We start from the raw sequence: 72089 nt of genomic DNA, 5'->3' as shown, positions 1-72089 counted from the left end.
AAACCAGGCTACCTATCCACCCTTTCCTTCAACCACTGTCTGTCCTACCTGTGACAGAGACTGTAATTCCCATATTGGACTGTACAGTCACCTGAGAACTCACTTTTAGAGCTGAAGCAGGTCTTCCTCGATTTTGAGGGACTGCCTATGACGATGATGAATGTTGAAGGTGGTGGATGGGGTGCCAATCAAGCGGGCTGCTTTGTCCTGGATGTTGATGAGCTTCTTGCGTGTTGTTGGAGCTGCACTCATCTAGGCAAGTGGAGAGTATTCCATCACACTCCTGACTTGTGCCTTGTAGATGGTGGAAAGGCTTTGGGGAATCAGATGGTAAGACTCTCGTCGCAGAATACTCAGTCTCTGACCCGCTCGTGTAGCCACAGTATTTATGTAGCTGGCTCAGTTAAGTTTCTGGTCAATGGTGACCCTCAGGATGTTGATGGTGGGGGATTCAGCGATGGTAATGCCATTAATTTTCAAGGGGCAGTGGTTAGATTCTCTCTTGTTGGAAAAAGTAATTACCTGGCACTTGCGTGGCGCGAATGTTCCTTGCCACTTACCAACCCAAGCCTGAATGTCGTCCAGGTCTTGCTGCATGCGGGCATGGACTGCTCCATTATCTGAGGAGTTGCAAATAGAACTGAACATTGTCCAATCATCAGCAAACATCCCCACCTTTGACCCTATGATGGAGTAAAAATCATTGAGGAAAATAAAAATCATCCCAAGTTATATTTGACTTTTCCTCCATTGAAAAGTTATTTGGCTCCCCCCTCCCCAATGCATCCCAACAGCACACCCACTCTCTTGGAAGAGACTCACTTGATGGAGAATTAGAGGAGGTAATTTTACACCCCAAAACAGGTGGGATTGGTTCAGGTGGGAGGATAAAAAGCTAAAAATCTGAAACAGGATTTCAACCTGCCTCAAATCCGCCCTCGGCCGGTTTTAATGGATGAGGGGTGAGAGACCAATCCGCTCTCAGGAGGCGGGATGGTACTTTAAATATTTTAATGAGGTTGCATGCCATCATTTTAAAAGTGGTTCGATTGTTAACCTCAGTCGGACGGGTTTCCCAGGCCTCAGGAAACCCGGCAGGAGAAAGGAGGCGTGTAGGGATGAATCCATGAGGTAAGTGCCTTTACAGCACTGCTTGTAGGCCAAGAGGAGCAGAGGTGTTTCCTCCAGACCCAACAAGCTAACCAGTAAACCCACCACTGCACCTCCCTTCCCCCCACCCCACCGCAATCTGTCTGCTCGGCAGGCCATCATCGGCGCCCACCGATAACTATTCGCTTCCCCCGACCACCATCCTCCCCTACCCCGCGATCAGACATCCCACCACCACCACTAACAGCCCCACACCCACAAACTCTCACATCCTCCGCCCCCCTCCCACTAGACCTACCTGCTCTCAACTTGGCTGCGGCCTGGTGCTACAGGTATTCCCAGCCAACAGGCAGCCAGCTTGTCAATCAGGCTGGCTGTGAGAGGTAAACATACAGAAATAAATTACAACAGGTCCTGCAGTTAAAAACCATAGGACGTTCGGGAACTCCGTACTTCTGGGTTTCTCATCCCTAGCTTCACCGCGTTGCATGGAACGTGCCTCAGAGGTAAGATCGGGGCCAAAGAGTCACATTTCCATGGCTTCATGTGCATTACATAGAATATACGGCACAGAAACAGGCCATTCGGCCCAACCAATCTATGCCAGCGTTTATGCTCCACTTGAGCCTCCTCCCATCTTTACTCATCTAACTCTGTCAGTGTAACCCTCTATTCCCTTCTCCCTCATATGCTTATCTGCCATTCTCTTAAATGCATCTATAATATTGGCCTCAACTACTCCCTTGATTTGTACTTATATAGCGTCTTTTACGACCACCATACATCTCAACGCACTTTATAGCCAATTAAGTACTTTTGGAGTGAAGTCACTGTTGTAATGTGTCAGCGAGTTCCACATTTTCACCACTCTCTGGGTAAAGAAGTTTCTTCTGAGTCATCAGTTAGCATTGCCCTGGGATTCCCAAAGTATTTGGTTAAAAGCTCTCCTCGAGACAGTTGCACAGCAGTGGTGGGGAAATCCCTCGGAGCTGAAGTCCCTCTGCCGACCAGTATAATAGCAGGAGACAATTAGTAAGATCAAGCATTGATTTAGATCAGAATCGCATCCTCATTTTAATAACGTGTCTTCAACACATTTTGACGAGCGATAATTTATCTGCGTGCAGAATAATAGAAACACCATCATCATCATCATAGGCAGTCCCACGGAATCGAGGAAGACTTGCTTCCGATCCCAAAGTAAGTTCTTTGGTGGCTGAACAATCCAATATGAGAGCCACAGACCCTGTTACAGGTGGGACAGACATTCATCAAGGGAAGGGGTGGGTGGGGCTGGTTTGCCGCGCGCTCCTTCTGCTGCCTGTACTTGACCTCTTCTCACTCTTTGCGTTGAGACTCGAAGAACTCAACGTCCTCTCGGATGGACTTTCTCCACCTCGGGCGGTCTGCGGCCAGGGTCTCCCAGATGTCAGTGGCGATGTTGCACTTTACCAGCGAGGCTTTGAGGGTGTCCTTATAACGTTTCCGCTGTCCTCCTTTGGCTCGTTTGCCGAGAAGGAGCTCCGCATAAAGCATTTGCTTAGGGAGCCTCGTGTCTGGCATGCGTACTATGTGATCTGCCCAGCGAAGCTGATCGAGCGTGGTCAGTGCTTCAATACTGGGGATATTAGCTTGGTTGTTTACCTCGCTGGTAAAGTGATGTTGGTGCTCTCAGGGGATTTGCAGGATCTTGCGGAGACATCGTTGGTGATATATCTCCAGTGACAGCACAGAAGGAGGCCAATCGGCTCATCATGCCTGTGCTGGCTCTATGATAAAAGAGATGGAATTAGTCCCACTGTGCCTGCTCATTCCCCATAGCCCTGAAAACGTTTCCTTGTCAAGTATATTCTCTTTTTGAAAGTTACGATTCAATCTGCTACCACCACCCTTTACAGGCAGTCCATTCCAGATCACAACAACTCGCTGCATAAAACACAATTCTGCTCACCTCCTCTTCGGCTTGTTTTTGCCAGGATTTCTCTTAAGAAACAGAATTTGCACAGTACATCAGCATCTGAGAGATTGGTTAACAGTTTGGGTGTAAATCTTCATCAGAATTGTTATGCTGAATGCTTACACTTGAACATAAATCGTCTCTCTATTTCAGATGCTAATGGTTGCAGTGTCCATGTCAAGCACGCTTTAATTAGAATTGCGGTATCTCATCTATGTATATATACATATGTATCATCACTGGCGTCTCCTCTGTTCCACACTTTATGAAGCTGAGTTATAAACTGCATTAGAAACGCTAGTGAATGCTGTAGGAACATGGCATAAACAGTGTGTTCCTTTTGTTTAGCGAGGAATTGCGCACCTCACTGGAAACCTATCTATCTCCGTGGATTACATTCCTGCCCTGAATGACTGTCAATAGACACTACTGTCGACCAGTAAGTGCCTGACAAAGTCAAAGTGAATAAATGTGAGGTTGTTTGATTAAGAAATTGTTTACAGTGTGTCAAGAATCAGTGTAATGGAAAAAGCTGGAGTAAAACTTATCCTTTATCAAAGTTATGGGAGGTGTGGCCTTGGCCATCAATCATTGGCTGAGAGCCATTCATCGACTTGTTAAAGCCAGTATTGTAGAGACTAAAGTACACAACGAAAGAAAGACTTGCATTTATATAGCACCTTTCACGACCACCGGACGTCTCAAACCGCTTTACAGCCAATGAAGTAAGTACATTTGGCGTGTAGTCACTGTTGTAATGTGGGAAACGCGGCAGCCAATTTGCACACAGCAAGCTCCCACAAACAGCAATGTGATAATCGCCAGATAATCTGTTTTTGTTATGTTGATTGAGGAAAAATATTGGCCAGGACACCGGGGATAACTCCCCTGCTCTTCTTCGAAATAGTGCCAATGGGATATTTTACATCCACCTGAGAGGGCAGACGGGGCCTCAGTTTAACGTCTCATCCAAAAGACGGCACCTCTGACAGTGCGGCGCTCCCTCAGAGGGACAGCCTAGATTTTTGTGCTCAAGTATGTGAAGTGAGACTTTGAATCCACAATGGTCTGACTCAGAGGTGAGAGTGCTACCCACTGAGCCACAGCTGAGACATAGGTAATTATTAGGATCAAACATTGATTTAGATCGGAATCACATCCTTATTCTCATTATGTGTCTTCAGCACATTTTGACTAGCTATCAATTTATCTCCATACAAATTGGGGGGAGGTGGGGGGGAATTAAATCAGGAAAAATTTTGAGCGCGTCAGGAGGCCAGCTTCAACCTGCCAACTTCCGGGTTTTACCGAGGTGGTACATGGGACGGTCAACCAATCCACTTCCAGAGGAGGATTGGCAATATAAATATGTTAATGAGGCTGCCATTCTCTGAAGTAACCTGTGGGCGGCTGGGTTTCCCAGGCCTCGGGAAACCCGGCAGCTGAAGCAAGGCGAGGACAGCCTTGGGGAGAAGGGAAGTGTCTTTACAGCACTGCTTGTGGGCCAGGAGAAGCGGGAGTGCTTACCCTCGGCCCCCGTCCCCCCCGCCAAACCTCCCCCACCTCATACAAAGACCCCCAGGGTTAGAGATCGGACTCCACCTAGGATCAGATCTCTCCCCCGGGGTCTAGGATCCAATCCCAACCCTCCCACCCCAGGATCCAACCCCCTGCCCCCCCAGGGTCTGGGATTGGAAATACCTGTTCCTGCGGCTTGCTTCGGAGGGCTTCACTGCATTCGGGGAAACCCCCCCTCATGCCTACGTACCCCGCCCTTGTAAATCATCCAGGCCATAGAAGCATACACAACAGAATTTGGCCATCGAGCCTGTCCCAGCTCTTTGAAAGTGCAATAAAATTCGATCCACTCCCCTGCTCTTCCCTCATTGTTCTGAAAATGTTTCCTTTTCAAATAAATATACAATTCCTTTTTGGAAGTTACTCTTGAATCTGCATCCATCACCCTTTCACACAGTACAGTCCAGATCATAACAACACACTGCATAACAAAAAATCTTCATCTCCCTAATTCTTTTGTCAATGATCTTGAATCTGTCTCCTCTGGTTACCAACACTCCCGCAGATAGCAGTTAACGTATACGATGTGATTGGCATCACGGAGACATGGCTCCAGGGTGAACAAGGCTGGGAACTCAGCATCCGGGGTATTCAGCATTTAGGAAGGATAGACAGAAAGGAAAAGGAGGCGTGGTGGCGTTGCTGGTTAAAGAGGAAATCAATGCAATTGTAAGGAAGGACATTAGCCTGGGCGATATAGAATCGGTATGGGTGGAGCTGCAGAATTCCAAAGGGCAGAAAATGCTAGTGGGAGTTGTGTATAGACCACCAAATAGTAGTAGTGAGGTTGGGGACAGCATCAAACGAGAAATAAGGGATGTGTGCAATAAAGGTACAGCAGTAATCATGGGCGACTTTAATCTACATATAGATTGGGCTAACCTAACTGGTAGCAATGCGGTGGAGGAGGATTTCCTGGAGTGTATTAGGGATGGTTTTCTAGACCAATATGTCGGGGAACTAACCAGTGAGCTGGCCATCCTAGACTGGGTGATGTGTAATGAGAAGGGACTAATTAGCAATCTTGTTGTGCAAGGGCCCTTGGGGAAAAGTAACCATAATATGGTAGAATTCCTTATTAAGATGGAGAGTGACAAAGTTAATTCGGAAACTAGGGTCCTGAACTTAAGGAAAGGTAACTTTGACGGTATGAGGCGTGGATTGGCTAGAATAGACTGGCAGAGGATATTTAAAGGGTTGACGGTTGATAAGCAATGGCAAACATTTAAAGATCACATGGATGAACTTCAGCAATTGTACATCCCTGTCTGGAGTAAAAATGAAACTGGAAATGTGGCTCAACCATGCCTAACAAGGGAAATTAAGGATAGTGTTAAAACCAAGGAAGAGGTATATAAATTGGCTAGAAAAAGCAACAAACCTGAGGACTGGGAGAAATTTAGAATTCATTAGAGGAGGACTAAGGGTTTAATTAAGAGGGGGGAAATAGAGTACAAGAGGAAGCTTGCAGGGAACATAAAAACTGACTGCAAAAGCTTCTATAAATATGTGAAGAGAAAAAGATTAGTAAAGACAAACGTAGGTCCCTTGCAGTCGGATTCAGGTGAGTTTATAACGGGGAACAAAGAAATGGCAGACCAATTGAACCAATACTTTGGTTCTGTCTTCACGAAGGAAGACACAAATAACCTTCCGAATGTACTAGGGGACAGTGGGTCTAGTGAGAAGGAGGAACTGAAAGATATCCTTATTAGGCAGGAAATTGTGTTAGGGAAATTGATGGGACTAAAGGCCGATGAATCCCCGGGGCCTGATGGTCTGCATCCCAGAGTGCTTAAGGAGGTGGCCCTGGAAATGGTGGATGCATTGGTGATCATTTTCCAACAGTCTATCGACTCTGGATCAGTTCCTATGGACTGGAGGGTGGCTAATGGGGCACTACTTTTTGGAAAGGGAGGGAGAGAGAAAGTGGGTAGTTGTGGACCGGTTGGCCTAGCATCAGTAGTGGGGAAAATGTTGGAATCAATCATTAAGGATGAAGTAGCGGCGCATTTGGAGAGCAGTGACAGGATCGGTCCAAGTCAGCATGAATTTATGAAAGGGAAACCATGCTTGACGAATCTTCTGGAATTTTTTGAGGATGTGGCTAGCAGAGTGGACAAGGGAGAACCAGTGAATGTAGTGTATTTGGACTTTCAAAAGGCTTTTGACAAGGTCCCGCACAAGAGATTGGTGTGCAAAATCAAAGCGCATGATATTGGGGGTAATGTACTGACGTGGATGATAGCTGGTTGGCAGTCAGGAAGCAGAGAGTCGGGGTGGACGGGTCCTTTTCAGAATGGCAGGCAGTGACTAGTGGAGTGCCGCAGGGCTCAGTGCTGGGACCCCAGCTCTTTACAATATACATTAACGATTTGGATGGGGGAATGGAGTGTAATATCTCCAAGTTTGCGGATGACACTAAACTGGGTGGCAGTGTGAGTTGTGGGGAGGACGCTAAGAGGCTGCAGGGTGACTTGGACAGGTTGGGTGGGTGGACAGGTGCATGGCAGATGCAGTATAATGTGGATAAATGTAAGGTTATCCATTTTGGGGGCAAAAACACGAAGGCAGAATATTATCTGAATGGCGGCGGGGGGATGCGGCAAGACCTGGGTGTCATGGCTCATCAGTCACTGAAAGTGGGCATGCAGGTACAGCAGGCAGTAAAGAGGGCCGGTGGTTTGTTGGCCTTCACAGCTAGGGGATTTGAATATAGGAGCAGGGAGGTCTTAATGCAGTTGTGCAGGGCCTTAGTGAGGCCTCACCTGGAATATTGTGTTCAGTTTTGGTCTCCTCGTCTGAGGAAGGACGTTCTTGCTGTTGAGGGAGTGCAGCGAAGGTTCACCAGACTGATTCCAGGGATGGCTGGACTGTCGTATGAGGAGAGACTGGATCAACTGGGCCTTTATTCACTGGCGTTTGGAGGGATGGGAGGGGATCTCGTGGAAACGTGTGGGATTCTGACGGGACTGGACGGGTTGGATGCGGGAAGAATGTACCCGATGTTGGGGAAGTCCAGAACCAGGGGACATAGTCTTAGGATAAGGGGTAGGCCATTTAGGACTGAGATGAGGAGAAACTTCTTCACTCAGAGAGTTGTTAACCTGTGGAATTCCCTGCCGCAGAGAGTTGTTGATGCCAGTTCATTGGATATATTCAAGAGGGAGTTAGATATGGCCCTTACAGTTGGGGGGATCAAGGGGTATGGAGAGAAAGCGGGAAAGCTAAGAGAATGATCAGCCATGATCTTGTTGAATGGTGGTGCAGGCTCGAAGGGCTGAATGGCCTACTCCTGCACCTATTTTCTATGTTTCTATGTTTCTATGTGGAAACATTTTATCATTTATTACTCCATCAAAACCCTTCATAATTCTGCACGCCTCTATTAAATCTCCCCTTAACCTTCTCTGCTCTAAGGTGTGCACTTAAAGTACCATAATCTATAGGGCTACAGACCAAGAGCTGGAAAGTGGGATTAGGCAGGATAGCTCTTGGTCGGCCGGCGCAGACACGATTGGCCGAAATGGCCTCCTTCCGTGCTGTAAATTTCTATGATTCTACAATCCTATGATTCTAAGGAGAACAATCCCAACTTATAAGCACATAAGAAACATAAGAAATAGGAGCAGGAGTAGGCCCCTCGAGCCTGCTCTGCCATTTAATAAGATCATGGCTGATCTGATCATGGACTCAGCTCCACTTCCCTGCCCGCTCCCCATAACCCTTTATTCTCTTATCGCTCAAAAATCTGTCTATCTCTGCCTTAAATGTATTCAATGACCCAGCCTCCACAGCTTTCTGGGGCAGAGAATTCCATAGAGTTACTTCTCCAATCTGTCCACATTACTGAAGTCCCTCACCCCTGGTACCATTCTAGTGAATCTCCTTTGCACCCTCTCCAAGGCCATTCTTTGCAAAAGGCTAGCGAATACAACCTGCTGATTTCTTATTTTTTCCCTCTGATTCTGTTCAGTTGCAGTATCAACGTAGATGCAGATGAATAATCCTTTCTTTCTCGAATACCGATGCCACCTTCTTCCTCTGACACATCTAGCTGTGTCTTATATAGTTCCAATCTCCTAGCCTCCACCACCCTTCCTGAGTACAACATTCCAGGTGTTGACCATCCTCTCTGCAAAGTCATACAAGGTGACTGTCCTCAACAGCTGCATACAGTTCTTCACCACATCACAGGAAGGATGTGACTGCACTAGAGAGGGTACAGAGGAGATTTACGAGGATGTTGCCAAGACTGGAGAATTTTATCCATGAGGAAAGATTGGATAGACTGGCGTTTGGAACAGAGGAGGCTGAGGGGAGACCTGATTGAGGTGTATAAAATTATGAGGGACCAAGAATAGAGTGGATAGGATGGACCTATTTCCCTTAGCGGAGAGGTCAATAACCATGGGGCATAGATTTAAAGCAATTGGTAGATGGATTAGAGGGAGTTGTGGAGAACATTTTTCACCCAGCGGATGGTGGGAGTCTGGAACTCACTGCTTGAAAGGGTGGTGGAGGCAGAAACCCTCTTTGCATTTAAAAAGTGCTTGGATATGCACTTGATGTGCTGTAACCTACAGGGCTATGGACCAAGAGCTGGAAAGTGGGATTAGACTGGGTAGTTCTCTCTCATATGGCGCGGACACGATGGGCCGAATGGCCTCTTTCTGTATTGTAAATTTATTTGATTCTATGAGCAACCCTGGCCTATTTACCATTGTACTTAAACAAAAACAAAGGTTCAGCAAACACAGAGGTCAACTCTGTTTAAATTGTTTGCAGCACTAAAATATATATTAAATTAAATAAATATATAATTGGAAAAAATTAGTAGCCCTGGATATCAACTAGATTGAAAGTAAGCCTGAGGAGGGGATTCTGAGCACTTATACGAGCCAGACTGAAGGGCTTGGAAGTTTTATTACTTGTGCAAGAGCCAGTTTAGAAATAAGGTAGCAAAATATTTCTAAGAATAATATTTCCTGCAGGAATTTGGCAGAGGCTTATGACTAGAAAGTTGATTTAAAGATTAATACATTGGAAACATAGAGGATCTCTATTGTAAGCTGACTGTATGGTCGAATAAATCTTTAATCCAGACCTGCATATCTAAATGCCTTGATTAGATTATTGCATTGTGTTCAATCCAGGATATCCACTATTTCATATCAATGATCCATTTTAGTGCTGAATTTCCAGTATTAAATTACTACTGAATAATCACAAGCAGATTTCCGTTATTCTCTATTTCACTGGGCTTTTATTTATTCCCTTTCTTGGTCCTCTACCTTATACCATTCGGCAGCCAAGAGGGAGGAGGTTTGATCTGTTCCTAGTTATCTACCAGCTGCGCACGTAAATGGTTGCTGCGAGGAGTAAGGTTAGTTCGCATATGACGCGCACAGTGTCCTGCCTGCACTGGGGCAGCGGCGGGGGGGGGGGGTGTAGGGGGGATGCCTGCATTCCACCTGTTGCCTCTCTCTCACCTGCAAAACATTGAGTGAGCGATCGGTGTCTAGACATCCTGTGGTGTGGCATGTGGGTACATCGAGGTACAGCACCAGCATGCGCCATATAGAACACTACCTCAGATCCATCACCGCTTTCTGATGAAAGTGTTCTGCTGGGCTTTAGTATTATTGAAACCATACACAGCCTAAAATGTGCACTGCAGTTTCTTTAAAGACATCCAACTATTTCCGATGGAATCAATGTCTTAGTTACTCTCACCTCTGAATCAGAAGGTTGTGGGTTCAAGTCCCACTTCAGAAATTTGAGCACAAAAAATCTAAGCTGACAAGTCGATGCAGTGCTGAGGGAGTGCTGCACTGTCGGAGGTGCTGTCGTTCAGATTGGATGTTAAACCCAGACCCCATCTGCCCTCTCAGGTGGACATAAAAGATCCCATGGAATTATTTTGAAGAAGTGCAGGAGTGTTATCCCTGGTGTCCTGGGAAAATATTTACTCCTCCATCAACATCACTGAAATAGATTTTCTGGTCATTATCATATTGCTGTTTGTGGCAGCTTGCTGTGCGCAAATTGGCTGCCGCGTTTTCCTACTATTTAAGACAGAGATCAATAGATTTTTGGATATTAAGAGAATCAAGGTATATGAGGATAGTGCAGGAAAGTGGAGTTGAGGTAGAAGGTTAGCCATGATCTTACTGAATGGCTGAGCAGGCTCGAGGGGCCGAATAAGAATGTAAGAACATAAGAAATAGGAGCAGGAGTAGGCCATTTGGCCCCTCGAGCCTGATCCACCATTTAATAAGATCATGACTGATTTGATCATGGACTCAGCTCCACTTCCCTGCCCACTCCCCATAACTCTTTACTCCCTTATCGCTCAAAAATCTGACTATCTCCGCCTTAAATATATTCAATATATATTTCGATATGATCACCTCTCATTCTTCTGAAGTCCAATGAGTATAGGCCCAACCTACTCAACGTATCTTCATAAGTCAACCCACTCATCTCTGGAATCAACCGAGTGAACCTTCTCTGAACAGCCTCCAATGCAAGTACAGTTGCAACATCCAAAATACGGAGTTCCGGAATCCGGAATTTTCTGGAATCCGGACTCCGAGACGATCCATGGCAGGGTCATCCAGAATCCGTAAAATCTTCCGGAATCTGGACCGGATGACACTGCCGACCTCGGGCCCTCGCCTCGCCGCTGCTTGCCTCAACGCCCTTACCTCAGGGCCTCCTCGCCAGCTCGCCCGACAATGACCTCCTTGGTGGGGCCAGACCGTCCGAACAGTTCTTCTGCAGGAATTCTCCCTGGCTTTCTAACTTTCTGAAATCCAGAAATACCTGAACCTGGGCTCAGGTGTTTGGAGATTTGCGCGTCAAAAAACAAATCGACAATCCAGATAAATCCGGAATCCGGATCGGCCTTGGTCCCGTGGGTTCCGGATTTTGGACGCTCAACCTGTATATCCTTCCTTAAATACGGCGACCAAACTGTATGCAGTACTCTAGGTGTGGCCTCAACAATACCCTGTACAGTTGTATCAGGTCTTCTCTGCTTTTATATCTCGCTTGCAACAAACACCAGCATTCCATTTGCCTTCTTAATTACTTGTTGTACCTGCATAACTTTTTGTGTTTCATGCACAAGGACCCCCAGGTCCTCTGTACTGCAGCACTTTGCAATTTTTCTCCATTTAAATTATAATTTGCTTTTCTATTTTTTCTGGCAAAGTGGATAACTTCACATTTTTCCACATTATACTCCATCTACTAAATTTTTGCCCACTCACTTAGACTATCTATATCCCTTTGCAGATTTTTTGTGTTACCCTCACAATTTGCTTTCCCACCCATCTTTGTATTATCAGCAAACTTGGCTACATTACACTCGGTCCCTTCATCCAAGTCATTGATATGGATTGTAAATAGTTGAGGCCCCAGCACCGATCCCTGCGGCACCCTACTAGTTACTGTTTGCCAACCGGAAAATGTCCCATTTATCCCGACTCTCTGTTTTCTTTAGTTAGCCAGTCCTCTATCCATGCTAATATATTATCCCCAACCCCGTGAACTTTTATCTTGTGCAGTAACCTTTTATGTAGAACCTTATTGAATGCCTTCTGGAAATCCAAATACATCGCATCCACTGGTTCTCCCTTATCCACCCTACTCGTTACATCCTCAAAGAGCTCCAGCAAATTTGTTAAAAATGATTTCCCTTTCATAATGCCATGCTGACTCTGCTTGATTGAATTATGCTTTTCCAAATGTCCTGCTACTGCTACTAATTCTTATGTTCTTATATTCTTATGTTCTCATTACTCCCAATCCCATAAGCCCTAATTTTGTGCAATAACCTCTTGTGTGGCACCTTATCGAATGCTTTCTGGAACTCCAAATACACTACATCCACTGGTCCCCCCTTATCAATCATGCTAGTTACTACCTTAAAAAACTCTATTGGATTTGTCAAACATGACTTCTCTTTCATAAATCCGTGTTGAATCAGCCCAATCCTATTATACTTGCAGAGCATCATGGTGGCTGACATGGTGCCAGTGCAGCTGTCACTCGAGACTGGCACCACTTCCAGTTTGTGTCGGAGGCAGTCTCATGAATTATAGTTACAATGCCATAAATATAATGGGAAGCTGTTTCGAACTAGGAAACATTTGCCAAGCTTTCTGTTCTTTGCGAATGGCAAGCCAAAAGAAGCATGTGTTGCTTTCATTCTAAGGACTTTGCGTACAAGTGATTGTAAAGGGATTGGAGTACAAGAATAGGGAAGTCTTACTACAAGTGTACAGGGCTTTTATGACACCACATCTGGAGTACTGTGCACAGTTCTGGTCTCTTTATCTGAGAAAGGACATACATGCCTAGCTTGATCCCTGGGATGAGAAGGTTGTCTTATGAGGAGAGATTGAGTAGAATGGGCCGACACTCTCTGGAGTTTAGAAGAACGAGAGGTGATCACATTGAAACATACAAGATTCTGAGGGGGATTGACAGGTTAGATGCCAAGAGATTGTTTCCCCTGTATAGAGAGTCTAGAACTAGGGGCATAGTCTCAGGATAAGAGGTCGGCCATTTAAGAATGAGATGAGGAGAAATTTCTTCACTCAGAGAGTTGTGAATCTTCAGAATTCTTTACCCCAAAGGGTTGTGGATGCTGAGTCATTGAGCATATTCAAGGCTGAGATAGATTTTTGGACTCTAGGGGGATCAAGGGATATGGGGATCGGGCGGGAAAGTAGAATTGAGGTCGAAGATCAGCCATGATCTTAATGAATGGCGGAGCAGGCTCAAAGGGCTGTATGGCCTACTTCTGCTCCTAGTTAGTTTGTTCTTAACCATGGCCAGGAGCTGGTCCCACTCCACCACTGTAACCCTTGTTACGCTCAGAAATGGATTCACTTCTGCCGACGTTACGGCGGTGGAGTGAGGGGGTGGGGCTGATGCTGGTCTTAGGAAATTCACCTCCGCCCCCGTGAGAGAATGTCTGAGGTCCATAAATGTTCTGAGTTACAGCATGACTTTTTAATAAGCATTATTTCGCAGAAGAGCAGGGGAGTAATCCCCGGTATCCTGGGACAATCGATCAACATCACTAAAACAGATTATCTGGTCATTATCACATTGCTGTGTGTGGGAGCTTGCTGTGCGCAAATTGGCTGCCACATTTCCTACAGTACAACAGTGACTACACTCCAAAAAGTACTTCATTGGCTGTAAAGTGCTTTGGGACATCCGGTGGTCGTGACAGGCGCTATATAAATGCAAGTCTTTCTTTATGCAACTCTGTTTGCAGGTTCTCGTGATCTTGCTCCTGCATCGCCAGTCCCTCCTGCTCACACAGCAAGTGAGCCAAGGTCACATGACCGACCGTGGAAACAGAGTCCAGCTTGAGAACCATCATGGGCTAAAGAATGTTAGTATTGACCATCCTGTCAATAAAGGTGTCACTCGGAGTCCGACAGTAAACGTGGTACAAAGGGGCTGTGTTACAAAAGGTTTTTTATGGTTTCCCTACTACTGAGAGAATGGAGGCAATGTATTCTTCTAGAGTGTTATATTAAGGTTTCTCTACTAGTTTAAAGGCTATAAAAATGTGCTGTATCAAAAAATGTTATCATGTGGAATGTGTTAGAATGAAGGGTGACTTAAGTGGTTTCGTCATTAGTAGATGAGAGTTAATATTGGGGCTCCTTTCCTCAGTGTATTCCCAAGTGTTACCTAATCATTAAAGTTCTGTCCGGTTATTTGTTACATGCTACTTTTCCCATGCTGGGAGTAAACAGGTGTGAAGTATGTGAGTGGATGGATCGTGTGATAAGGGTGTTTTTGGAGGGTTCCTCCAATTGGAGGTAGATAGATAGAAAGATGAAAAGAAGGATAGATGGATATAGAGATAGAGATAGAGATAGATCAATGGAGAGCAAGGTAGAGATAGATAGATGGATACATAGCTAGAGATAGAGGGATAGATGAATATAGAGATAGAAATAGATCAATGGAGAGCAAGGTAGAGATCGATACATGGATAGATAGAGATAGAGGGATAGCTGGATAGAGAGCTAGAGATAGATAGATGGATAGAGAGATAGGCAGGTGGATAGAGAGATAGATCGACAGAAATATGGATAGATGGATAGATAGATAGAGAGAATGGACAACAATTTGTAGATAGGTTTGTGGTGGTGCAAAGCTGTGTAATGGAATCTGCTGACAATGGAAAGATGTGGTTGTTAAAGAAAAGAAAATACTTTAAGCTGCAGAGTAGCAGTTTACAAATGTTAAATATTGTGGTCCCTATGTGCTTATATATATTTAAAGTGCTTAAACCCAAGGGTACAGTTTTAAACATGGCAACAGCGGGTAACATAACCACACACTTTACCAAAATGAGCAAATCTGTGGTATTTATACTCTAATACCACAGGGGATCAGGTGTTTTGGCACACTTTGTTTTATCCGAAAGATAAGGTGGTAAAATGGAGAGCAGAGTACAGCTTCCATTGACAAACTGTTAATGGTTCCTGCATTAATGAGACCATGGAAACAATATGCTGAATAACAAAGATGTATCTAGGATGTAAGGTTAGATAGACATCCCGGAGGTTTGCTGGATTTACTTTTGGGGCAAGGAGAAGCTGTGTAGAACCTTCCTTCAGACGAATAAAGAGATTGGGTTGAGCCCGTACCAGAGTGGATTGTGCATGGTCCATGGAAGGAATGGACTTGATGAGACAGATGTCATTTCATTTTCTGTGTCAGCTGTGGCTCAGTGGGTAGCAAACTCGCCTCTGAGTCAGAAAATTGTGGATTCAAGTCGCACTCCAGGGACAGGAGCGCACAAATCTAGGTTGATGCACCAGTGCAGTGCTGAGGGAGTGCTGCACTGTCAGAGGTGCCATCTTTCAGATGAGATGTTAAACCGAGGCCCCATCTGCTCTCTCAGGTGGATGTAAAACATCCCATGTACTATTTCGAAGAAGAGCAGGGGATTGCCCCAGTGTCCTGGCCAATGTTCCCTCAATCAACATAACAAAAACAGATTATGTGGTTATTATCACATTGCTGTTTGTGGGATCTTGCTGTGCACAAATTGGCTACCGCGTTTCTTGCATTACAACAGTGACTACACTCCGGTAGTAATTAATTGGCTGTAAAGCACTTTGAGATGTCCAGTGGTTGTGAAATTAGACACCCTCAAAGCCTCCTTGATAAAGTGCAACATCCCCACTGACACCTGGGAGTCCCTGGCTAACGACCGCCCTAAGTGGAGGAAGAGCATCTGGGAACTCACTTTTAGAATGGAAGCAAGTCTTCCTCAATTTCGAGGGACTGCCTATGATGATGATGAGTCATACATCCACCAAAGAAAGTGCTAGCTGCACTTCAACAATAACAACACAACTTGTATTTATATAGCGTCTTTAAGATAGTAAATATCCCAAGATACTTCACAGGAGCGATTTTCAAACAAATTTGACACCGATTCACTTACGGAGATTTTAGGACAGGTGACCAAAAGCTTGGTCAATGCGATCGGTCTTTCTTTCTTTCGACCATGCTTCATGTTTTGGATACCTATTGACCAATAGCTAAATGGCTTCTTTCTTTTTTTCTGACAGAACGAGCCGGAACTTTATACTTCTCCCGGGTCATCGCCTGCAGCCGTCCTTTCTGATGGGTCGTTCAACGTTGGAAGAATGGCAACGTTGTGACATTTCCTGAGAGAGCGAAGGTAGAATTTGCACCGCCGGTGTGCTGAGAAGCGCACTGCATCGTCCCGCGTCCCGCCATACACTGTGCACAAACTCCAGCAACTCTTACGGAAGAATGGCGAAGATGCTCGAGGTGTGGCGCGATGTGGTTTACGTGGGGACCCTCTCCATGGTGCTGATTCTGTCTCTGGGATTCCCACGCCTGTCACTCTCGTGCCCTCATCCCTGCGCCTGTTATTTCTCCACTGAAGTTCACTGCACTTTCCGATCGCTGACAGCAGTACCAACCAGATTCCCGAAGCAGGTGGAAAGAATCAATTTAGGGTGGGTACACTTCTGGATATGGCTGCTAAAATTTGAATGATCTCTTAAATCTGCGATGTATAATTACATCAAATGTCTACAAAGGGTGCGTTCATTTGCATTGAACATACAAGCTGATAGCAATTTTGCTGGAAAATGATTAATTCCAGGGGTGAATAGAATGATCCTTGTATAAACTCAGTGTGTCACTTGTGTGATTGACATGTATGGTGTCAGCCACAGCTTAGTGGGCAGCACACTTTCACCTCTGAGTCAGAAGGTTGTGGTCAAGCCCCACTCCAGAGACTCGAACACAAAATGCAGGCGGACACTCCAGTGCCGTACTGAAGGAGCCCTACACTGTCAGCGGTACTGTCTTTTGGATGAGATGTTAAACTGAGGCACCGTCTGCCCTCTCAGGTGGAGATGAAAGCCAATCACGCTGGCGCGTCACAGCGCCCCTCACCATCAGTTAAAGGGGTCCGCTGCAAACTCTGCAACCACTTTATTGGCAAGCACCGGGCTACTAGGGAGGGTTTCAGCCATACCAGCGGCCTAGCACCCAAGAGGGGGTCCCGAGCTGCCTGTTGACGGCCCGGCCGAACCCAGGGCATAATTGTCGGCCCGACCTGGCAGTCGGTCGGAAAAAAAAACATGGATTCGCGGCAGTGCCCTTTAAGGGTGGCCATGCCGCCAAGCCTCAGTAAGGGTACCGGCAGCAAAAGCTGTTGGGGGCATCGATCGGTGGTGGCGCCGTTCCTGTGGGGGATTCCGGAAAGGGGCCATCGGTCGGCAAGGGGTCAGTGCGTGCATGGAGTGGTGGGGAAACGGGCGGAGAGGTGCCCTACACAGCTCCAAAGGTAAAGGAGGGCAATGTTCAAAATGGCGGTCCCTCTGGCACAACTCGGCAGCCAGTCCGCACCAATTTCAGACGGCCACGGGTCTTATTTTTCAGCGATAAGGGAATAAAGGGTTATGGGGAGCGGGCAGGAAAGTGGAGCTGAGTCCATGATCAGATCAGCCTTGATCTTATTAAATGGCGGAGCAGGCTCGAGGGGCCAAATGGCCTATTCCTGTTCCTATTACTTATGTTCTGATAGAAAGAGGCAATTTCAGCCCCTTGGTCTCCTTACCTAAGAAAGCATTTACTTGCCGTAGAGGGAGTGTAACGAAGGTCCAGCAGACTGATTCCTGGGATGGGGGGAATTGTCCTATGAGGAGAGATTGAGTAGACTAGGCCTATATTCTCTATAGTTTAGAAGAATGAGAGGTGATCTCATTGAAACATGTAACATTCTTGCAGGATTTAACCAGGTAGATGCAGGGAGGATATTTCATCTGGCTGTGGAGTCTAGAACCAGGGGTCACAGTCTCAGAATAAGGGGTCGGCTATTTAGGACTGAGATGAGGAGAGATTTCTTCACTCAGAGGGTGGTGAATCTTTGGAATTCTCTGCCCCAGAGGGCTGTGGAGGCTCAGTCGTTGAGTATATTCAAGACAGAGATCGATAGATTTTTGGATATTAAGGGAATCAAGGGATATGGGGAAAGTGCAGGAAGGTGGAATTGAGGTAGAAGATCAGCCATGATCTCATTGAATGGTGGAGCGGGCTCGAAGGGCCGAATGGTCTACTCCTGCTCCTATTTCTTATGTTCCTATGTTCTTATGTGCAGGAGAGTGATCTGCTTCTTTCATATTCTTACAGATTTAACAATATACATTCTGTGAGCAAAGTTTCCTTTGGTGGACTTCGAAAGCTGGAGCTCCTAATGCTGCATGGAAATGATATCCAAAGAATCCCGGATGAAGCTTTTAAAGATTTGCAATCATTGCAGGTAGTACTCGGTTCCTGGGCATAAATATTTAAATGAATTAAAATTGTATTTGTGCTATTTTTTTGTACAAGGGTAAATACCACAAAAATACAGCAAAGGGGATGGAGTATAAAAGCAGGGAAGTCTTGCTACAGTTATACAGGGTATTGGTGAGGCCACACCTGGAATACTGCGTGCAGTTTTGGTTTCCATATTTACGAAAGGATATGCTTTGGAGGCAGTTCAGAGAAGGTTCACTAGGTTGATTCCAGAGATGAGGGGGTTGACTTATGAGGAAAGGTTGCGTAGGTTGGGCATATACACATTGGAATTCAGAAGAATGAGAGGTGATCTTATCGAAACGTATAAGATTATGAGGGGACTTGACAAGGTGGATGCAGAGACGGTGTTTCCACTGATGGGGGAGACTAGAATTAGAGGACATGATCTTAGAATAAGGGGCCGCCCGTTTAAAACTGAGATGAGGAGAAATTTCTTCTCTGAGGGTTGTAAATCTGTGTAATTTGTTGCCTCAGAGAACCGTGGAGGCTGGCTCATTGAATATATTTCAGGCGGAGATAGACTAATTTTTGAGTGATAAGGGAGTAAAGGGTTATGGGGAGCAGGCGGGGAAGTGGAGCTGAGTCCATGATCAGATCAGCCATGATCTTATTAAATGGCGGAGCAGGCTCGAGGGGCCAAATGGCCTACTCCTGCTCCTATTTCTTATGTTCTTAACCCTGACGTATGTGACAGTGTTGAGGACATTTGGCTGCAGTCTCTCTCGACAGTATTGGCCCGTGACTGGCGGTCAGTGGTGAAGCAAAGGCATTAGTCGCTTTGCCCCGAAGTAAACGTTGCACAAAGGTCTCGCAATCTCTGTGGCGAGAAGTTCGACTTCCCCGGCGCATCATTAAAATCAATGCAAGTTAACGGGCCATCCCTAACGCGACCTGTTATGGTGTCAAGAAGCTGTCTGAGCGGCCAATCACAATGCAGAATTTTCGCCAGCCAAGAACCAGGAAGCGAATAAGCTGCTTTGATTCAAACTGTTTTTAAAAGTTAACGAGAGAGCAAAACAAAGGTTTGTGCTCTCAAAAGAGGAAAAGGCAAATCTGAAATAAAGATGAACAAACTTCAAACAAAATAAAACATTTTTTAAAATATCTTAAAAATGTAAATTTTATTAAAATGTATAAATTTGACATTGGACAAAATTAAAATGAGTTTTTCTGGGCCATAACGTTTGTTTAGCAGTCAATACACTGTTAAAACCTATTCCAAAAGGGTCTAACTTTTAATTATGTATGTAATAGTGCTATTATAGCCCATGTCTTCACCAGTTTCCCTGATTTGACGATTACATTGATTACCGGCTATGGGAGTAGAGTGGGGGTGGTGGGGTGTGCTGGGGTAGTGGCACAGCACAGCCAGTGTCAGAACAGTGAATGACTGACCGCAACTTCAGGATTTACGCACCAGGACTACATCCTGAAGTTGCGGTCAGTTTCAAAAGGGTAATAACAGCGACCGCTGTTCGTTCACTGTTATTACCCTCCACAAACTCTGGGCCAATATATTGCCCACATCATGATAATGTGCTTGTTAATGCTTAGGTAGAAACTGTTATTGACTACAACTATGGGAGAACTCTGTATCCGAGATGTACCATTGCTCCTGGCTGAAGGAGAAACATAGTGATTGCAAGCAAATTATAAAATATCAATATAATGGAATATTGTCTCTTTTTCCCCCGCATTCTTCTGCCTCGTTAGCTTTTTGCCGTTGACCTGTTCTCGATCCCTATCTGTTAGTGCCAGAGCTTTTTCTCTCTCACTTTTCCTTCCTCCATCTCCTTAAATGCCTTGAGCCACCCAAGATGATTCAATAAAGTTCAGTAAATCTCTGTGCAGGCAACACCAACTACCTCAATGATCTGTGACTGTTATGCATGTGCTTCTTGTTAATACAGTGCCTTAATGCTGTGTTATAAATGATTCTGCACACCGAACTGATTTAGGATTGTTCCCTTATTGTTGAACTTAATTATTCGTCTCTTGCAGGTACTTAAAATGAGCTACAATAAAGTGAGTGCCATAACAGGGCAGACGTTTCAAGGACTGGTGAACCTATTGCGATTGCACATAGACCACAACAAGATCGAGTTCATTCAGCCGGGTGCATTCTATGGACTGACTTCCCTGAAGCTGGTGCAACTCGAAGGGAACCTGTTGCAGCAAATCCATCCAAACACCTTTGTCACTTTCTCACTTCTGCGGCATTTTAAAATCTCCTCAATAAAGCACCTCTACCTCGCGGATAATTCCATTCGAACACTGCCCAGGGAAATGCTCCACTCCATGTCACAACTGGAAAGTATCTACCTGCACGGGAATCCGTGGTCATGTGACTGCAGGTTAAAATGGCTGCTGGACTGGGAAAAAGAGGCTGGAGGTAATCAGTGGCTTTGCACAAAGTAGGAATGTATATGTTACATTATTTTACCTTTTTTTTCCCTGCCCGTCAAGGTGAGGAATATTAGTGTTGGAAAATGGAACACTTTCCTTTTGCAGTGTCAGCAACATGTACTTCCAGGTGAGGTGCAGCATATTAAGATGCGCAGTGAATCTCCCCTTCCCCTCTGTACAGGTTGGGGCTCTTTTCTCTAGAAAGGGGAAGAAGGAGAAGTAAACTAATAAAGGTCTTTAAAATTATGAAGGAGGTTTGATAGGGTAGACATCGAAAATATGTTACCACTTGTGCGAGATTCTAAAACTAGGGGTCAGAAATATAAAGTAGTCACTAATAAATCCAACAAGGAATTCTGGAGAAGCTTCTTTGCCCAGAAAATGGTGAGAATGTGTGTAAGGGGGGAAAAAAGTACACTTGAGTAAGAAGTATAAGGGAATTCGGAGGTTCTGAGGAATTGGGAGTTCCTCTGTCTTAAGGTATGGATTGTAATATTGACCAATTATGTAAAACTCGCTTATGTATGTAAAGCACGCTTATACACTCATTTACATTGGGTTAAAAGAGGGAGGCAGAAATGCCTGATGGTTAATGAACCATCTGAAGTAGCCAACATGGCATTGACCCTTAACACAGAAAATAGAAGATGAAAACATACACTCAGTACTGAAACACAAGGGCAGTGGAGAATCAACAGCCTAGAAAGATATCATTCCCTGCTCGCAGCGCCAATTGTTGGGGTAAAAGCAAGACTTCTCTCCCTCGAGGCGAACTACCTGATATAGGAAGTTGACACCTGTCCTCTGTATAATGACCACGGATTCACTGAGACGAAAACTTCGGTTCACCAGTTTTATTATTTGAACATGCTCGGGAAATGTTCCGATGAACACTTCAATGTACAAAAGTTTTACCAGCATAGTTATATGATTTTTCGATTTGTGCGACCCTCCTACAAAACCACTGATTGGCCTACTGCTCAGACTGGCTGTGAGTGGTTCCCCCCACCTGTCCATCTCTCATGCTGTCACCCTTTTAGAATGTGTTCACCTTTGCCTCAGTTTCTCATGACGCGTTGATTGACCTTGCTTCCCAGGGTATGGTATCTTTCTAGGATGTTGGTTCTCCACTGCCCTTGTGTTTCAGTACTGAGTGTATATTTTCATCTTCTATTTTCTGTGCTAAGGGCCAATACAGTGCTGGCTACTTCAAATGGTTCATTAACCATCAGGCATTGCTGCCTCGCTCTTCTTAACCCAATGTAAGCGAGTGTATAAGAGTGCTTTACATACATAAGTGAGTTTTACATAATATTACAATCCCTACCGCAAGACAGAGAAACTCCTGATTCATCAGAACCTTCTAATTCCCTTATGCTTCTTACTCAAGTGTACTTTCCTCCCCCCTTACAATGTGGAACTCGCTACCATAGGGAGTGGTGGAGATGAATAATAGAGATGCCTTTAAGGGGAAGCGAGATAAGTTAATGAGGGAGAAAAGAATAGAAGGATATGTGGACAGGGTGAGATGAAGTAAATAGAGTGGCAGAAGGCTCATGTGGAGCATTACCATCGGCATAGACCAGTTGGGCTGAATGGCCTGTATTTGTGGTGTAAATTCTATGTAATTCTCCCCAAAATGCCCATCAGCTGTAAATGCAGCAGAGCTCCCCCTAGTGCACCATTGTGGCTTTTAACCCATTTCCGGTACCAGTGTCCATTACCTCTTCGAGAAAGATTGGCAATTTGATGCTTAATTAGGAGCAGTTTTGCGTTGTGAGCCCTTCCCACTGAAGCAGTCTTTGTCCACTGGAACTGGACACAGACTTGCCTCGGTCATTTTAGATCAGATCCTTCCAGTCCACAGACGGAACAAAATGTTATCCTATCATTCTGGGCTAGAACTGAATCCAAATTACCTAAGTGTGAAGCCCAAACCACCCTAATTCCCCTTATCTATTTCGTCTGGTGAGGGAATCAAGAATAAGGGGACATAATCTTAAAATTAGAGCCAAGCCATTCACATGGGAAATCAGGAAGCATTTTTTCTCACAAAGGGTATTAGAAATCTCAACTTCTCTCCCCACCAAAAGGCTGTGCATGCTGGACAATTGGAGCTTTCAAGACTGGGATCATAAGAACGTAAGAATATCAGAAAAAGGAGCAGGTGTCGGCCATACGGCCCCTCGAGCCTGCTCCGCCATTTAATATGATCATGGCTGATCCGATCATGGACTCAGCTCTATTTTCCTGCCCGCTCCCCATAACCCCTTATTCCCTTATCAGTTAAGAAACTGTCTATTTCTGTCTTAAATTTATTCAATATCCCAGCTTCCACAGCTCTCTGAGGCAATGAATTCCACAGATTTACAACCCTCTGAGAGAAGAAATTTCTCCTCATCTCATTTTTAAATGGGTGGCCTCTTATTCTAAGATTATGTTCCCTAGCTCCAGTCTCCCCTATCAGTAGAAACATCCTCTCTGCATCCACCTTGTCAAGCCCGCTCATAATCTTATACATTTCGATAAGATCATCTCTCATTCTTCTGAATTCCAATGAGTAGAGGCCCAACCTCCTCAACCTTTCCTCATACGTCAACCCCTTCATCTCCGGAATCAACCTAGTGAACCTTCTCTGAACTGCTTCCGAAGCAAGTATATCCTTTCATAAATATGGATCGATAGATCGTGTTGGGTAAGAGCATCAAGAGTTAGGGAGCAAAGGCGGTTAAATGGAGTTGAGGTACAGATCAGCCTGAGGGGCTGAATGGCCTATTGCTGTTCCTCAATTATTATCTAGCACTTGTTTATCAAAGAATCATAGAGGTTTACAGCACGGAAGGAGGCCATTTCGGCCTATCGTGTCCGTGCCGGCCAACAAGAGGCTATCCAGCCTCTACGCTCTACTCTGAACTCCTACGCAGCAAGTGAGCCCCAGGTGGGCAGAGGAAACGTTACAAGGACACCCTCAAAGCCTCCTTGATAAAATGCAACATTCCCGCCGACACCTGGGAGTCCCTGGCCAAAGACCACCCTAAGTGGAGGAAGTACATCCGGGAGGGCGCCGAGCACCTTGAGTCTCGTCGCCGAGAGCATGCAGAAAACAAGCGCAGGCAGCAGAAGGAGCATGCGGCAAACCTGTCCCACCTACCCTTTCCTTCAATCACTCTCTGTCCCACCCGTGACAGAGACTGTAATTCCCATATTGGACTGTTCAGTCACCTGAGAACTCACGTTTAGAGTGGAAGCAAGTCTTCCTTGATTTTGAGGGACTGCCTTTGAGATCCAGCCTAATCCCACTTTCCAGCTCTCGGTCCATAACCCTGCAGGTTATGGCACTTCAAACGTACATCCAAGTACTTTTTAAATATGTTGAGAGTTTCTGCCTCTACCACCCTTTCAGGCAGTGAGTTCCACACCCCCACAACCCACTGCGTGAAGAAATTTCCCCTCAAATCCCCTCTAAACCGTCTACCAATGACTTTAAATTTATGCCCCCCTAAGTTGTTGACCCCTCTGCTAAGGGAAGTAGGCCCTTTCTATCCACTATATCTAGGCCCCTCATAATTTTATACACTTCAATGAGGTCTCCCCTCAGCCAAGAAAAACAAACCCAGCCTATCCAATCTGTCCTCATAGCTAAGATACTTCACTCCTGGCAACATCCTCGTAAATCTCCTCTGTACCCTCTCCAGTGCAATCACATCCTTCCTGTAATGCGATGACCAGAACTGCACGCAGTACTCCAGCTCTGCCCTAACCAATGTTTTATACAATTGAAGCATAACCCACCTTTCTCTTTACAATTTTTTTTAACAAAACCAAAATGAATCTATATACAGTTTGCATTAGCAGCTGAACTACAATATTTGTCATTGCCTTTATAGCTATCGTACAAACTAAGGAATAAAAGGAGTATTTGCAGCTTCACTATTTAGTACGAGGATTCGAATGGGCTCAGATTAATAAGCTGAGTCACGCAAACTGGAAGCAGTGGGGATTGGGAATGGGAAAAATCAGGACGCGCTCCTGATCCCAATCCACTGATTCCTGCTGGAATGGGCCTTGTATTTGGACATCAGTTGAGAACGGGATTGGGATGGGCCGTGCTGCGCTCAGTGTTGAATAGCCCACTGACGTCCATTGATGCCAACAGCCCACTAGCCAATTCTTTCTTACTGGGCACAAAGGCTGAGCCTCCTAGCATGCCCCAGTGTGGGTTAACCAGTGCAAAAGGTGCGGAGGGCCTAAACACAAGGTGTGCTTGAGGCAGATTAGGCCCCTGAAATATATTAAGAGCAGGGGGGCAGCCCCACAATGTGATTGGAGCACCTGATTAGTGCTTCAGCCATGTACAGGTACTGAAGAGGAAGCCCAATTTAAAACAAAAACAATGTCCGATACATTGCCTGATTGGGTGGTGGCGACAGATTCAAATGGTAGTCTTCAAATGGGAACTTGATAAATACTTGAAATAGAGTGGGGGGATGGGGGTGGGAGGACTAACTGGATTTCTCTTTGAGAGAGCTGGTGCAGACTCGATGGGCCGAATGGCCTCCTTCTGTGCTGTGCTGTTCTATAATTCTCATCATAGGCCATCCCTCGGAATCGAGGAAGACTTGCTTCCACTCCCAAAGTGAGTTCTCTGGTGGCTGAACAGTCCAATACGAGAGCCACAGACCCTGTCACAGGTGGGACAGACATTCGTCGAGGGAAGGGATGGGTGGGGCTAGTTTGCCGCACACTCCTTCCGCTGTCTGCGCTTGACCTCTTCACGCTCTTTGCGTTGAGATGTTTAAAATGATTAAAGGAGTTGTTAGGGTAGAGAGAGAGAAACGATTTCCTCTGGTGAGGGAGTCCAGAGGGGGCATAACCTTAAATTTAGAGCCAGGCCATTCAGGGGTGATGTCAGGAAGCATTTCTTCACACAAAGGCTAGTGGAAATCTGGAACTCACTCCCCCAAAAAGCTGAAGTTGATAGGTTTTTGTTAGGCAAGGGTATTGAGGGTTCCAGAGCCAAGGCGGGTTGATGGAGTTGAGATACAGATCAGCAACGATCTAATTGAATGACGGAACAGCTTCGAGGTACTGCATGGCCTACTCCTGGTCCTATGATCCAACCACTGCACAAGGGTTGGATCCTCAGACCCACTGTTTAGGACGTGCAGAATTGCCTCTTGGGAGCGATCCAACATGGCATCAAGTGCCTATGGAACTGTACCCTAGCAGGTCTCAGTCTGCTCAGCAGAGACGTGGAGAAAAAAGAAAATAATTGAGGTGTATAAAATTATGAGGAGCCTAGCTAGAGCAGACAGAAAGGGCCTATTTCCCTTAACAGAGGGGTCAACAACCAGGGGGCAAAGATTTAAAGTAATTGATCGGAGGTTTAGATGGGATTTGACAGGAATGTTTTTCACCCAGAGGGTGGTGGGGTCTGGAACTCACTGCCTGAAAGGGTGGTAGAGTCAGAAACCCTCACCACATTTAAAAGTACTTGGATATGCATTTCAAGTGCCGTAACCTATAGGGCTATGGACCAAGAGCTGGATAGTGGGATTAGGCCGGATAGCTCTTTGTTGGCCGGGGCGGACATGATGGGCTGAATGTCCTCCTTCCGTGCTGTAAACTTCTAGGATTCTAAGGAATCAGCACAAGAAGAATTTCTGTCAACTACTTTGATGTTTTTTCTTTGTTCTTCCTTTTGCAGGTGTGGTGAAATGTAAAAAGGACCGAACGTATCCGGGAGGGCGGCTGTGCTCCGTGTGTTCCGAGCCCAGACAGTTCGCCAAAAGAGAGCTTTTTAAATTGGGTTCCAATGACCTGGCATGCACAAGGCCGAAAATTGAGTCCCCATTGAAGATGAGCAACAGTACCGAATGGGAAGACGATGAAGGTGAAGATCTGGCACAACGACACCATCAAAAGCCATTCGGGAGCATGGCTTTGAACTTAACTGACGAGCAAGGTAACAACAATAATTTGCTGTGCCAGGTCCACAGGCTGAAGGGCGATACGTCGATTCAATGGCAGCGTCTAAACCCACGAGAAATTGGAGTCAACCTGACCCTTTCAGTGAACCTTATATGTAACATGGATCAGGAAAACATGGAGAGGCTATGGAAACTGATTGCCTACTACAGTGAAACCCCTGCCAAACTACAAAGGGACTTAATGTTGTCCAAAGAACCCACGCTGAGCTATCGCTATAGGCAAGCCACTGACAATGAAGCTTACTACTACACCGGTGTCAGAGCTAACATTATGGCTGGGCCCTCGTGGTTAATGCAACAGTTCGTCACCATCCAACTCGACAGAAGGCATACTACTGCCAGCCACGTTGTCCTCCTGTTCTCCATGTATCTCTCGCAACATTTTCCCTTGAGCGATGCGGCGAGAGACACGAGCAACTGGGTTTTGATCCGAGACAACGAGGGGGCAGAGAGGGGCCAGGTTGCAGTGGCCGGGACGATGCTGCAGCTAAACTGTCGGGTTGCTGCCTCGGGGAGCCCATCCCTAGAGTGGCTCCTTCCTGACGGCACCCAGCTGAAAGCTCCCTACAGCAGCGCGGATAACCGCATCTCTGTCTCCGACACCGGGAAGCTGGTCGTGAAGGCGGTGGACCTGGGCGATTCGGGCTTGTATCAGTGCACTGGGGCCATTGAGGACGAGACCGATACAATGACCTCTCGAGTGGCTGTGCGACCTGCCAGAGTGCACGCGTCTCGGGTTGAAAGTGGCATCACTGTGCTTTCGGGAGATGCCATCTCTCTGCCTTGCACTGCCATCTCGGTGCCAGATGCCCGGCTGAATTGGGTCCTTCCGAATAACAATGTGCTGGGCGCCCCGTCCAACACCACCGACGGGTTTGTAACAGAGAATGGCACTTTAGTCATCGCAACTAGCCACATCAGCGACAGTGGGCACTACAGATGTATAGCCATTAACAAGTACGGCTCGGATTCACTGACTGTCAAAGTGGCAGTCATTAAAAGGTTGCACGGGCGGCCAGTCAAAAAGGGGAAGGCAGTTCGGGTTCCCCCTCCTAAAGTCTTTATCAGACCAGAGGATCCAGAGGTGGAAGAGCAGGGTTCGGGTCTAGAGACACCACATGAAAGTCAGAAGCAGGTTACCTACAACAAATACACTGGCGGGATACCGGCTGGAGGAAGGGAGCTTCATGCAGATGCCACACAAGGCCATTCTAAAGTCAAAGCCATCAAACTAAGGAAGGGGTCACAGAGGGGCAGGGCCAAGACCACGGCAGAAGGCAGGAGAAGATGGGACTCGCGCAGGAGGGTCAACGTGTCTAATAAACAGATTGACCCACAAAGGTGGGCGGACATCTTGGCCAAAGTGAGAGGGAAAACTGTTCCTAAAGTAACAATCCCCACCTCGATCCAAGTCTATGAATCAACCACTGCATCGCCAGCTACAAGGGCAGACCAGGTACATGCCCCGGCCCCAAAACAGTCAAACAGACCCGACCCAGAGGAGTCCAGTGTGGAAGAATCATCGGCAATTGGCGAGCTAAATTTTTCTGAGGATGAACTAATACATGTAAGCACGCCGCGTGATGCAATGGTGAAAGTCTACAATGTGCCGGAGACCACCACACTCGAGGGACCTCTCAATCTTAAACTGCAAGGGAAATCTTTGCAGCAAACACCTAGAGGAGATATTAATTCTGCTAACAACCAATCGTCTGGTACGCCTCACACCGCGGACCCTGTTCTTCAAAGCACTACTGAATCCAGCAGGGCAGCTAAGCTCTTTGCAACCCCAAGCTATGAGACAGACATTTGTGAATTTCCAACAGCCTCAGCTTCAACACTGGAACAGGCCCACAGTGAGCCAACAAGGGAAATAATTAAGATGGAGCCAACACAAGAACCAGGCGATTATGATGCATCTGGCACTCTAGGTAAAACAAATGCTCCAACAGCTAAGGCACACGAGGAGATGGCAGAACCTTGGACTACTGAAGCTGTTGCACAAATAGCGAGGAAGCTTCCCGGAAAGGGTTCCATAATTGATGGCGCGGATGTAAATTCTGACAGCGATAAAGACAGCCCACATAGCAGAGGAAGTCCCACCACAACCAGCGGAACAGTTACCACTTCAACCACAACTGAAGCAACTAGAGCAACCATCAGCGCCCCTGCCTCCACAACCAATGCCACAAGCACCACTACCCTGACCGCCACCACCACAGCCAAAGCAACTAGCCTCACGGCCGTGGTCCCCAACACCACGACCAAGCCAGCTATTGTCACAACCGCTGCTGCCGCTCGTCCCAGCACGGCAGCCAGAGCAACTGCATCCAAAGCCATTGTGCCCAGGATCTTGGCCAAAGCAGGCACTGACACCACCGCGAATGCAAGAGCCGGCCAAAGCAGAACAACGGCCATTATTGCTTCCCGAAAATACTCAAGGAAAAGACTCCATGGCCGAAGGAGGTATCGGCCTAACAGATACAGGCAAAGGCAGCATTTGCATCCAAAATTCAGGGCCAAAGAAGAAAAGCCTACCCGCGTAAATATGGTAGCAACCACTCAGCCAACTATGAAGACTGTTCCAACAGAAAAGACACATTTTGCCAATGAGCAAATCATAGTCAAGACTACAGTGGAAAGGGTGTCAGCGGCATCAGTTTCCAGCCGAGCAGATTCACTACAGCTGACTACAGAGGGACCCAAGCTAAAATCGGCAGATGTCTTGGCCATTATAAAGTCTCCACATATACCGAGATCTCCAGGGAAAGCTGTCACTCAAGGACCGCATCGACCAGAACCGTTAACCTCAACAACACAGACAGCACTTGAAACAACCAAAGCTGCTTTCTCAAATCGTCCTGAGGTGGAGCCAACCAATCCTGACACTCTAACCCATCAAACAAAAGCACTGTTTATTCAAGTGGATTTACAATTGCACAATAGTACGAAACTTGCTGCTACAACCGTTTCACCTCTGATAGCGAAAACCTTTGCTAAACCTCCAGATCCCGCTATTGACTCGGATTCTCTGGAGTCAGACAGTACACCCGTGTCAACCACAACAACCATGACTTTAGTTGTTCCAGTGGGATCTGGGAAAACAAAGGGCCTACAGGACAGCAGACAGACATTAGGTGTCACCTTAAATTCACCTGTCCTAATGGCACTACTTCCTATTACTACCGCAGTTACTTCGACATCAGAACATGTCATGAAAACATTTAGCACAACCATTGCTTCTAATAGACCGAGATCCAGGGAAACTCCCAAATCGAAGATGGTGCCAAAAATACCAACCACGACAGTTTTAGCAACTGAAACTGAGCCACCAGTGATCCATCCATCCACGTTTCAACAACATAGAAGTGATGTTACACCAAAAGCGCCTTCCTCTCCTGACACAACTAGAGCTCCTTCACTGTTTCCTGGTCAGAACGTCCCTCCACAAGGACAAGCGACAGAACATGTTGTGTCAGGAAGCAGTTGGTTAGGAACCCAACCAACCACCGCAGCCTTCGGCCATGCCCCTCTTTGGCCTTCTCAAGCCACGCTTGCAGTGGACAAAGGAGTCCTGCCTCCAGCCATTCAAACGGGGAGTGTAATTTCTCCACAAGGTGCCTTGCCCACTCAGAAAACTGCTGGAGTGGGAGTCAGGAAACAAGACCGAGGGGAAACCTCGGAAAGTAATAACGAGCCAGATCGAGTCCTTTCAAGACTGCACACAGCAACCACACCAGGCCGGCAACAAGTTAAAGAACCATACATGGGGCGGTCAAGCAACTTAACTTGGATTTCAAGGCGTACATGGAAGGCAGATGCAAACCTCAGCACGATGTCCATTCTAAGCCAAGGTTCTGGGCCCAAAGCCCCCAAGTATATTCCAGTAGGAGCGACGCAGAAACCACCAACACCAGCAACAAGGGTTTGGTCTCATTATTTTACAGCGGGCGCACCATCAACGGTTACTGACAGGCCCGGATTGGGAGCATTTGCACCAAGAACTGTGCAAAACGCATCGAAATCTGATGAACCTTTTATCAAATGGCCAGCAGCAACATCGGCGCCCCTATTCCGAACCAGCCCGGTGATATTTAACAAGCTAGCCGATAGGAAAGACGCTGGTTTAAGCGGCAATTCGAAAACGCCGAAGACAAACTACAGACCGCCATTTGGGCACTCCGTTGCGCCAATACCCAACACACATCAATGGCACCAGCATGTGCGGGTCCCATTTCCGTTCATCAAAGTGAAAAGCTCCGCGGCTGCCCCCCTGGCAGTGCCCGCGAGTGCACCAACAAGCGCGCCCACCAAAGCTGCTACGGCGCAATCGTTCAGAAGCACCTTATTGAACAATCGGTTATATTACACCCCAATCCGACCACCGCTCGGCGGGAGCTCATCCAACACTGCTCAACTGTCTCCCAATTTGACGGCGACGGAGGGAAAGCCAGAAATAGTGACCAGGAGCCCGCTGACCGTGTCTGTGAAAGCCGAGATGGACGCGTACCTTCCTTGCGACACCACTGGGGAGCCCAAGCCTTTTGTTTCTTGGACGAAAGTGTCAACAGGTAGGAGACATTTACATCTACTTTACAGCCTCACTGTAAGTAAACTTAGAAAGTGCGGGGCTAGAAATTTATTTGGTTACACGGGGCACTAAGCACCGAGCGCCCGAGCGCCGCGCTGTCAGTACCTGCCAACGAACGTCAGTGAAGGTTTAGCGGTGGTGTCGACAGCATGCGCTGCGCTCGCTAGTGCAGCCCACTGGGTGATGTCACCGAGTGTGCAACGCCCCCGTAGCGCCTCATTTGCAAAATTGAATCTTTTGCCTGCGGCAGCGCCTGGCGCTGAGAGCGGCGGGGGAAAGCAGTCAGTCCAGCGACAATCCCGGGGCAAATATCATCCGGCGTAATCATGCATAAGGCAAGTGGTGACATTTCACTTTTTCAACTTTTATTTATTTGTTGCAGCAAGTGGGCAAGTGTGGCTGAGGTTGATTGAAATTTTCAACTGGATTTTTGCTTTCATCTTTAGGCGCAAGGATGCCGGCATCCTCGCATCAAGAATTAAGTCGGCCTCCTGCGCTATCGCTCCGTTAGCACCCGAAGAGGATTGTGGAACGCTTTCCTCGCTCCTCTTGGGGTGATATAACTGAATATCACACTTTGAGGCGGTAGACATCGCCCGGCGCTAAAAGTAACACCCCAGCACTGTCACCGCCTCAAAGCGGGCGATACCGAATTTCCAGCCCGCAGTTTTTTATCAATGGAAAGCAAAATCATTCAGTTTCTATAATGGCCAGTCGATCAACAACATCAGTTTTATGCCTGAAGTCAAGTTGCAAAATCCATTCCATAATCTCTGATGAGTTAGCCAAGGCATCTACTCAATACAATCCCTTCAGTACAAGTGACACATTGGCTCAGTGTATGGTCGCCAATTCTGATTGGCCATATTCCTGGAGGTGTTGTCACCTGACCTCCCGACTCCAACTGCCCAACCCCCACAAAGTCCTCCCATTGGTCGCCCAACATGTCCGTACTTTAAGACCTTTAGAGAGGGAGCAGAAAAGATTTACAAGAACGGTTCCAGGGATGAGGGACTTCAGCTATTTGGCAGACTGTAGAAACCTGGGGTTGCTCTCCGTAAAGCAGAAAAGATTGCGAGGAGATTTGATCAAGGTGTTCAAAATCATGAGGGGGCTAGACAGTGTAGAAAGAGAGAAACTGTTCCCATTGGCGGAAGGGTCGAGAACCAGAAGACACAGATTCAAGATGATTGGCAGAAGAAGCAAAGGCGATGTGAGATAAAAAAATTTTACGCAGCGAGTGGTTAGGATCTGGAATACGCTGCCTGAAATGTTGGTGGAGGCAGATTCAGTCGTGGCTTTCAAGGGGGAATTGGATAAGTACCTGAAGAAACAAAATTGCACGACCACAGGGAAAAGGCGGGAGAGTGGGACTGGCTGAAGTGCTCTTGCAGAGAGCCGACACGGGCTTGAGGGGCCAAATGACCTCCTTCTGTGCTGTAACCATTCTATGGGCCCAAGTTTCGAACCGCGCCTAGAACGGCGCAGTCCTGACCTGGACGCCCGTTTTTCGTGCCACAAAGTGCGCCTAAAAAAACCCTCCAGATTCTCCACCTCCCTGCAGGTCCTCTGGCCCTCGGCGCAGCGCAGCAGGAGCTGTAGGGGGGCGGAGCCAGGTCCCTGCGCTGAAAACAGTGCCGGGACCACTGCACATGCGCGCTACAGTGGGCACGCATGTGCAGTAGCTCCAGGCGCCCAAAACTGTGTGGGCGGGGCCGAAGCACGCAGCCCCTAGCCCTGGCCCAATGGCCTCACTGGGGCTGCGTGAATAAGGCTCCTCCCACGGCCAGCTCCTGCTTCCTCCCGACCCGACTCAACTCCCGCTTCCCACCTCCGGACCGGACCCGACATCGACCTGACTCCCGCTCCCCTCGCCGCCCGCGGACCCGACCCGACCCAACCCCCCGGACTGGACCCGACCCGACTCCCGCTCCCCCCACCCTCCGACTGGACCCGACCCGACTCCCGCTCCCACCCCCCCCACCCCGCCCCCGGACCCGACCCGACTTCCGCTCCCCCCCCAGCCTCCGCCTCCGCCTCCGCCTCCGGACCGGACCTGACACCGACCCCAACCCGACTCCCGCTCCCCCCCCTGCCCCCACCTCCGGACCGGATCCGACACCGACCCCGACCCGACTCCCGCTCCTCTCCACCTCCCCCCCCGCCTCCGGACCAGACCCAACACCGACCACGACCCGACTCCCGCTCCCCTCCCCTGCCCCCGCCTCCGGACCGGACCCGACACCGACCCCGACCCGACTCCCACTCCCCCCCCCACCTCCCCTCACCCCCGGACTGGATCCGACTTGACCTCCCTCCCCCCGACCTGACCTCCCTCTCCCTCTCTCCTCTGACCCGAACAGAACCGACCTCCCTCCCACCACCCCCCCGACCCGACCTACCTGTAAATCTGGTGCTTGGGACAGGCCCTGCCCGAAGTCTCAGGCCCGGCCCATTCAGCCTCCCTCCCCCTTCTCCTTTCCGCCCCCCCAATCTCCTTCCCCCCCCCAATCTCCTTCCCCCCCCAATCTCCTTCCCCCCCAATCTCCTTCCCCCCATCTCCTTCCCCCCCATCTCCTTCCCCCCCACCCATCTCCTTCCCCCCCCATCTCCTTCCCCCCATCTCCTTTCCCCCCATCTCCTTTCTCCCTCTTCTCCCCTTTATCCCCTTCTCCCCCCCCTTCTCCCCCATCCCTCCCCCTATATTGTTTATAATGGAAACTAGCACCCAATTATGGCCCAGATTATCGCCGAGTGCCACTTTTGGCTTTTTGCCCATAATTGCCCAAATGATCGCTGGCCTAAAAAGACAGGAAAAGCTACAATCACCTGACCCTAACTTGACACTACGGACGTCATTTTCTAACTCGGATGATCTGTACTAAAAGGCTGTTCCAAGTGCTTCTCAGGAGAATCAATTTGTGAATGATTGTAAAGGCCTTTTTGACTCTTGTCAATCATCTCATCACATTTGTATTTGTTGAGGACAAATTAAGGGCATTTATAGCGATTTATAGTGATGGGGCCTGTAATTTCTCAACTAGTATTGATCACTAATCACATGCGGCAGAATAGATATGGGAAAAGGTTCATTGAAGAGCATTATGTGCCCAATCAAAGAGGTGGCAGACTGCTGCTGCTGCGGAGAAGTTACACCCAACATATTTACAGGGATAAGCGATCATAAATGGACTTCTCCGATAACACGTGCATTAGGAGGCTGCAATTCCGAAAGGAGGTCATCAGTGAGATATGCCAGCTAATTAAGGGAGATCTTCAGCCTACCAGTATCATCAGGACTGCACTGCCCATTGAGGTTAAGGTTACTGTGGCACTTTCCTTCTACGCATCGGGCTCCTTTCAGGCCTCAGCTGGCAACATTTGCGGTATCTCTCAGCACACCACACATTGCTGCATTCGACAGGTGACTGAAGGCCTTTACACATGCAGGATGGACCTTATAAGCTTCTATGACCAGGGAGGCACAGACCGAGAGAGCTCTGAGTTTCTCAAGAATAGCAAACTTTCCCACGGCGCAGGGAGCAATAGACTGTATGCACATTGCCCTGAGGGTACCTTTACAGGATGCGGAGGTGTTTCGAAACCGAAAGGGATTCCACTTCCTGAATGTGCAGCTCGTTCTCGACCACAAGCAAATGATCATGGCAGTAAATGCAAATTTTCCAGGGAGCATCCATGATGCGCACATCTTGCGTGAGAGCACTGTCTCTAACTTGTTTAAGGTCACGGTTGGATACTGGGGGATAAAGTATATGGCCTTGCCAGCTGGCTCATGACCCCCCTGCGTTAGCCCCAGACAGAAGCCGAGAAGCGCTATAACAAAAGCCATATAGCTACACGCAATATCATCGAAAAGACAATTAGAGTTCTGAAGCAGCGCTTCAGATGCCTGGACCACTCAGGAGGCAACCTACAATACCACCCTGACCAGGTCGCTGAGTTCATTGTGGTGTGCTGCATGTTGCATAACCTAGCTATCAGGAGAGGGCAACAATTGCCAGGTGGGACTGCCGGTCCACCTCAGGAGAGAGAGGAGGCAGAAGAGGAGGACAAGGAGGAGGACGAGGACCTCGGGGAAGACAATCAGCCAGGCAATGGACCCATGCCCCCATGCCCCCACCCCACACCACCAGAAAAACCCCGTGGTAGTTACGCAGTTGCAAAACTTTTGCGCCAGCAGCTCATAAATGAACACTTTGCGTGAAGTTATGTTGGTGACCATTACATTTGCGTTACATTTCATCCTGGCCATGGCCATTGTTTGCGACCCTTGTATTGATGTTCTACATTACATTATTAGAAGATACTTCACATCAATTGTAAACTTAAATACATTTTCTTAATAATGTAACAGCTACTTTTAAACTTTTTTTAACAAACATATATTAACCCCACCCCCCCCAGTCTTCAACAGTGAATAACATTTTTAATGCCACAATATAACAAGAACACCCTCCCACCATCCCCAACAGTCAAATGTCAACAGTTTGGGAACCATCCAATTTTCCAGGAAGGTTTTGTACTGGGGCCAGAAGCGCCCACCGATTTGCAGTTTATGATCTAAAGGTTAGACCCCAATGTTGCTCAGTAGACAATCACCTAAATTCCAAGTGTTAATGACATTATTGTGGCCCATCAGCCCATATAAAACAGGATTACAGGATGGTAGGGTGTGCTGTTTAAGGAAATGTATTAAAAGAAGCCAGTAATAAGATTTGTGGCCACATTCTGATGATATTGGTGAATCATTATTATTTTCTTTCCTTGGTTTGGGAGACTTTTGTGCCATTGGCCCTGAAATTGCGGTCGGAGGCTTCCTGCGGGCAATTGGCCCTGACCTGAAACATTTCTACGAATTTGGTGGTCCGGGAGGAGTGTGGGGTTCCGGTGGGGAGGCCTTCTCTTCCCGCGCTCCCGTCCTCCAGGTTCCCACGCAGAAGGTGCAGTCACGTATGACTGCTCAGCCAATCAGGTACAGTATTCTCAATTAATAGCAATGGGAACTCCGTATCTACGAGTTCTCATTGCTAGTAATTGAGAAAAAAACACAATAACACCAATTAAAAACTAAAAAACGTACCTCACTTAATTAAAATTAATTGAAATTAAAGTTAATAAATATCTTAGAGAAATTATTTTCTCAGTTTTTAATAAGTTTTTAAAATTATGGTTTTAAATAAATTTAACGTAGTGGGCAGGGCTTTTAAAAATAAAATGTGTATTTTTAATTTTATATCTTATGTTTTAAGTGTGTTTTAAGACTCTTACGCCTGTAAAAGTAGGTTATGCGCCTGCTTTTATCAGACGCAAGAGTTTTGAGGACATTTGCTGAGACAGATATGGGTAAATCCCGCAATCTTGCCCTTGCAAATGTCCTGGCTCCCGAAATGCTGGAGCTTGACAGATCAGAACAGCCTGTTTTCAGCACATGCGCATTGTGCACTGAAAATCGGCTTTTGCAATGCCTTCCTGGGTCTGTACACACTCTGTACGGACCCAGGGAGGCCGGAATCTCTAGGCCATTATATTCTGGCACTGTCATTTTTACCGTATGTCCATTAGACAGAGACAATGGGCTTTCCAATGGGAATTCTCCTTGACTTTTTTTTTAAGCAGGAGCAATGGTGGGAAGCCAGGCAGGTCAGGGTACACCTGAGGCAGACTGTGCTCACCTACCAGTAGCCACCGACTCACATTAGACAGACAGAGGTACTCCCACCTGGACAACGATCATCTGGAACCTGACACACAAGCAGAGCTGTGCAAGAACCGTTGCAGCGAACATGCACCATTGGGCCATTGCTGGTAACCACCACCTGGGCCCTCAGGACCTCAGAACACTGAAGCTGATGGCCTACAGCCACTCTAGGCTGAAAATGCCTGATCTCATCTGATCTCAAAGCTAAACAGAGTCAAACCTGGTTAGTACTTGGATGGGAGACTGCCTGGGAATACCAGGTACAGTAGGCTTGCAGGAAAAAGAACAGTGAGGCTGATTTTAGCCTCTTTGCTAAATCCCAGGCTGAAATAAAAGAGTTCTGTGTTATTAACCCTTGTATCAGCTGTGGCTCAGTGGGTAGCACTCTTCCCACTGAGTCAGAAGGTTTGTGGGTTCAAGTCCCACTCCAGGAAATTTGAGTGCAAAGAAAATCTATGCTACAACTCTAGATAGTGTTGAGGGAGTGCTGCACTGTCGGAGGTGCTGTCTTTCAGATGAGGCGCTAAAAACCAAGGCCTCAAGTGGATGTGAAAGATCTCTTTGGCACTATTTTGAACAAGAACAGGTGAGTTATCCCCGGTGTCTTGGCCAATATTTATCCCTCAATCAGTGTAACAAAAAGACAGAATATCTGGCCATTATCACATTGCTGTGTGTGGGAGCTTGCTTGTGTGCAAATTGGCTGCTGTGTTTCCCACATTACAACCGTGACTACACTCCAAAAAGTACTTCATTGGCTGTAAAGTGTTTTGAGACGTCTGGTGTTTGTGAAAGGCGCTATGTAAATCTAATTCTTTCTTGTGCTTCTTACAGGGGCTGTGATGACGACAAGAAGCAAAACGCAACGATTCGAAGTCTTCGGCAACGGGACCTTTGGCATCCGCAACGCGCAAGTCCAGGACCGCGGGCAGTACATGTGCGTGGCGTGGAACCCACTCGGCACGGACAAGATGGTGGTCACGCTGGTCGTGCTGGCCCAGCAGCCGCGGATAGTCGGCGCCCGCTACAAGGACGCCACCGTGTACCTGGGCGAGCCTTTCGCGGCCGAGTGCCGGGCCGAGGGCACTCCCGCCCCCCACGTCTCGTGGCTGCTGCCGGGCCGCAAGCTGCTGAGGACCCCGGGCAGCGGAGGAGGGGCCAGCAGCCTGTCGCTGTCGCCCAACGGGACCCTGGCCATCGACCAGACCGCCTTCTCCGACCGGGGGGTCTACAAGTGCATCGCCAGCAATGCTGTGGGGGCGGACACGGTGACGGTGAGGCTGCACGTGGCGGCCCTGCCTCCCATGATCCAGCAGGAGCGGACCGAGAACATCTCGGTCGTCCCGGGGCAGGGCGCACGCGTCCACTGCACCGCCAAGGCCGCGCCCCCGGCAAACATCCGCTGGGTTCTCTTCGACGGCACGCAGATCCGCCCCTCCCAGTTTATCAACGGCAACCTGTTCGTCTTTCCCAACGGGACCCTCTACATACGCAAGCTGTCGGACCGAGACGTCGGAAACTATGAATGTGTGGCAACTAACGTAGTTGGTATTGCCAGGAGGACAGTGAGCATAAACATTCAGAAGCATTCAGCCACGGCCAAGATTACTGTATCATCTCCCCAAAAAGTAGACATTAGCTACGGGCGTGCTCTACATCTGGACTGCGTAGCGGCTGGAGATCCAGGCCCGAGAATACTCTGGAGGCTGCCTTCCAAACTGCTTGTGGACTCACGCTACAGGTACGTTAATATTTATAGAGATGGGTAATAAAACCTTTGGGCCCCACGAAACGTTTCTTTTTGTCATTGTCGTTTGTCGGCCATACATCAGAGTCATAACTAAAACTGCCTATTTCCACCTCTGTTAACATCGCCTGACTCCGCCCCTGCTTCAGCTCATCCACTGCTGAAACCCTCATCCATGCCTTTTGTTACCTCTAGACTTGACTATTCCAACGCACTCCTGGTTCGCCTCCCACGTTCTACACTACATAATCTTGAGGTCATGCAAAACTCAGCAGCCCGTGTCCTAACTTGCACCAAGTCCCGCTCATCCATCACCCCTGTGCTCGCTGACCTACATTGGCTCCTGGTTAAGCAACATCTCGATTTCAAAATTCTCATCCTTGTTTACAAATCCCTCCATGGCCTCACCCCTCCCTAACTCTGTAATCTCTTTCAACCTCACAACCATCCGAGATGTCAGCGCTCCTCAAATTCTGCCCTCTTGAGCATCCCTGATTATAATCGCTCAACCATTGGTGGCCGTGCCTTCAGCTGCCTAGGCCCTAAACTCTGGAACTCCCTCCCTAAACCTCTCCATGTCTCTACCTCTCTTTCTTCATTTAAGACGCTCCTTAAAACCTACCTCTTTGACCAAGCTTTTGGTCATCTGCGTCATTTCTTCTTGCGTGGCTCGGTGTCAAAATTTGTCTTATAACACTCCTGTGAAGCGCTTTGTTAAAGGCACAATATAAATACAGGTTGTTGTTGTTACTGTCATTGCAGAAGCTCTTGCAATGGCTTCCTAGGTAAATGCAGAACCTGGTGTGTTGCTGAGGCTCATTGGGTGGCATTCTCGTCCTCTGGGTCAGAAGATTGTGGGTTCAATCCCACTCCAGAGACTTGAGCGTAAAAATGCGGGCTAACACGCCAGTGCCGTACTGAGGGGAGTGCTGCACTGTTGGAGGTGGCACCTTTTATAAGGATTAGGAGCAGGAGTAGGCCATGGGGCTCTTCGAGCCTGCTCCGCCATTCAGTAAGATCATGGCTGATCAACGACCTCAACTCCACCTTCCTGTCCGATCTCCATATCTCTTGATTTCCCCTCGAGTCAAAAAAATCTAGCGATCTCAGACTTGAATATATTCAACGACTGAGCATCTTTGGGGTAGAGAATTGCAAAGATTCACAACGTTCTGAGTGAAGAAATTCCTCCTCATAGCAGTCTCCCGTATCCTGAGACTGTGACCCCCAAGTTCTAGACCCTCCAGCCAGGGGAAACAACCTCTCAGCATCTACCCTCTCAATCCCCCTTTTGGATGAGATGTTAAACCAAGGCATCATCTGCAACTCTCAGGTGGCCGTAAAAGATCCCATGGCACAATTCGAAGAAGTGCAAGGAAGTTCGCCCCTGTGTGCTGGTCAATATTTATCCCTCAGTCAACATCATTTAAAAAAACAGATTATCTGGTCATTATTGGCTACCGCGTCTCCTACATTACAAACAGTTCAAAAGTGCGACAGCACTTTGGGACATCCTGAGATAGTGAAAGGCGCTATATAAATGCATGTCATTCTTTCTTTTCTATGTTTGCTGGAAGCGGGGGTTGTGCAGCTGCGGTTGGACAATAAATCACTTTGTTCTGTAATAATGCTTAAGTGAGTTCAGTTGGGGATTTCCTCCTCACAATATGAGATATTCATTTTGACAGATTCGTGAGGGGATTTGGAATCTGAAAACAGAGATGTTGTAGTAAAGTCTGACATGTTCTCTACCAGTCCGCAACCCCCCCCCAGATCAAAATCCATCCTTGAATGAAAGGGCAACAAGCAGAGGTGTAGCCAGCAGCTTAGAATTCGTTCACAGCAGTCAATTGTTCAATCCTCATTGCTCCCAGCCACTGCCTCCAACCAAGCAACCCTATGATTTCAGAACAGAAACCGCCTTGTAGTCACTCCTGTAAGTGTTGTTTCCCGTGTCTGGATCAGCATAAATGAACGAAGAAAGAAAGAAAGACTTGGATTTATACAGCGCCTTTCACAACCAATGGATGTCTCAAAAGCGCTTTACAGCCAATTAAGTACTTTTGAAGTCTAGTCACTGTTGTAATGTGGGAAACGCTGCAGCCAATTTGTGCACAAGCAAGCTCCCACAAACAGCAGTGTGATAATGACAAGATTGTTATATTTAGAATAACTCCACAAGACTGTAAATCTTAAGCTCAAACTATTGTGACCTTGGTCTCTTTATTGTAACTCCATGGTAGACTGCCTTTTATACCTGCTTGCCAGGGTGTACAGATGACCCTTGGGTCTCGCACAGATGTGCCCCCTGGTGGCAAGTCTTACACATTGGTAATGTTTACATACATAACATCATTCCCCCCCAAAGTCTTATGTATAAGTTATTTACAAGTTGAGGAGATCCGGGCTCTGCGTTCCCGGGTTGATCGCCTGAGTTGAAGTCCTGGCATGGGTGGGTCGGTCGGATCATTGCTGCACTGCGGTGTGGCTGGTCTGATTGGACTGTCGGTCATGGTGGATTCATCCACGAGGTTGACCGCGAGGTCAATTGCAGGTTGGGTGTGTGTGGTCGGGTCATTGATGGTAATGTCCTCTTCAAACTGTTCTTGGTTGTCAGTGAACCGCAGTTTGGTCTGATCCAAGTGCTTTCTGCATGTTTGTCTGTTCAAAAGTTTGACAACAAACACTCTATTCCCCTCCTCAGCTAACACAGTGCCAGCAACCCATTTGGGACCATGACCATAATTAAGAACAAACACAGGGTCATTAACTTCAATGTCGCATGATACAGCCGTGCGATTGTGGTGCATGTTATGCCGGTGACACCAGGTTTCTAAATGATCATTGAGATCCAGGTGGACTAAGGAGAGCCTGGTTTTGAGTGATCTCTTCATTAGCAATTCTGCAGGGGGAACCCCGGTAAGTGAGTGGGGTTGCGTGCAGTAGCTGAGCAGAATCCGAGATAGCCGGGTCTGCAGGGAACCGTCTGACATGCGTTTCAAGATCTGCTTGATGGTTTGGACTTCCCGTTCTGCTTGACCATTGGATGTGGGCTTAAACGGTGCAGACCTGACATGCTTGATGCCATTGCGGGTCATGAACGCGTCGAACTCCGAGCTGGTGAAGCATGGTCCATTTTCACTAACAAGAATGTCGGGCAAACCATGGGTGGCGAACATAGCCTGGTGCTTTCAATGGTGGCAGTGGACGTACATGATGACATTATTGTATATTCAATCCATTTAGAGTAAGCATCCACTGCTACTAGGAACATCTTTCCTAGAAAGGGGCCAGCGAAATCTATGTGGATCCTTGACCACGGTTTGGAGGGCCATGACCACAGACTCAGTGAGGCCTCCTCTGGTGCATTGCTCAACTGTGAGCAAGTGTTGCATGACTCCAATTCCAAGTCAATGCCGGGCCACCAAACGTGCGACCTGGCGATAGCCTTCATTATAACTATGCCTGAAGGTCGCGCATAAAAGTTTCCCTACCTTTTTTTGGCAAAATTACATGATTCCCCCATAGGAGGCAATCCGAATGGATGGACATTTCGTCCTTGCATCGGTGGAACGGCTTAATTTCGTCTTGCATTTCCCCTGGGACCGCCAACCAGCTCCCATTGAGGACACAGCTTTTTACTAGTGATAGCACCGGGTCCTGGCTAGTCCAGGTCCTGATCTGGTGAGCCATGACGGGTGACCCCTCACTCTCAAAAGCATCCATTACAAGGAGCAAGTCTGCGGGTTGCACCATTTCCACCCTGGTGGTGAGCAATGGTAGCCGACTGAGGGCATCCACACAGTTCTCCGTGCCTGGTCTGTGGCGGGTTACATAATCATATGCAGATAACATTAGTGACCATATATGGATACAGGACGAAGCATTGGTGTTAATACCTTTGCTTTCTGAGAACAACGAAATGAACAGCTTGTGGTCGGCTTCGAGCTCGAACCAGAGCCCAAATATGTATTGGTGCATTTTCTTAACCCCGTATATGCGTGCTAATGCTTCTTTTTCAACCATGCTGTAGGCTCTTTCAGCCTTAGATAAGCTTCTGGATGCATATGCAACCGGTTGCAGTTTGCCTGACCCATTGGCTTGCTGCAACACACAACCGACCCCGTACGAAGATGCATCACAAGCTAGTTCTAAACGTTTACATGGGTCATGCAATACAAGTAACTTGTTAGAGCATAGCAGGTTTCTGGCCTTGTTAAAGGCTGTCTCTTGAGCTTTACCCTAAACCCAGTCATCACCCTTGCATAGCAATAAATGCAATGGTTCCAGCAAAGTGCTCAACCCCGGTAGAAAGTTACCAAAATAGTTGAGGAGCCCCAGGAATGAATGCAGCTCCGTCACATTCTGTGGTCTGGGTGCATTCTTGATGGCCTCTGTCTTGGAGTCTGTGGGTCTGATGCCGTCTGCAGAAATCTTTCTCCCCAGAAATGTAATCTCTGGCGCCAGGAAAACACACCTGGAGCGTTTCAACCTGAGTCCCACTCTGTTCAGTCGCTTGAGAACCTCTTCCAGGTTGTGCAATTATTCGGTGGTGTTGCGGCCAGTGATCAAGATATCGTCTTGGAACACCACGGTGCACGGAACTGATCAGCAGACTCTCCATGTTCCTCTGGAAGATGGCCGCCACCGAACGAATCCCAAAGGGGCATCTGTGGTATATGAACAGTCCTTTGTGCGTGTTGATGCACGTCAATTTTTTCAAAGGTTCAGCCAGCTCCTGTGTCATGTAAGCAGAGGTTAGATTCAGTTTGGTGAACGACTTCCTCTCTGCTAACATTGCAAACAGTTCATCCACTTTGGGTAGTGGGTACTGGTCCTGTAACGAGATTCGGTTGATTGTTACCTTGTAGTCTCCGCAGATTCTGACCGTCCCATCGCTCTTCAACACCGGAACAATTGGACTGGCCCACTCGTTGAACTCGACTGGCGATATGATCCCCTCTCGTTGAAGTCTGTCCAGTTCGATCTCGACTTTCTCTCACATCATGTATGGAACTGCTCCCGCCTTGTGACAAACAGGTCGTGCATCAGGGATGAGATGGATCTGCACTTTGGCACCTGTGAAGTTGCCGATGCCTGGCTCGAATAACGACGGGAATTTGTTTAGCACTTGGGCGCATGAGGCATCATCCTCTGAAGACAGGGCTTTGATGTCATCCCAGTTCCATCGGATGTTTCCTAGCCAGCTTCTGCCGAACAGCGTTGGGCCATCGCCTGGTATATCCTCAGTGGTAAATCATGCACAGCTCCATCGTACGATACCTTCATTGCCGCACTGCCAATGACTGATATGAGCTCTGTGGTGTAAGTGCACAGCTTGGTGTGGATCAGACTTAGTTTTGGCCTTTGTGCCTGTTGCCCCACAGTTTCTCAAAAACCTTCTGGCTCATAATTGATTGTCTCGTCACCGTGTCCAATTCCATGGAAACTGGAATGCCGTTTAATTTGACTTTTAACATTATCGGAGGACTTTTGGTGGTGAATGTGTGTACCCCATACACTTCCTCTTCACCCTCGGGTTGAGTTGCCTCTCTTACTCGTTCAGCATGATCCACGCCATATCGGACATCTTCTGCCGACTCTGACACATGGTGAGTCACAGTACGTCTGCACATTCGCTGGAGGTGCCCCATTGTTCCACAGCCCTTGCACAAATAGTACTTAAATCAACATTGATGGACTCAATGATTACCCCCGCAATGCCAACACGGTGCTAATGGATTCGCATTCACACTCCACGGTGGATTCTGAGTCATCCTAGGTCTGGCCTCTGTGGGCGTGTAGGCCCTGCCATGTACAGTTATGCCTGCTGAAGGCATTATTTTATGCACAGTACTTGCCGGTGAGTTCCTATGCTGCAATGATATCTGTTTAGTGTTATCGTCCGTGGACATAAAGCCTGGGCTACCGTGATGGCCTTGCTCAGCTCTAGGGATTTGGCAAATAGACACGGTCCCGCAAGGCATCTTAGGTCGACGTCATAGCTCGCCACGTCCTGGCCCTCAGAGCTGTGGTGCGTATAAAAGCGATACCTGGCCATCAAGATGCTCTCCTTCGGCTTGAGGTGTTCCCGAACCGGCATGCACAACTCTTCATATGTCTTGTCCATTGGTTTCATCAGTGCTAGCAGATTTTTGATGAGGCCATATATCATGGACCCGCAAACAGCGAGGAAAATCGCCCTGCGCTTGATCGCGGTTTCTGCCTTTTCCATCTCGTTGGCCACGAAGTACTGGTCAAGACGCTCAATGAAGGCTTTCCAATCATCACCCTCAACAAATCTCTCAAGGATACCAATGGCAGCTATAACTGCGTGAAAGTTCGTGATCTGTTGTTCGTCGCCAATTGTTATGTTTAGAATAACTCCACAAGACTGTACATCTTAAGCTCAAACTGTTGTGACCTTGGTCTCTTTATTGTAACTCCAGAGTGAGGAGGCAGCATGGTAGACTGCCTTTTATATCTGCTTACCCAGGGTGTGTAGGTTACCCTTGGGTCTCCCACGGGTGCGCCCCCTGGTGACAAGTCTTACACATTGGTAATGTTTACATACATAACACAGATAATCTGTTTTTTTTTGTTATGTTGATTGGGAGATAAATATTGGCCTAGGACACCGGGGATAACTCCCCTGCTCATCTTGAAATAATACCGTGGGATCTTTTACGTCCACCTGAGAGAGCAGACAGAGTCTCAGTTTAATGTCTCATCCGAAAGACGGCACCTCCGACAGTGCAGCACTCCCTCAGCACTGCACTGGGAGTGTCAGCCTAGATTGATGTGCTCAAGTCCCTGGAGTGGGATGAGTATTGATGAACAAGTGGAACTCCAACTGGTGTCCATGCCGACGCTGCAATAATACCGTCTGTGGTTCTCAGACAAATTCCTACCTCCATGACAGAACGCAACCACCTCCTTGGAGGATCTGCCTGTGCTATTTTGTAACTAGGTAATGCGGAGATATACGAGACTGGCCCAGCTGATTCCTTACTCCCTCCCTATGAGAATTTGTGGACAATGAATCACTTTGTTCTGTAATAATGCTTAAGTGAGTTCGGTTGGGGATTTCCTCCTCACAACATGAGGTACTCATTTTGACAGATTCGTGAGGGGGTTTGGAATCTGTAAACAGAGATGTCTGTAGTAAAGCCTGACATGTTCTCTACCGGTCCCCCCCAGATCAAAATCCATCCTTGAATGAAAGGGCAACAAGCAGAGGTGTAGCCAGCAGCTTAGAATTCATTCACAGCAGTCAATTGTTCAATCCTCATTGCTCCCAGCCACTGCCTCCAACCAAGCAACCCTATGATTTCAGAACAGAAACCGCCTTGTAGTCACTCCTGTAAGTGCTGTTTCCTGTGTCACAATAATGTCACTTCAACCTGCATTCTGCATTTCATGAAATAACCAATAAGAAGACACCAGTCGGTTGCCGCACTGGCATCAACCATAAACCCAACAAAAGTGCTCCCACTTTTTAAAGGGGCACAACTAATAAAGAACATAACCATTAAAAACAAAGGGAACTTATAAACTTAATTAATAATATTATTACTAGTGCCCACTGGACACTCTGGGGGTGAAATTACCCCATGCCCCGATTGGGCGGGGTAACCTGCTCAGGGCGGGCCTTCCTGCTCCCGGCCGCTGCATTGGGCTAACCGCCCCTGAAAGGAAGTGGAGCGCAATCTCGCGCGCACCACTTCCTGATGGGGCGGGACCAGCGGCGCTAATGTGACACGATCGGGAGCGGGATCAATGCCCCTCGCCTTTGCTTAAAAGGGAGGGCCGATGCGCACTGTGCAAAGGCCTCTGATTGGCCTCCACTGGGGGACCACCAGGGCAATGTGGTACCGGGGACTGCAGCCCGGCACCCAAAACGCAGTGCGGGGCTCCATGACGGCCGCCCGGACTACACTCGTGAGCGAGTATCGGAGCCGACCCCAGAGTCGGCAAACTGGAAAAGGTGGAGGCGCCGGGCGCTGGTGCCCTCCCCTTTAACTACCGACCCACGAGCGGAAGTCAGCCAGCTGACATCCGCTGGGGCAACCTCGCATGCTGGTGGGAAAAGGGTTGGTGAGGGGCACTGAGGGGTGGCCGCGCATGGTGATGATGCCATCACTGGTTGCACGGAGGCCCGGGTCATAAGCCGTGGGGCGCAACACTGCTGTGGCGGTAGCTCCACAAACTCCTAGGCAATATTCTGGGGAGCGCCATTCCCCCCCTCCCTCTCACCCCCGGGCAAAAAGTGTTCGCCCCCCTCCCCCCCCCCCCCAGAGGCAGTAGCTGGCATCGCTCCCTCTATACCCTTCATTACCCACTGGTTTGGGAAGGCCTCAAATGTACCGGCAGACACCCTGTGCTCCTTGTCCAGGTCCACCTGGGCACAGCCAAGACCGAGGAAGCCACAGCGACCAGTTCCATGGGCTGTATCTGACCTGAACCTGTAGACATCCACCGTGGCCAGGCGCAGGAGCAGACCAACGAGGAGATCCTCCAACTTGTCCACACCCTCCCCCACCCCTCCTGCACTGGGTGGCCAAAGATTGAGGGACTGAAGTGGGGCCAGAAGTTGAGGAGCAGCTCCTTCAAATAGTGGAAGAATCAGAACAGATTTCATTCCCAAGTCACAGCCAAAAATAGCGTGACCATCTAGTTGCAATTTTTTACCCATCATGTTCTTGCACTTTAGAATGTCTTCCCAAACACCTTCTTCCATCTCTCCCCATTTTCAAAGTCATCACAAAGCCTAACTCTTAGATCACACCTTCGTTCACCTTCCCGAACTCTTTCCTCATCAACAACAACAACTTATATATATATATATATATTTATATAGCACCTTTAATGTCGTAAAATGTCTCAAGGCGCTTCACAGCAGTGTTTTAAGAAAAAAAACATTTGACACCGAGCCACATAAGAAGAAGTTACGGCAGATGATCAAAAGCTTGATCAAAGAGATAGGTTTTAAGGAGGAAAGAGAGGTAGAGAGGCAGAGAGATTTAGGGAGGGAGTTCCAGAGCTTAGGGCCCAGGCAGCTAATGGCACAGCCACCAATGATTGAGCAGTTATTGTTATGTATGTAATAACTCGATAGACTGAATGCTGTAAACTAACACAGGTACAAACCTGGTTCTGCTTTATTTGGGCCCAGAGTGATTACATTACATGATGGCTTGCCTTTTATACCTGGGCTGCACACGTGTGTACAGCCCAATGATCTCCGACAGTCACGCCACCTGGTGGCTAGTAACCCAAAGCATACATACATGACAATATCCCCCTTTAAGATATTAGTAACAGTCTTATTACAAATTGAGGCGCTCCGGGGCATTCCGCTTCTGAGTTGATCGTCTCAGTTCAACTCCAGCCTTGGGCAAGCATTCGGAGTCTGTTATGACTAGGGGATGGGTGGCCGATCTGATGGGAGTGGCAATGACCATGTCAGGGATTGAAAGTCCAGATTCATTGATGACAGCGGAGTCCTCTGATGACTGAGGGTAGGTTGGTTGGTCACTGATTGTGTCTTCCTCAGACTGTTCTGGTTCATCCGTGTGCCGCAGCTTTATCTGATCAACATGTTTCCTGCATGTTTGCCCATTCTTGAGCTTGACTATAAACACTCTTGTTAATCTCCTTGGCCGTAACAGTACCAGTAATCCACTTGGGACCTTGACCATAATTTAGTACATACACAGATCGTTAACAGAAATGTTGCTTGACATGATACCACTGCTGACTTTGACGTCTGTATTTAACATGATCATTCAAGTCAGGGTGGACAAGAGAGAGCCTGGTCTTGAGACCTCTCTTCATCAATAGTTCAGCAGGGGGGACCTCAGTAAATGTGTGGGGTCTTGTCTTGTAACTAAGCAATATGTGTGACAAGCAAGTCTGCAGTGAACCTTGAGTTACACGTTTCATACTCTGCTTGATGGTTCGGACAGCATGTTCTGCTTGACCATTAGATGCAGGTTTGAATAGTGCTGACCTCACATGTTTGATACCATTGAGTTTCATGAACTCTTGAAACTCCAGACTGGTGAAGTAAGGTTCGTTATCGCTTACAACGATGTCGGGCAGACCATGAGTGGCAAACAAGGCACAAAGGCTCTCAATGGTAGCTGTGGATGTACTGGATGACATGATTATACACTCTATCCACTTGGAATATGCATCCACCCCATCTAAAAACATCTTTCCTCAGGAGGGACCTGCAAAATCGATGTAGATCCTGGACCATGGTTTAGATGGTCAATTCCACAGATTCAGTGGCGATTCCACTGGTGCTTTACTTAGTTGCATGCAAGTGTTGCACTGATGCACACGTGATTCCAGATCAGAGTCAATTCCAGGACACCATACATGAGACCTGACAATGGCTTTCATCATGACAATACCGGGATGAGTGCTATGTAGGTTATGTACAAATTTCTCTCTGCCTTTCTTAGGCATAACAACACAAATACCCCACTGTAAACAATCTGACTGAATGGATAGTTCATCTTTGCGACGGTTGTAAGGTTTGGTCTCATCACCCATTTGATTGGGTATGGCAGACCAATCACCACTAAGGACACAACGTTTCACAACCGATAATATCGGGTCCTGGCTGGTCCAGATCTTAACTTGTTGAGCTGTGACAGGGGTTCCTTCGCTTTCAAAAGCATACATAACTAACAGTTGGTCGGCAGGTTGTGGCGTCTCCACCTCCGGTGTGGGCAACGGCAGACGGCTCAGTGCTTCGGCACAATTCTCGGTGCCAGGTCTATGGCGAATGACATAATCATAGGCAGATAATGTCTGCGCCCACCTCTGGATGCGGGACGATGCATTGGTATTGATACCTTTGTTTTCCGAAAACAATGAAATGAGCGGCTTGTGATCTGCTTCCAGTTCAAACCGAAGACCAAACAGGTACTGATGCATCTTTTTAACCCCATACATAGAGGCTAATGCTTCTTTTTCTACCATGCTGCAGGCTCTTTCCGCCTTTGACAAACTTTTAGAAGCATACGCAATAGGTTGTAGTTTACCCGACTCATTAGCTTGTTGGAGCATGCAACCAACTCCATATGATGAAGCATCACAGGCCAATACTAGACGCTTACAGGGATCATACTGTACTAGCAGCTTGTTAGAGCAAAGCAGATTAGTAACTTTCTCAAAAGCTCTGCCTTGAGACACACCCCAAACTCAGTTGTCATCTTTTCTTAGCAGCATGTGCAATGGCTCTAGTAAAGTGCTCAATCGAGGTAGGAAATTACCGAAGTAGTTGAGTAGACCAAGGAACGAACCCAACTCCGTCACATTCTGAGGTTTGGGTGCACTTTTGATGGCCTTTGTTTTCGAGTCCGTAGGCCTGATGCCATCAGCAGCAATTTTCCTCCCCAGGAATTCGACTTCCGGTGCCCTGAAGACGCACTTCGAAAGTTTCAGTCTGAGTCCCACTTTGTCCAGACAATGTAGAACCTCTTCCAGGTTGTTCAGATGTTCGGCGGTGTCATGACTTGTGACCAGGATGTTATCTTGGAACACGATGGTTCTAGGGACGGACTTCAGTAGACTCTCCATGTTCCTCTGAAATATGGCTGCAGCCGAGCGAATTCCGAAAGGACATCTGTTGTAGATAAACAGTCCTTTATGAGTGTTGATGCACGTAAGTTTCTTCGACATCTCAACCAGCTCCTGTGTTATGTAGGCTGACGTCAGGTCCAGTTTAGTGAATGACTTCCCCCCGGCCAGCGTTGCAAACAGGTCACCAGCCTTCAGTAATGGGTATTGATCCTGTTTCGAAACTCGGTTGATCGTAACCTTGTAGCCTCCACAAATCCTGACAGTGCCATCATTCTTCAACACAAGAATAATAGGCCTGACCCAGTCATTAAATTCAACCGGTGATATGACCCTTTCATGCTGGAGTCTGTCCAGTTCGATTTTGACCTTCTCATCATGTACGGAACCGCCCGAGCTTTATGATAGACGGGTCTTACATCCGAGTCCATGTGGATCTGCACCTTGGCTCCCATGAATTTGCCGATGCCTGGTTCAAACAGCGAGGGGAACTTGCTCAGCACTTGAGCACATGGAGTATCATCCTCCGACGAACACGTTTTGATATCATTCCAATTCTATTTGATTTTTTCTAACCATTTCCTTCTGAACAGCATTGGACCATTGCCTGGAACAATCCATAATGGTAAATCATGAACCGCACATTCATACGACATCTTGACTACTGCACTGTCAATCACCGTTATGAGTTCTTTAGTAACTTGGCATTGACTGGACTCAGCTTAGGCCTCACAGCCTTAGTATCCCACAGCTTGTTGAATGTTCTCTGGCTCATTATTGATTGACTCGCACTTGTGTCCAATTCTATCTGTACCGGCACACCGTTAAGTTTCACATTAATCATTATTGGTTGGCTCTTTGTTAGGAACGAATACAGTCCATACACTTCCTCCTCTGGTATCTCGGATTGCATATCCGGATCCATGCTATACTGGTCATCATCCTCCACGTGGTGTGTAGCAGCACACTTGTTCAGTTGCGGGCACATGCGCTGGGGATGCTCCCGTCTCAAACAGCCTTTACAAATGTTTAAACCGACACTGATGATTGTCCCAACAACGCCAACACGGTGAAATCGAATTCATTCCCATTGGCGGACTTTGATCAGCCACAGGTTTCGCATACGCAGTCGAGTAGGCCCCTTCCATATGCAGCTCTGCCAAACGACGATACGATGTTGTTTACAGTACTTGCTGAGTTTCGATTTTTCGATGATATCTGCTTTTAAGTGTTTTTCCGTCGTCATGCATGCCTGGGCAATCGTGATTGCCTTGCTCAAATCCAGTGTCTCCGCCGCCAATAGCTTACACAGGATCACCTCGTAGTTGATGCCAATTACAAAGACGTCCCGCAGCATGTCTCCCAACGCGTTTTCGAACTTACACGGTCCAGCTAGATGTCTTAGGTCGGCAACGAATTCCGACACTTCCTGGCCCTCAGAACGAACGTGCGTGTAGAATCGATATAGTGAGATGATGATGCCTTCTTTTTTGAGATGGTCACGTACCAGTGCACACAATTCCTCATATTCCTTGTCCGTTGGACTTGCAAGCGAGAGAAGATTCTTTATGAGTCATAGAAATATAGAAACATAGAAACATAGAAAATAGATGCAGGAGTAGGCCATTCGGCCCTTCGAGCCTGCAGCACCATTCAATATGATCATGGCTGATCATGCAACTTCAGTACCCCATTCCTGCTTTCTCTCCATATCCCTTGATCCCTTTAGCCGTAAGGGTCACATCTAACTACCTCTTGAATATATCTAACGAACTGGCCTCAACAACTTTCGTGATAGAGAATTCCACAGTTTCACAATTCTCTGATGAAGAAGTTTCTCCGTTATCTCGGTCCTCAATGGCTTACCCCTTATCCTTAGACTGTGACCCCTGGTTCTGACTTCCCCAACATTGGGAACATTCTTCCTGCATCTAACCTGTCCAAACCATAGATTTTCAGACCGCAAACCATGAGGAAGACCACCCTGCACCTACCTGCGTCAGTGGGTTCCACCATTTTGTTTGCCACGAAGTACTGGTCCAGGCGAGCTAAAATCTCTTTCCAATGCTCTCCCTCCACGAATCTCTCCAGAATCCCAATTGTGCTCATTTTTGCATGCGAAGGTTCTTAAGTTACCTCGTCGCCAAATATTATGTATGTAATAACTCGATAGATTGAATACTGTAAACTAATACAGGTACAAACCTGGCTCTGCTTTACTAGGGCACAAAGTGATTACATTACATGATGGCTTGCCTTTTATATCTGGGCTGCACACACGTGCGTACAGCCCAATGATCTCCGACAGCAGTGCCACCTGGTGGCTAGTAACGCCAAGCATACATACATGACAGTTATAATCAGGGATGCTCAAGAGGGCAGAATTTGAGGAGCGCAGACATCTCGGGGGGGGCGGAGGGGCTGGAGGAGATTACAGAGATAGGGTCATTGCCTGGTGTACGTTGGGCCTTTTGTAAAGGAAATTGGGACACTTCCCAACATTGAAGGTGCTCTATAAGTGCACAAGAGCTTATATAAAAAGAGGTCATACTGGCTATTTGACTCCCTCCTGAAATCGAGTTTTATTTGGCCCAATATTGGATTGGTGGTGCAGAAACGATCGACATCAAGACTCAACCCATAATGAGGAAGTATGTTTTTATTTATTGTCCCCCACGTCATTCTCAAATTTCTCCTTTCTTTCATTTGGTAGCGACTCATTTTGGCATACAGTTCCTCAGTGTTACGCTAACAATGTTATGGTACCACGTCCAAGTCTCAGATCTTCCTGTCAGCTGCTAAGCAACGCCTTGATTTCAAAATTATCATCCTTGTTTTCAAATCCCTCAGTGGCCTCGCCCCCTCCCTATCTCTGTAATCTCCTCCAGCCCCAAAACCTCCCAAGCCGTCTGCGCTCCTCGAATTCTGCCCTTTTGAACATCCCTGATTATTATCGCTCAACCATCGGTGGCCGTGCCTTCTGTTGCCAAGGCCCCAAGCTCTGCAACTCCCTGCCTAAAGCTCTCTGCCTCTCTACCTCTCTTTCCTCTTTCAAGGTGCTCCTTAAAACATACCTCTTTGACCAAGTGCCCTGATTTCTTCTTATGTGGCTCGGTGTCAAATTTTTTGTCTCATAACACTCCTATGTAGTGCTTTTGGACGTTTCACTATGTTAAAGGCAGTATATAAATACAAGTTGTTGTTGTAACACCCCCAACTCCATCCCCACCTCCCACAAAATGGCCCAGCTAAGATCAACTAACTCGTTACAGACTCAGGACAAAAAAGCTGAGGATCAAGCTGAGGTGCTGTTGCCCATCTAGCCATTGGGGAAGTCTCATGGTAAATACGTTTTGAAACTGTAGAAAGCACAAGGGATGGAACAAATGTTTATATTGTAAAGTACCATTTTCCCCCCTTAGAAATGTATATACCAAGGGCTGCATTTTCTGCTCTGCTCATTTCGAGGCGGTAAAGTTTGCGCCTGGGAACAGTTTGCGCCTCGGTCAGCAAAATTCATCAGCTGGGCACTGAGTGTGGGGCGGGGCGCTAAGGGAGGCATTACACACCTCTCTTAGGGCGCTAGGCCAGCTGAGCAAGTGAAAATCCTGAGCTAAATAGCCGGCTTCGGAGCGCTCTAATAGAGGCCTTGGGAGAAAAAAAAACCTGAAAAAAACCCACCCAAAACATTCCCAATAAATAACTCACGCCACCACAGCATAAATGGCAAAAAAAAAATAAAGAACAGTCACACTTAACTGAGGTCAATATTATTTACCTCACTGCAGCCGCGGCAGCTCGGAACGCCCGCTTTCACAGCGTTCCCAGAAGGGGGCGCTCTACGGAGCGCTACGGATCAGGCAGGAGCCACAAATCGGCTCTTCCGGGCTGTAATGTTCCGCGCCCCGTCGAAACCGGCACTGGAAACCCCGGCGGGACACTGTAAGTTGGCCGCCTGCCTGGAAGAGCTCACCGCCGCCATTCCGCCCCTCCAAAAATTCAGCCCCAATTGGCAACAGTTTAATCACCCAAGCCTTCAACTGTTTGTCACTAACCTCCAATTGTGTTTTATTTTTCAGTTACAGTAAACGGATCAAAGTGTACAACAATGGCACCCTCGTGGTCCATTCGGTTACGGACCGAGATGCGGGAGATTACCTGTGCGTCGCCCGAAACAAAATGGGAGATGACTTCATGGTGCTCAAGGTCAATGTGATGATGAAGCCGGCAAAGATTGAGTACAAGCAAGAAGCCAACCACAAGGTCATGTATGGAAAAGACCTTAAAGTTGACTGCATCGCGTCAGGGTTGCCAGATCCGGAGATCTCATGGGGCTTGCCGGACGGCACCATGGTCAACAGCGTCATGCAGTCGGACGACAGTGGGACGAGGATGCGAAGGTACGTTGTTTTTGATAACGGTACCTTGTACTTCAACGAGGTGGGACTGAAGGACGAAGGCGACTACACTTGCTATGCGGTGAATCAGATCGGCAAGGATGAAATGAAAGTCAATGTCAAAGTGGTAGCAGAGCCCCCGACTTTCAAAGGTGGTGCGCTCTCTCGTGTGACGGTGGCCTACGGTGAGACCTGCACCATCCAGTGCGCAGCCAAAGGAGAGCCAACCCCCTGGATCACGTGGTACTCTCCGACCAACAGGTTCATCCCACCTTCGTCCAAGCACCAGGTCACGACTGACGGCGCCCTCCTGATACAGAAGGTGCAGCGGTCAGACAGCGGAAACTACACGTGCATCGCGAGAAATATGGTGGGGGAGAGCAAAAGAGTCGTGACGGTAGAGGTAGACATTGAACCGCCCAGCATCAATGGGCAGAAGAGCACAAATACGGTCATCAAGGAAATGGCCACGAGGGACAGCCGTAAGCAAATAGACTGCAAGGCGGAAGGGATACCCGCTCCACGGGTCATGTGGGTGCTGCCAGAGAATGTTATTGTGACCGCGCCTTATTATGGGAACAGAATTCAAGTGCATCGCAATGGAACGCTCGACATAAGGAGCTTGAAGAAATCGGATGCCGTCCACTTAGTGTGCATTGCTCACAATGAAGGGGGGGAGGCTCGGCTCACCGTTCAACTCGAAGTGTTGGACCGCCTGGAGAAGCCGTCGTTCACCAATCCGCTCAGCGCGGGGGTCTCCATCGTGATCGGGAACAGCGTCAACCTCAACTGCTCCTCCCGAGGGAGCCCCGCTCCGGAAACCACCTGGATCCTGCCGGACGGAAAGCGGCTGGCGAGCGGGCAGCAACTGCCAAAGGTGTATCATGGGAGCGACGGCACCTTGCACATCAACAGCCCGTCCGCCACGGAGGCCGGGGCGTACCGCTGCATCGCCCGCAACACCGTCGGCTCCATCGAGAGACTGGTCACCTTGGAGATCGGCCACAAGCCGGAAATACGCAACCGCTACACGAGTTTGGTCAGAATTCTACCCGGGGAAAGCATGCGGCTTGACTGCACGGTCGGGGGTAACCCAGTGCCGCAGCTGTCGTGGGTCTTGCCCAATGGCGTGATGCTGAACAGACCTCAAAACGGAGGCCGCTTTTCGCTCTTACAGAATGGCTCGCTCATCGTCCACGAGGCCTCGGTGTATGACCGGGGCACTTACTCGTGCAGAGCGGTGAGCGAGCTGGGCGTGACTTTCATGAGCGTTGCGGTGATTGTCATCGCCTACCCGCCGCGCATCACGAACGGACCGACGCCCGTGACCTATGCGCGGCACGGCTCCAAGGTTCAGCTGAACTGCATGGCCATGGGGATTCCGAAAGCAGAGGTCAGCTGGGAGCTGCCAGACAAGACCCGGCTCACGGTGACGAGTCAGGCTCGCCTGGTCGGCAACAAGTACCTCCACCCGCAAGGGTCGCTCATCCTACAGAACCCGTCCAACAGGGACACCGGCTTCTACAAATGCACTGCGAAGAACCTGCTGGGCAGCGACTCAAAGATAACCTACGTCCACGTTTTCTAAAGGAGCAATTTTTTTTACTTTTAAATCGAGGTCCGGGTTTTTCTTCCCCAGTAAGTGCCCAAGAAACTGCCTTCCACGTGCAGCAGGCTCTGCCAGTTGAGGATGCCCCAAACTGGTCTTGCCGAACTTTGTGGAAAATGTCAACAGATGCACAAAATATTGCTTCAACCTTCCCTCAAATGGTTTCCGTCCAAAAGCGATACCGATAGCGTGCGCTTTTGCGGACTTGTGCGCTAAAAAAGCAGAAGCTCAATTTTAGAATCCGTGTTTAATTGAAATAATCGGAGATATTTTCAAGCATTCGAATATCTTCCATCGTCTCAGGCTTCGACCTTACCAGTTCACAGATCTGGATCTAGACCAGAGGCCTTTAGACAGTGATACCCAGTACCTGGGGTCCTGTAAATGCCACATGTCTCTCTCTGACATCATTGCCTCCAGTAAAAAAGAGATCTTGACTCTGTTCAATAAAAAATTTGCTTGGCAATGAATCCTGTTCAAGTTGAGCCTGTTCATGATGAGCTCTGTCTTGAATCATTGATTGATATTGGTAGAGTAACAGTACTATCAATGAATGATCATAGAATCATAGAAATTGACGGCACGGAAGGAGGCCATTCGGCCCATTGTGTCCGTGCTGACCGAAAAAGAGCTATCCAGCCTAATCCCACTTTCCAGCTCTTGGTCCATAGCCCTATAGGTTACGGCACTTCAAGTACATATCTAAGTACTTTTTTAAATGTGATGAGTGTTTCTGCCTCTACCACCCTTTCAGGCAGTGAGTTCCAGGCACCCATCACCCTCTGGGTGAAAAATGTTCTACTCAATTCCCTCTAAACGTCCTACCAATTACTTTAAATTTATGCCCTCTGGTTATTGACCCCTCTGCTAAGGGAAATAGGTCCTTCCTATCCACTCTATCTAGGCCATTCATAACTTTATACACCTCAATTAAATCTCCCCTCAGCATCCTCTGTTCCAAAGAAAACAACCCCAGCCTATCCTCATAGCTAAAATTCCTCTGTACCCTCTCGAGTGCTTTCACATCTTTTTTGTAATGTGGTGAGCGGATGCAGGTTGTGGTCTAACTAGTGTTTTATACAGTTGAAACTAACCTCCCTGCTCTTATATTCTGTGCCTCAGCTAATAAAGGCAAGTATTCCTTATGCCTTCTTAACCACCATATCTACCTGGCCTGCTACCTTCAGAGATCTGTGGACATGCACTCTAAGGTCCCTCTGGTTCCCCTACACTTCTCAGTGTCCTACCATTTATTGTGTGCTCCCTTATCTTGTTAGCCCTTCTCAAATGCATTACCTCACACTTTTCCGGATTGAATTCCATTTGGCACGTTTGGCCCACCTGACCAGTCCAGTGCTATCTTCCTGCAGTCTACAGCTTTCATACTCACCATCAACCACACGGCCAATTTTTGTATCATCTGCAAACTTCTTAATTATGCCGCCTACATTGAATAAAGGTGCTCACGCAATTACAACAAGTTGTAACGTTAATATAAAACATTTGACTTGAAGCCTTTTCTATACTAACGTGACATGAAATCAATCAAGATTACAAGTCAGATATCTATCATGTGATACATTGTACAGAGTTATTAGTCTTAATTCTTTTACTAACCAAAATCATTTTTACAAAGTAAAGTACTTTGTATTATAAGCAGCAGGTTTTGTTTTTAAAACTCCCTCTATTAAGTAGCTTCGTAAAATCATACAGCACAGAAGAAGGCCATTCAGCCCACCCTGTCTGTGCCAGCTCTTTGAAAGAGTAAATCAAATTAGTCTCAATCATCTGCTCTATCCTCATAGCCCTGCAAGTGAATCCTTTTCAAATAAATATTTCAAAGTGGTTATTGAATCTACTTCCACCGCCCTTTCAGGCAGTGCGTTCCACATCATAATAGCCCGTTGTGTAAAAACATTTTGTCATTTCCCCTCTGGTCCTTTTGCCAATCACCTTAAGTCTGTGTCTTCTGGTTACCAAGCCTCCTGCCAGTGGAAACAATTCCTTCTTATTTGCTCATGATTTTGAACACCTCTATTAAATCTCCTCTTAACCTGTTCTTCTCTCAGGAGAACAACCCCAGCTTCTCCAGTCTCTCCATATAACTGAAGTCCCTTATCCCTGGTATCATTCTCGTAAATGTCCTCTGTACTCTTTCTCCAAGGATTTGACACCATTCCTAATGCGCGATGCCCAGAATTAGACACAATACGCCAGCTAAGGCCTAACTAGTGATTTATGAAGGTTTAGTAATAACATCAGTTTTAATTTTACGTATATAATAAAAATCAAAACAATAATGACCATCACCATTATACCAGCCATGTAAATAAGAAAAAAATGATTGTCTTTGTAACATGAGTAGTTTTGTAAGTGTTATGTAAATCCTAGGTTGTTATTAAAGGCAGGGATATCTTGCTTTCATCCAGTGCTCGGTCACCTACTTTGGCTCCTATGGTACTATGCTATATTGACCAGGATGGTCCAAGTCTGTGCTGAGTTAACTGACCAGAGTGGCAGAAGGAGTGCCATCATTGGCCACATCACTCCTGACCTAGGCAATAGGGTACAGTGGTTATACTGGTGGACTAGTAATCCAGACGACTGGACTAATAATCGAGCAGAACGTGAGTTGAACTCCCACTGCAGCAGCTGGGGGAATTTAAATTCAGTTAATTAAATAAATATGGAATAAAAAGCTAGTGTCTGTAATGGTGACCATGTAACGACTGGATTGCTGTAGAAACCCATCTGGTTCACTAATGTGTTTCAGGCAAGGAAATCTGCCATCCTTACCCGGTCTGGCCTGTATGTGACTCCAGACCCACTGCCCTCTGAAATGTCCTAGCAAGCCACTCAGTTGTACCAAACAGCTGCAAAGAAATATCACGGACTGCAGCGGTCCAAGAAGGCGGCTCACCACCACCACCTTCTGAAGGGCAATTAGGAATGGGCAATAAATGCTGGCCTTGCTGGCGACGCCCACATCCCAGCAATGAATAAAAGAAAAATTTGAGTTCAAATCAAAATGAGTTTGAGAATTTGAATTCAGTTTGGAAAAAAAAAACCTGGAAATAGAAAGCTGGGATCATGAAGCTGCTGGGTGGCTGTAAAAACCCAACTGGTTCACTAATGTCCTGCAGGGAAGGAAACATGCCGTCTTTACACGGTCTGGTCTACACATGCCTCTAGTCCCACACCAACATGACTACCCTCTGAAGCATCCCAGTAAGCCACTCAGCTGTATCAAAGAAGGCCCAGCACTGCATTCTCTGTGCAACACGGGATGGGCGCAACATGCCGGCCTTGCCCGCGATGCCCACATCCCAAGAATGAATTTTTGAAGAAAATGAAGAATAATAAAAGAAATCGACCGGAATTTCTGCTAAGTGGGATTATCTCCGTGATGTTTAGTGGTGTAGATGGTCTTTGGTGCCAGAACAGCCAGGTTTTCATTTGCTCCAGTGCCTTGTGTGTAGGACATAGAAACATAGAAACATAGAAATTAGGTGCAGGAGTAGGCCATTCGGCCCTTCAAGCCTGCAATAAGATCATGGCTGATCATTCAACCTCTGTACCCCAAGGAAGGACAGTGTATTTTTGGAGTTGATTGGTATTTCAAACATGTCACTAACCTTTTTCTTTAAAATTGTCACCAGCACAAATGATTTTATTTTGCCATCGATTTGGTGGTACGATAACAAAGCTCCTCCATGTTCATGAGAGGCAGCACAGCCGACCCCAATCCTGCACATACAAACACACTTCATACATACACATGGACACACGGACATAACATACATACACATGTCACAGAGACACACACACACAGACATACACGCACAGAAACACACATACACAGACACACACACACAGACATTGGATGGACACACAGACACACACCTAGACACACATTGCGCACACACACACATACACACATATATAGATAGACCACCCATATACAAATAAAAATACACATACACCACACACACAGTCACGGACATTGCATGGGCACACATTACACACACATACACACACATCATATATGCACAGACCACACACATATGAATAAAAATACACACATATACCACACACCACACACCACACACAGACACACTCACACACACCACACACACATTTTCCAGCAGGAATCCCTGGTTGGCGGTCAGAAGTGGGAAAGCTGGACAACTCCTCATTGCTCCCCCAGCACGGTGAGGGAAATTGTCGTCCATTATCTGCCAGCTGCCAAACACGCACAGGAGAATGAACCTGGGATCCTTCTGGTCCCTCGGGATCATTCCCGCACAAAGCAGTGGATTTATCGTGAGACTTAAGCAGATCCCTAAAGTAATCTGAAGGAAACAGTTGACGACCAGAATGTCGCCCTCATGTTTTAAAGGATATTTCCATCGTATCCCAGCTGGTTAAAATGGATTCATTGATGTAGCTCGGCACCACTCATTCAAATATTTCAATGGTAAATCATGATGCAAAGGAACTTAAAATATAAATGTTGCACTCAAATTTAAGGAGGCGTTATTGGTCCTAAGCTAGCACTGGAGCTAAGAGCACATATAAAGCTGAGCCCTCTGATGTATAGTTATGTTTATAATGTTAATTCAATATACTGTACATCTTGTAATAAAGAATATTTTACCACAAAATGCTCGAGTGATATTATGCACATCTTTTCAACTGACACACATCTAGATTTTAAGTTTTAGTGTTTACAACAATAATATATGTCGCTCCTTTCACCAAAGGTATATCGCTTCTTTCACCAAAGGTCAGGTTTTAAGGAACTGGCAAGAGATAGCACGGCAAAGAGGGATCTCGGAAGGGAATTCCAGAGCATGGGGCGGGATGGTTGAAGGCCCTGCCACTGATGTTGGTGAAGAGGGAGGTGGGCAGGGTTGGCCAAGAGCAGAAGGTGGGAGCTGGGCGCTGTGAAGGAGGCGATTGCACAGATGGTGTATAGAAGGCCATGGAGGGATTTACAAATGAAGATTTTGAACTGAACGTATTGCGAGAGGACAGTGAAGATCAGGGAAAACCGAGGAAATAGATGAGAGGGACTTGGCGCGGGATAGTTGGGTTGTAAAAAGGAAGGAAAATCCACAAGTAGGAAGACCTGGCTCAGGGGTACAGACATTTACCAGTCTCGATCTTCCGACTGCCACCTGGCTCTCCCGACCTGCTGTTCAACCTTGCCCTAAACCGCTAACAGTCAGTGGTGGCAACATAAGAATGGAATGCTGCAGCCCCTCCCCCCCAGTCCACCCCAAATACACTCCTCCTGTGCCATTTTCAAGTTAGGTTTACATTACCTAGGATTGCATAGGATACACGGCAAAGAAACAGGCCATTTGGCCCAACCAGTCCATGCCAGTGTTTATGCCCCACTCGAGCCTCCTGCTGTCTTTCCTCATCTAACGCTATTGGCATAATCCTCTATACCCATCGCCCTCATATGCTTGTCTAGCCTCCCCTTAAATGCATCTATACTATTCACTTCAACCATTCCCTGTGATAGCGAGTTCCACATTCTCACCACTCTTTGGGTAAAGAAGTTTCTTCTGAATTTCATATTGGATTTCATAGAATCATATAAATTTCCAGCTTGGGAGGAGGCCATTTCGATCCATCGTGTCCGTGCCATCCAACCAAGAGCTATTCAGCCTAATCCCACCTTCCAGCTCTTGGTCCGTAGCCGTGTAAGTTATGGCACTTCAAGTGCACATCAAGTATTTTTTAAATGTGGTGAGACTTTCTGCCTCTACCACCCTTTCAGGTAGTGAGTTCCAGATGACACCCAAACCCCCTCCCCCCCGACCCTCTATGTGAAGAAATTTCCCCTCCTATCTCCACTAAACCTCCCTCCAATTACTTTAAATCTATGCCCCCTGGTTGTTGACCCCTCTGCCAAGGGAAAGAGGTCATTCCTATCCACTCTATCCAGGCTCCTCATAATTTTATACACCTCAATCACGTCTCCCCTTAGTCTCCTCTGTTCCAAAGAAAACTGACCCTGCATCTCCAATCTTTTCTCATAGTCAAAATTCTCCAGTCCAGGCAACATTCTTGTAAATCTCCTTTGCATCCTTTCCAGTGCAATCACATTTTTCCTGTGATGACCAGAACTGCACACAATACTCCAGCTGCGGCCTAACCTGTGTTTTATACAGTTCAAGCATAAACTCCTTGCTCTTGAATTCCATGCCTCGACTAATAAAGGCAAGTATTCCATATGCCTTCTTAACCAGCTTATTTACCTGGCCTGCTACCTTCAGGGTTCTATGGACCTGCACTCCAAGGTCCCTTGGTTTCTATACACTTTTCAACATCATACCATTTAATGTGTATTCCCTTGCCTTGTTGGACCTCCCCAAATGCATTACCTCACACTTATCTGGATTGAATTCCATTTGCCACTGTTCTGTCTACCTGACCAGTACATTGATATCTTCCTGCAGTCCGCAGCTTTCTTCATTTCAACCATACAGCCTATTTTAATGTCATCTGCAAACTTCTTAATCATACCCCCAACATTTAAGTCCAAGTCATTGATATATACCACAAAAAGCAAGGGACCCAGCACTGAGCCCTGCGGAACCCCACTGGATACAGCCTTCCAGTCACAAAAACACCCATCAACCATTACCCTTTGCTTCCTGCCTCTGAACCAATTTTGGATCAAACTTGCCACTTTGCCCTGATCCCATGGGCTTTTACCTTCTTGGCCAGTCTGCCATGTGGAACCTTATCAAAAGCTTTGCTAAACTCCATATACGCTAAATAATACACACTACCCAAATCGACCCTCCTGGTTACCTTCTCAAAAAATTCAATCAAGTTAGTCAGACATGACCTTCCCTTAACAAATTCGTGCCGACTGTCCTTAATTGATCCATGTGTTTCCAAAGGAAGATTTATCCTGTCCCTCAGGATTTTTTCCAATAATTTTCCCACCACTGAGGTTAGACTGACTGGCCTGTAATTACTCAGTCTATCCCTTTCTCCCTTTTTAAACAAAGGTACAACATTAGCAGTCCTCCAGTCCTCTGGTACCACACCTGTAGCCAGAGAGGATTGGAAAATGATGGTCAGAGCCTCTGCTATTTCCTCTTTTGCTTCTCTTAACAGCCTGGGATACATTTCACCCAGGCCTGGGGATTTATCCACTTTCAAAGCTGCTAATCCCATTAATACTTCCTCTCTCACTATGTTTATCTTGTCTAACTATGTTTATCTTGTCTAATATTTCACACTCCTCCCTCATTGCAAATTCTGCATCGCCCCTCTCACTTGTGAAAACAGATGTAAAGTATTCATTAAGAATCATACTCACATCTTCTGCCTCCACACACAGATTTCCTTTTTGGTCTCTAATAGGCCCCACTCTTTCTCTAGTTATCCTATAGCTCTTAATGTATTTATAAAACATCCTTGAGTTTTCCCTGATTTTACTTGCCAAAATTCTTTCATGCTCTCTCTTTGCTTTCCTGATATCTTTTTTAATTGCACCCCTGCACTTCTTATACCCCTCTGGAGTCTCTGCAGTGTTGAGTTCCCGGTATCTGTCATAAGCTTCCCTTCTATTCTTTATCCTACCCTATATTTCCCTTGACATCCGGGAGGCATACTTTTTTTAAGGGAGCATACTTGCTCTGTACCCTCAGGATCTCCTCCTTGAATGTCTCCCACTGCTCTGACAATGATTTACCATCAAGTAACCGTTTCAGTCCACTTTGGCTAAATCCCATCTCAGCTCAGCAAAATTGGCTTTACCCTAATTGAGAACTTTTTATCCTGGTCCTCCTTTGTCCTTTTTCCATAACTTCCCTAAATCTTACTGAATTATGATTACTAGCACCAAAATGCTCTCCCACTGATACCCCATCCACCTGCCCCTTTTCATATCCCAAAACCAAGTCCAGAACTAACCTATCCCTTGTTGGGCTTGTTACATACTGGCTAAAGAAGTTCTCCTGAATGTATTTTAGGAATTCCACACCCTCTGTACCATTCACACTGCTTGTTTCCCAGTTAATATTCGGGTAGTTGAAATCCCCCAATATTACAGCTCTATAGTTTTTGCACTTCGCAACAATTTGCCCACATATTTGTTCTTCTATCTCCCTCTGACTGCTTGGCGGTCTATAGTATACTCCCAGCATTGTGATCGCCCCTTTTTTTTCTTCAATTCAACCCATATGGTCTCATTTGATAACCCCTCGAACATATCATCCCTTATCACAGTTATAATTGTTTCTTTAATTAATATTGCGATCTCCCCTCCTATTTTACCTCCCTCTCTATCCCGTATGAAAACCCTGTAACCAGGAATGTTGAGCTGCCATACTTGCCCTTCTTTCAGCCATGGCCCAGCAATAACTATAATATCCTACTCCCAAGTGTCTATCTGTGCTCTCAGCTCATCTGCCTTATTCCCTACACTCTATGCATTGAAGTATGTACCATTTAGTGGTGCCAGACTCCCTTGTTGTCTGTTTTCCAGCCCTTGTTTCCTCTGTCTTCCAAATTCACTTTCTACTTTTCTGCTGCCCAATTCCAACTTTGCTTCTCTCCCCACTGAATCTATTCTTCAGTTCCCGTCCCCCTGCCAAGCTAATTTAAAACCTCCCCAACAACACTAGCATTTCTTGGTGACTATCTTATATTGATGGCCTCTAGTTTTGCTCTTCCCCACAAATAGAAACCTTCTCTCTGTATCCACTCTATCCAAACCTTTCAGAATTTTAAAGACCGCTAGTAGGTCACTCCTCAGCCTTCTTTTTTCAAGGGAAAGATCCGCAAGGGGAAGGGTGAAAGTTTTGGCATGTGCGATGGTTTAGCATACGGCACCCACCCTTCCTTAATACAGCAATTCGCCATCTCTTACTGAGCACCCTGTGTGAAAAGAAAGGCCCATAGTGGTGCAGATGGCGAGACAGAGACTAGTCTGGCATAACAGTATAGCCTTGATCCATGCGCACCAACAATTATGGCCCCGAAAGCAGGCCATAAACAATTTCCACCTCCAAGTCTATCCTCAGAGCCAACTGCAGATAGCGAGGGAAGGTCGATATAACAATGTTCACTCTACAGCCAAGACAGTTATTGAACCTATGTCTATACAATTAATGTACCTATGAATGACTCCACGAGGCAATGTGTTGTACTCAAACTGTAGTGCCCTTGGTCCTTTATTCATAACTCCAGAGTGAGGCAGCCACATGGTGGCTCCCCTTTTATACAGCCCCTGCCACCAGGGCAGGAAACCCTGGTCTCCACCAGTTGCACCCTCTTGTGGTGCCAGCATGTATATCCACAGTGTAAACCTTATTGATAGTACATCAGGTAAATACGTCTCCATCTGATGCAACTATACAGTGACTACACAGAGAGTTTATCTATAGTCTGCAGATATAACAGAACCTACCACTGAAAAGTCAAAGGACTACATTGGATGTCTCAACCAGTGTGTACACCCTCACTCACCAATAATTATTCATCGTCTGTTACCATCTGTCTATCTTTTCTACCCCACATAAACTGGAGGTGATGCAAAACTCGGCTGCCCGTGTCCTAACTGGCACCAAGTCCCGTTCACGCATCACCCCTGTGCTCACTGACCTATATTGGCTCTCGGTTAAGCAACGCCTCCATTTCAAAATCCTTATCCTTATTTTCAAATCCCTCCATGGCCTCAACCCCTCCCTATCTCTGTATTCTCCACCAACCCCACAACCCTCCCCCCACCCATCCCAAGATATCTGCGCTCCTCAATTCTGCCCTCCTAAGATCCCTAATTATAATCGCTCAACCATCAGTGGCCGTGCCTTCTGTTGCCTAGGCCCCAAGCTCTGGAACTTCCTGCCTAAACCTCTCAGCCTCTCTACCACTCTTTTCTCCTTCAAGACGCTCCTTAAAACATACCTCTTTGACCGAGCATTTGGTCACCTGCTCTAACTTCTACTTATGCAGCTCGGTGTCAAATGTTTTACCTCATAACACTCCTGTGAAGCGCCTTGGGATGTTTCACTACATTAAAGGCGCTATATAAATGCAAGTTGTTGTTGTTGTTTGCTGGGCTCCTGCTTTGCTCTGAGCAATTACGAATAAATATTGGGAATTGGAAAAATAATTGTGAAGGAAAGATTTTCAGGACTATGGAGGAAAGGGCAGGGGAGTGGGACTAATTGGAAAGCTTTTCATTGAGCCGGCACAGGCACGATGGGCTGAATGGCCCATAATAGTACAATATTAGTGAGAAAAGGTCAGGCTGGAACTGTTGAGTGCTGTAGTCAAACCGTACATTGAGCAATGTGTCCAGTTCTGGTCACTGAGACAGAAGAGAAACATTCAAGCACTGAAAAAAACCCACGTGATTCATTCCTCGCACCGGAGCATTGGGTTATGAGGCACGACTGTGGAGAAATCTGGGCTATTTTCCCTTGAGAGAAGACAATGGAGAGACAACCTCACTGAGATATATGAGACATTAATCAATACTGAAAAGGCAAATCCAGAACAACACTTCAAATTAAACCATGAGCGCAGAATAAAGGGACAAGATTCAAACCAGAAAAGGGCAAATTCAGCATTACTATCAATAATCAATACACTAAATAGATTTCTGGGTAGGGTAGTGCAGGTAAAACTCTTGGAATTATGTAAGAATTTCAAGATTTTTACATGATATGGTTGCATAGTGATTATGTCACTGGGAGAGTAATCCAGAGGCCAGGATTAATGATCCAGGGACATGAGTTCAAATCCCACCACTGCAATTGGTGAATTTAAATTCAGTTAATTAAATAAATCTGGAATAAATGGCTAGTGTCAGTAATGGTGACCATGAAATTACTGGATTGTTGTAAAAACCCATCTGGTTCACTTCTTTTAGGGAAGGAAATCTGCCGTCCTTACCCGGTCTGGCCTATATGCGACTCCAGACCCACAGCAATGTGGTTGACTCTTCAATGCCCTCTGAAATGGCCTAGCAAGCCACTCAGTTGTATCAAAACTGCTACGAAAAGCTATAATCCACACGGACTGCAACGGTTGAAGAGGGCGGCTCACTGCCACCTTCTCAAGGGAAATTAGGGATGGGCAATAAATGCCGGCCTTGTCAGCGACGCCCACATCCATTAATGTATGAACAAAGATAAGCAACTTGGTGCTGTGATTGGGGAAAGGCGAGGAACTGTAGTGTCTTTAGGAATGGTCTTCTGTGCCGTATAGTATGATATGATATCTATAAACATATGAACAGATGTCCTGGCCAATATTTATCCCCCAATCAACTAAGCAAAAACTGATCACATTGATGTTTGTGGGAGCTTGCTGTGCGCAAATTGACTGCCGCATTTCCCACATTGCAATAGTGACTACACTCCAAAAGTACTTCATTGGCTGTAAAAAAAAGACTTACATTTATATAGTACCTTTCACAACCACCAGACGTCTCAAAGCGCTTCACAGCCAATGAATACTTTTGGAATGTAGTCACTGTTTTAATGTAGGAAACGAGGCAGCCAATTTGCGTGCAAGCAAGCAACAATGACCACCGGATGTCTCAAAGTGCCTTGAGATGTCCGGTTTGTCGTGAAAGGTGCTATATAAATGCAAGCTTTTCTTTCTTTTTTAACATCAAGGAAGAATTGAATCAATAGGCTCACCATACCAGCTGCAACTTTCTGTTGAAAATAATGATGGTAATAAAAAAGAATGCATGATCTGCAAATATAGTGAAATATTTTTATTGCGAATATTGCCTGTTTTACAGTCGCTCTCCATCTATGTTCTTTCATTTTTCCCATGTGTTAGAGCTACCGCACATAGTGCTTATGCCAGAAGGCAGAGGTGCCTCTACAGGGAGGGTTATTAAAGGCAGAGCCAGCTGGCTGTTGTCACGCGCACATCACTTGCTTGTCTGTCAGCTTCCAGTCGGACGTAGGACGACTCTCGTCCTCAAAATAAAACTCTACTGCAATTAAAAGTGCAGCGGGAACGTCTAACTAACATTAACCTGTGAATTCTCAGTTGGGGAGTAAGGGAGTGTCAGCCAATATGACGTGCTTAAGTCTCTGGTTGTCGGACTTGAACCCATGACCCTTTGGACTCAGAGGCGTGAATCCACTGAGCCGAGCCTGCCATCAAAGTTTCAGCAGCACAGCCAAGCCCCCAGTACCTCAGTTAGGGGGCCGTATGTGAGACAAGACAATGTCGATCATGAAGGGTAATGTGGTCGCGTCCAGATCTTTTCACCCAGTATCCACAAGTGCCAATACAGATACCTGCACAGCAATCAGCAACATCAGCTCAGGTTGAAGCTTGATCTCCCCCAGAGACTTGACCACACCAATCTAGTCTGACACTCCAGTGCAGTGCTGAGGGAGCGCTGCAGTGTCGGCGGTGCCGTCTTTCGGATGAGACGTTAAACCGAGGTCCCGCCTGCCTTCTCAGATGGATGTAAAAGATGCCAAGACAATGTTTTGAAGAAGAGCAAGGGAATCCTGGCCAATATCTATCGCTCAACCAACATCACTGAAAGAGGTTACCGGGTCATTATCACATTGCCGTTTGTGGGAGCAGCTGTGAGGAAATTCAGCCCTGTCCCCCTGCGAGAAGAAACCGTCTAAGGTCGGCAACTGCTCTAGGCCACAGCACGACTTTGGTTAACAAGCTCCTTGAGTGCCGCAGCGCTTTCAGCCGGGTGTGATTGAAAATACACCTTTAATAAGCATTCCACACTGTTTGATGCTGTGCATGGAATGTGCAATTAAATGGAAAGCGTAACCGTAAACCAATCACAGGTTAATGTGCATCGCACCTCGTTCGAAAACTTGAAGCATTTGGAAGGAAATAAAAAAGTTTTTTTAAGTGTCAGGATTATGCCTACCGTTTATTGGCTCCCCGCCTCCGTTTAAAGGCTTTACACTCGCAGGAAAGTGCTGCCGTTTTAACATTCTTGTGCTGAATTAATGAATTAAGGTGCCCAATTTGTTCTGATTAAACATATCCAGCTGTCTTTGTTGAGTGGAAAATGTCAGTAACCACTGGCACTTGTAAAATATACGATTTTAATGCCCAAAAAAAAAACCAAAAAACCTACAAAAATAAAAAAGAAAAATTCAAAAAATGGCATTGGAAAATGTTTGGAGTGGCCCCCAGATTGGGGAGTACTTGATTTAAATGTTTTATTTTGTCTCTAAAAGAGTTGTCAGGAACCACTCACACTACTCAAACAATGGTTTTTTCCAATTGTAAATTGCACCCGAGATAATATCAATAAGATTTCCTTGAAGCCTTCTTGGCAATGTCCTGCAAGAACAGGAGGAGGCCATTCAGCCCCAGGCACTGAGCTTATGGCTAATCTAAATCGTAACTTCATCTACCCGCCTTGATTCCAAAACCTTAATAACCTTATTTAACACAAATCTATCGGCCTCGGTCTTGAACATTTTGGACAGAAAGTTCCAGATTGCCACTCCCCTTGGTGTGAAAAAGTGCCTCCTGATTTCACACATAATAACATAAGAAATAAGAGCAGGAGTAGGCCATTCGGTCCCTCAAGCCTGCTCCGCCATTTAATACGATCATGGCTGATCGAATCATAGACTCAGGTCCACTTCCCTGCCCATAATCCCTTAATCCCTTATCGGTTAAGAAACTGTCTATCCCTGTCTTAAATTTATTCAATGACCCAGCTTCCAGAGCTCTCTGAGGCAGCGAGTTCTACAGATTTATAACCCTCTGAGAGAAGAAATTTCTCCTCATCTCAATTTTATATGGGTGGCCCCTTATTCTAAGATCATGTCCTCTAGTTCTAGTCTCCCCCATCAGTGGAAAAATCATCTCTGCATCCACCTTGTCAAGTCCCCTCATAATCTTATACGTTTCGATAAGATCACATCTTATTCTTGTGAATTCCAATGAGTAGAGGCCCAACCTACTCAACCTTTTCCTCATAAGTCAAAGTCAATCCCCTCATCTCTGGAATCAACCTAGTGAACCTTCTCTGAATTGCCTCGAAAGCAAGTATATCCTTTCATAAATATGGAAACCAAAACTGCACGCAGTATTCCAGGTGTGGCCTCACCAATACCCTGTACAGCTCTAACAAGACTTCCCTGTTTTTCTACTCCATCCCCCTTGCAATAAAGGCCATGATTCCATTGGCCTTCCTGATCACTTGCTGTACCTGGCTCTAATTTTAAGATTGTGCCCCTTACTCTGAATTCCCCCACCGGGGGAATAGTTTCTCTGGGCTCAAAATTGGCCCACCCGTTTTTTTCGGCGCACTCACCAGAGATGCGTCGACTTTGTGGGCTGAAACCGGCGCCGAAAAGATGTCTCTGGATTCTGGCCACTCTGTGGCCTCTCCCATGGCTTGGCGCGGTGTGCTCTTTCGATTAGGGGGCGGAGCTAGGGTCCTGTGCGAAGAACAATGCCGGCAGCTCAACTCATGCGCACTGGAGATTTTGCGCATGTGCAGTAGCTCCTGCCCCCAGCCGTGCTGCAGCGTGGGACCCGATGCGTCCCGCCCTTATCCCAGGCGAGTGGCCTCACGACACGTGCCGGGCTACTGGGATAGTCAGAGAGAGGGAGAGACTGATCGCTGGAATAGTCAGAGAGAGAGATTCAGAGAGAGTCAGTCAGAGAGGGTCAGTCAGAGAGAGTCAGTCAGAGAGAGTCAGAGAGAGAGTCAGAGAGAGTCAGAGAGAGAGTCAGAGAGAGAGTCAGAGAGAGAGAGTTGGAGAGTCAGTCAGAGAGAGATTCAGAGAGAGTCAGTCAGAGAGAGTCAGTCAGAGAGAGTCAGAGAGAGAGAGTTGGAGAGAGAGAGAGAGACTGATCGCTGGAATAGTCAGAGAGAGAGAGATTCAGAGAGAGTCAGTCAGAGAGAGTCAGAGAGAGAGTCAGAGAGAGAGAGTTGGAGAGTCAGTCAGAGAGAGATTCAGAGAGAGTCAGTCAGAGAGAGTCAGTCAGAGAGAGTCAGAGAGAGAGAGTTGGAGAGAGAGAGAGAGACTGATCGCTGGAATAGTCAGAGAGAGAGAGATTCAGAGAGAGTCAGTCAGAGAGGGTCAGTCAGAGAGAGTCAGAGAGAGAGAGTTGGAGAGTCAGTCAGAGAGAGTCAGTCAGAGAGAGAGAGAGTTAGATAGAGAGTCAGAGAGAGAGTCAGAGAGTCAGTGAAAGAGTTAGAGAGAGAGTTAGATAGAGAGTCAGAGAGAGAGTTAGATAGAGAGTCAGAGAGTTAGAGAGAGAGTCAGTGAGAGAGTCAGAGAATCAGTGAGAGAGAGAGTCAGAGAGAGAGTCAGAGAGAGAGAGTCAGTCAGAGAGAGTCAGAGAGAGAGTCAGAGAGAGAGAGAGAGACTGATCGCTGGAATAGTCAGAGAGAGAGATTCAGAGAGGGTCAGTCAGAGAGAGTCAGTCAGAGAGAGTCAGAGAGAGAGTCAGAGAGTCAGTCAGAGAGTCAGAGTTAGAGAGAG

General features: G+C 47.1%; 1 protein-coding gene across 1 annotated transcript; it reads left to right on the top strand.

Annotated features, from left to right (window-relative positions):
• Positions 1-16477: 16477 nt before the first annotated feature.
• On the top strand, positions 16478-56574 carry mxra5a (matrix-remodelling associated 5a). Its single transcript, XM_070891644.1, has 6 exons — positions 16478-16686; positions 18371-18500; positions 20543-20933; positions 26655-31508; positions 38082-38988; positions 54669-56574. Exons 1-6 carry the CDS (start codon positions 16478-16480, stop codon positions 56572-56574), a joined length of 8397 nt encoding a protein of 2798 aa, XP_070747745.1.
• The last annotated feature ends 15515 nt before the right edge of the window (positions 56575-72089 follow it).

This window comes from Pristiophorus japonicus, chromosome 10 (assembly GCF_044704955.1).
Source record: "Pristiophorus japonicus isolate sPriJap1 chromosome 10, sPriJap1.hap1, whole genome shotgun sequence".
NCBI lineage: Eukaryota > Metazoa > Chordata > Chondrichthyes > Pristiophoridae > Pristiophorus > Pristiophorus japonicus.
The sequence above is the reverse complement of the archived record's forward strand: the minus strand, read 5'-3'. Positions and strand labels throughout refer to the sequence as shown.

Excerpts from the sequence above, each read along its gene's own strand:
- mxra5a (XM_070891644.1), top strand. The coding sequence starts at position 16,478 with ATGGCGAAGATGCTCGAGGTGTGGCGCGATGTGGTTTACGTGGGGACC. Across the intron at positions 18,501-20,542 it reads AAGATTTGCAATCATTGCAG|GTACTTAAAATGAGCTACAA; the intron begins GTAGTACTCGGT and ends CGTCTCTTGCAG. Across the intron at positions 20,934-26,654 it reads CTGGGAAAAAGAGGCTGGAG|GTGTGGTGAAATGTAAAAAG; the intron begins GTAATCAGTGGC and ends TTCCTTTTGCAG.